The sequence below is a fragment of the Ochlerotatus camptorhynchus genome, unplaced genomic scaffold, assembly GCF_037179485.1.
Source record: "Ochlerotatus camptorhynchus isolate MF236.1 unplaced genomic scaffold, CSIRO-AGI_Acam_v1.1 ptg000177l, whole genome shotgun sequence".
NCBI classification, from domain to species: Eukaryota; Metazoa; Arthropoda; class Insecta; order Diptera; family Culicidae; genus Ochlerotatus; species Ochlerotatus camptorhynchus.
The window spans coordinates 2,929,727-3,001,815 of NW_027040667.1; the positions used below are offsets into that span (position 1 = coordinate 2,929,727).

Consider the following 72,089-nt stretch of genomic DNA (forward strand, 5'->3'; position numbering starts at 1 on the left):
TTTTTTTTCGATTCTAAACCCAATCACCCCGTTTGCAAGCAGGTTGAACGTTACTAAGAACAACCAACAATCCGAGATGGGTTTTAATGTCCTATATGAAGACTGCTTTTCTTTTGTTAAAAATCTTCAATTAATTTTTTCCACAACAAAAGTAAACCGGGGAAATCACTCTATCTCTAACCCCAACCGTCAGATTGGCCTGAAATTTTTTCTACAAGTAGATGTCATTACCAACTGCCTTCTATAAAAATTTCAGCTTGATAAGTTGTGCCGTTAATTTAAAAAAAATAGTGATAAGTTTATTAAACAAAAAAAGTTTAATTATTCCACAACAAACGTAAAACGGGGAAATCACTCTATCTCAAACAACAAACATCAGATTGGCCTGAAATTTTTTCTACAAGTAGAAGTCATTACCAACTGCCTTCTGTGAAAATTTCAGCTTGATGAGATGTGCCGTTAATTTAAAAAAAATAGTGATAGGTTTATTACACAAAAAAGTATAATTATTCCACAACAAACGTAAAACGGGGAAATCACTCTATCTCAAACAACAAACATCAGATTGGCCTGAAATTTTTTCTACAAGTAGAAGTCATTACCAACTGCCTGCTGTGAAAATTTCAGCTTGATGAGTTGTGCCGTTAGTTTTTAAAAAATAGTGATAGGTTTATTACACAAAAAAGTATAATTATTCCACAACAAACGTAAAACGGGGAAATCACTCTATATCAAACAACAAACATCAGATTGGCCTGAAATTTTTTCTACAAGTAGAAGTCATTACCATCTGCCTTCAGAGAAAATTTCAGCTTGATGAGTTGTGCCGTTAATTTTTAAAAAATAGTGATAGGTTTATTACACAAAAAAGTATAATTATTCCACAACAAACGTAAAACGGGGAAATCACTCTATCTCAAACAACAAACATCAGATTGGCCTGAAATTTTTTCTACAAGTAGAAGTCATTACCAACTGCCTGCTGTGAAAATTTCAGCTTGATGAGTTGTGCCGTTAATTTTTAAGAAATAGTTATAGGTTTATTACACAAAAAAGTATAATTATTCCACAACAAACGTAAACCGGGGAAATCACTCTATCTCTAACCCCAACCGTCAGATTGGCCTGAAATTTTTTCTACAAGTAGATGTCATTACCAACTGCCTTCTATAAAAATTTCAGCTTGATAAGTTGTGCCGTTAATTTTTAAAAAATAGTGATAGGTTTATTACACCAAAAAGTATAATTATTCCACAACAAACGTAAAACGGGGAAATCACTCTATCTCAAACAACAAACATCAGATTGGCCTGAAATTTTTTCTACAAGTAGAAGTCATTACCAACTGCCTTCTGTGAAAATTTCAGCTTGATGAGTTGTGCCGTTAATTTTAAAGAAATAGTGATAGGTTTATTACACAAAAAAGTATAATTATTCCACAACAAACGTAAAACGGGAAAATCACTCTATCTCAAACAACAAACATCAGATTGGCCTGAAATTTTTTCTACAAGTAGAAGTCATTACCAACTGCCTTCTGTGAAAATTTCAGCTTGATGAGTTGTGCCGTTAATTTTTAAGAAAAAGTGATAGGTTTATTACACAAAAAAGTATAATTATTCCACAACAAACGTAAAACGGGGAAATCACTCTATCTCAAACAACAAACATCAGATTGGCCTGAAATTTTTTCTACAAGTAGAAGTCATTACCATCTGCCTTCAGAGAAAATTTCAGCTTGATGAGTTGTGCCGTTAATTTAAAAAAAAATAGTGATCGGTTTATTACACAAAAAAGTATAATTATTCCACAACAAACGTAAAACGGGGAAATCACTCTATCTCAAACAACAAACATCAGATTGGCCTGAAATTTTTTCTACAAGTAGAGGTCACTACCAACTGCCTTCTGTGAAAATTTCAGCTTGATTTGTTGTGCCGTTAATAAAAAAAAAATCGTAATAGATTTATTACACAACAGTAAAACAGGCAAATCGCTCTATCTCTAACCCCAACCTTCAGATTGGCCTGAAATTTTTTCTACAAGTAGAAATTATTGCAAACTCAACCATTATGGAGTAGTCACTACAAAGCGCAAAAAAAAAAAAAAAAAAAAAAAAAAGTTCGGATTCCCTAACACAGACATCAGATTTCAGGTGCTAAGACTCATTGCCGTGTCTCATGGGGAAACTTTGAACCAGGCTTCCCCTTTTTAATAAGGTAGTTTCTACGCCGATTTTTTTTTCGATTCTAAACCCAATCACCCCGTTTGCAAGCAGGTTGAACGTTACTAAGAACAACCAACAATCCGAGATGGGTTTTAATGTCCTATATGAAGACTGCTTTTCTTTTGTTAAAAATCTTCAATTAATTTTTTCCACAACAAAAGTAAACCGGGGAAATCACTCTATCTCTAACCCCAACCGTCAGATTGGCCTGAAATTTTTTCTACAAGTAGATGTCATTACCAACTGCCTTCTATAAAAATTTCAGCTTGATAAGTTGTGCCGTTAATTTAAAAAAAATAGTGATAAGTTTATTAAACAAAAAAAGTATAATTATTCCACAACAAACGTAAAACGGGGAAATCACTCTATCTCTAACCCCAACCGTCAGATTGGCCTGAAATTTTTTCTACAAGTAGATGTCATTACCAACTGCCTTCTATAAAAATTTCAGCTTGATAAGTTGTGCCGTTAATTTTTAAAAAATAGTGATAGGTTTATTACACCAAAAAGTATAATTATTCCACAACAAACGTAAAACGGGGAAATCACTCTATCTCAAACAACAAACATCAGATTGGCCTGAAATTTTTTCTACAAGTAGAAGTCATTACCAACTGCCTTCTGTGAAAATTTCAGCTTGATGAGTTGTGCCGTTAATTTTAAAGAAATAGTGATAGGTTTATTACACAAAAAAGTATAATTATTCCACAACAAACGTAAAACGGGAAAATCACTCTATCTCAAACAACAAACATCAGATTGGCCTGAAAATTTTTCTACAAGTAGAAGTCATTACCAACTGCCTTCTGTGAAAATTTCAGCTTGATGAGTTGTGCCGTTAATTTTTAAGAAAAAGTGATAGGTTTATTACACAAAAAAGTATAATTATTCCACAACAAACGTAAAACGGGGAAATCACTCTATCTCAAACAACAAACATCAGATTGGCCTGAAATTTTTTCTACAAGTAGAAGTCATTACCATCTGCCTTCAGAGAAAATTTCAGCTTGATGAGTTGTGCCGTTAATTTAAAAAAAAAATAGTGATCGGTTTATTACACAAAAAAGTATAATTATTCCACAACAAACGTAAAACGGGGAAATCACTCTATCTCAAACAACAAACATCAGATTGGCCTGAAATTTTTTCTACAAGTAGAGGTCACTACCAACTGCCTTCTGTGAAAATTTCAGCTTGATTTGTTGTGCCGTTAGTAAAAAAAAAAATCGTAATAGATTTATTACACAACAGTAAAACAGGCAAATCGCTCTATCTCTAACCCCAACCTTCAGATTGGCCTGAAATTTTTTCTTCAAGTAGAAATTATTGCAAACTCAACCATTATGGAGTAGTCACTACAAAGCGCAAAAAAAAAAAAAAAAAAAAAAAAAGTTCGGATTCCCTAACACAGACATCAGATTTCAGGTGCTAAGACTCATTGCCGTGTCTCATGGGGAAACTTTGAGCCAGGCTTCCCCTTTTTAATAAGGTAGTTTCTACGCCGATTTTTTTTTCGATTCTAAACCCAATCACCCCGTTTGCAAGCAGGTTGAACGTTACTAAGAACAACCAACAATCCGAGATGGGTTTTAATGTCCTATATGAAGACTGCTTTTCTTTTGTTAAAAATCTTCAATTAATTTTTTCCACAACAAAAGTAAACCGGGGAAATCACTCTATCTCTAACCCCAACCGTCAGATTGGCCTGAAATTTTTTCTACAAGTAGATGTCATTACCAACTGCCTTCTATAAAAATTTCAGCTTGATAAGTTGTGCCGTTAATTTTTAAAAAATAGTGATAAGTTTATTAAACAAAAAAAGTTTAATTATTCCACAACAAACGTAAAACGGGGAAATCACTCTATCTCAAACAACAAACATCAGATTGGCCTGAAATTTTTTCTACAAGTAGAAGTCATTACCAACTGCCTTCTGTGAAAATTTCAGCTTGATGAGTTGTGCCGTTAATTTAAAAAAAATAGTGATAGGTTTATTACACAAAAAAGTATAATTATTCCACAACAAACGTAAAACGGGGAAATCACTCTATCTCAAACAACAAACATCAGATTGGCCTGAAATTTTTTCTACAAGTAGAAGTCATTACCAACTGCCTGCTGTGAAAATTTCAGCTTGATGAGTTGTGCTGTTAGTTTTTAAAAAATAGTGATAGGTTTATTACACAAAAAAGTATAATTATTCCACAACAAACGTAAAACGGGGAAATCACTCTATCTCAAACAACAAACATCAGATTGGCCTGAAATTTTTTCTACAAGTAGAAGTCATTACCAACTGCCTGCTGTGAAAATTTCAGCTTGATGAGTTGTGCCGTTAATTTTTAAGAAATAGTTATAGGTTTATTACACAAAAAAGTATAATTATTCCACAACAAACGTAAAACGGGGAAATCACTCTATCTCAAACAACAAACATCAGATTGGCCTGAAATTTTTTCTACAAGTAGATGTCATTACCAACTGCCTTCTATAAAAATTTCAGCTTGATAAGTTGTGCCGTTAATTTTTAAGAAAAAGTGATAGGTTTATTACACAAAAAAGTATAATTATTCCACAACAAACGTAAAACGGGGAAATCACTCTATCTCAAACAACAAACATCAGATTGGCCTGAAAATTTTTCTACAAGTAGAAGTCATTACCAACTGCCTTCTGTGAAAATTTCAGCTTGATGAGTTGTGCCGTTAATTTTAAAGAAATAGTGATAGGTTTATTACACAAAAAAGTATAATTATTCCACAACAAACGTAAAACGGGAAAATCACTCTATCTCAAACAACAAACATCAGATTGGCCTGAAAATTTTTCTACAAGTAGAAGTCATTACCAACTGCCTTCTGTGAAAATTTCAGCTTGATGAGTTGTGCCGTTAATTTTTAAGAAAAAGTGATAGGTTTATTACACAAAAAAGTATAATTATTCCACAACAAACGTAAAACGGGAAAATCACTCTATCTCAAACAACAAACATCAGATTGGCCTGAAATTTTTTCTACAAGTAGAAGTCATTACCAACTGCCTTCTATAAAAATTTCAGCTTGATAAGTTGTGCCGTTCATTTAAAAAAAAATAGTGATAAGTTTATTAAACAAAAAAAGTATAATTATTCCACAACAAACGTAAAACGGGGAAATCACTCTATCTCAAACAACAAACATCAGATTGGCCTGAAATTTTTTCTACAAGTAGAAGTCATTACCATCTGCCTTCAGAGAAAATTTCAGCTTGATGAGTTGCGCCGTTAATTTAAAAAAAATAGTGATAGGTTTATTACACAAAAAAGTATAATTATTCCACAACAAACGTAAAACGGGGAAATCACTCTATCTCAAACAACAAACATCAGATTGGCCTGAAATTTTTTCTACAAGTAGAAGTCATTACCAACTGCCTTCTGTGAAAATTTCAGCTTGATGAGATGTGCCGTTAATTTAAAAAAAATAGTGATAGGTTTATTACACAAAAAAGTATAATTATTCCACAACAAACGTAAAACGGGGAAATCACTCTATCTCAAACAACAAACATCAGATTGGCCTGAAATTTTTTCTACAAGTAGATGTCATTACCAACTGCCTTCTATAAAAATTTCAGCTTGATAAGTTGTGCCGTTAATTTTTAAAAAATAGTGATAGGTTTATTACACCAAAAAGTATAATTATTCCACAACAAACGTAAAACGGGGAAATCACTCTATCTCAAACAACAAACATCAGATTGGCCTGAAATTTTTTCTACAAGTAGAAGTCATTACCATCTGCCTTCAGAGAAAATTTCAGCTTGATGAGTTGTGCCGTTAGTTTTTAAAAAATAGTGATAGGTTTATTACACAAAAAAGTATAATTATTCCACAACAAACGTAAAACGGGGAAATCACTCTATCTCAAACAACAAACATCAGATTGGCCTGAAATTTTTTCTACAAGTAGAAGTCATTACCATCTGCCTTCAGAGAAAATTTCAGCTTGATGAGTTGTGCCGTTAATTTTTAAAAAATAGTGATAGGTTTATTACACAAAAAAGTATAATTATTCCACAACAAACGTAAAACGGGGAAATCACTCTATCTCAAACAACAAACATCAGATTGGCCTGAAATTTTTTCTACAAGTAGAAGTCATTACCAACTGCCTTCTGTGAAAATTTCAGCTTGATGAGTTGTGCCGTTAATTTTAATGAAATAGTGATAGGTTTATTACACAAAAAAGTATAATTATTCCACAACAAACGTAAACCGGGGAAATCACTCTATCTCTAACCCCAATCGTCAGATTGGCCTGAAATTTTTTCTACAAGTAGATGTCATTACCAACTGCCTTCTATAAAAATTTCAGCTTGATAAGTTGTGCCGTTAATTTTTAAAAAATAGTGATAGGTTTATTACACCAAAAAGTATAATTATTCCACAACAAACGTAAAACGGGGAAATCACTCTATCTCAAACAACAAACATCAGATTGGCCTGAAATTTTTTCTACAAGTAGATGTCACTACCAACTGCCTTCTGTGAAAATTTCAGCTTGATTTGTTGTGCCGTTAATAAAAAAAAAAATCGTAATAGATTTATTACACAACAGTAAAACAGGCAAATCACTCTATCTCTAACCCCAACCTTCAGATTGGCCTGAAATTTTTTCTACAAGTAGAAATTATTGCAAACTCAACCATTATGGAGTAGTCACTACAAAGCGCAAAAAAAAAAAAAAAAAGTTCGGATTCCCTAACACAGACATCAGATTTCAGGTACTAAGACTCATTGCCGTGTCTCATGGGGAAACTTTGAGCCAGGCTTCCCCTTTTTAATAAGGTAGTTTCTACGCCGATTTTTTTTTCGATTCTAAACCCAATCACCCCGTTTGCAAGCAGGTTGAACGTTACTAAGAACAACCAACAATCCGAGATGGGTTTTAATGTCCTATATGAAGACTGCTTTTCTTTTGTTAAAAATCTTCAATTAATTTTGTTCGGTTCCGAACGTTTAATCTATGTATTAATTTTCCCTACACTCCTCTACATAACGATTTGCACTGTTGTGAAGCGAAGCAGACTCCTCCCAGTATCGTCAATTCCACGCAAGAACGAGAAGTCAACTTTACACAGCGGTACGAATGCAGAGAATAAAAATGTATAAAAGCAAACCATTTCGCGCGAAGCGCATCACTATTATTGTAGCTGCCGAACGAGAAACATCAAATAAATTAATATTCAACCATCACCAAACGAGCATAATGTTATCCTCATGTCCATTGCCACTGGAGCACACGATCGCTGCTGTTGATAATCGCTGCCATACAGTCCACATTCTAGCCGTTGCACCTGGAGCCAACAAGAAGGCCAATAGTGTCCCGTCCGATCGATCCGATTCACAACTGGACCCCACCCGTGGTAATCTAGTGTGAACACCGGTTCGACTTCCCTATCGGACACCCTATTGCCTTTATCCCCGACGCTGTAGGTTGGGAATTTGTTGTTTTGCCAAGTTGGATCGTCCTAGTTAATTTTCGCCCCGGATCCGTTTACATGTGCACCGCACATAGTTTGGTCCATCGACCCGGATAGCAGCATCGGTGTGTTTGCCCGTGTGTGGATGGATAGATGAGGAAGAGTTTTGTGGCTCTGGTGAAACTTTTTGTGCTAAACCACGTCCGAATATGTATCGGTTGGACAGTTTGTGTGCCTAGTGAGGCTGAAGAAACACGTCCGAACAAGTTTCGGCTGAACATTTTAGTAGTGTTAGTGAGCCTAGTGAGGCTCAAGAAACACGTCCGAACAAGTTTCGGCTGAACATTGTAGTAGTGTTAGTGAGCCTAGTGAGGCTGAAGAAACACGTCCGAACAAGTTTCGGCTGAACATTGTAGTAGTGTTAGTGAGCCTAGTGAGGCTCAAGAAACACGTCCGAACAAGTTTCGGCTGAACATTGTAGTAGTGTTAGTGAGCCTAGTTAGGCTGAAGAAAAAAGTGCAAACGATCAAAAATGACCGAATTAAAGACGCTTGTGCACCTTCGGGGCCAAGCAAAAGCCAAAGTGACCAGAATTCGGAAAAGAATCGAAGAATTGGCTGAACTCGGCGTCGTGCAGCTGACCCTAGCACAGCTGAAGGTGTATTCCCGAAATTTGGAGGCACATTTTCAAGAATATCTTAGACTACATCATCAAATCACCGGCCTGTTGCCACCGGAGAAGATAGATGACAACGACGCTACGTACTTGCAATTTGAATCCCTCCACATTGAAACCTCTGCGTTGGTGGAAAGTCTAATTCAAGATTCGATCCCGAATACCGCACCTCCTGTGGTAGTGCCCGTGTCCCAATCCTTGAGTAGTCAGCCACCGCAAATAATCGTTCAGCAACAGCCACTTCCGGTTCCCATCCCTTCCTTCGATGGAAAACCGGAAAATTGGCCAAGGTTCCAGCAAGTGTTTTCGGATGTCATGTCAAGGTCCAAGGACTCCAACGCTGTTAAGTTACACCACCTTGAAAGAGCACTAGCGGGTGGTTCCGCTGTCAAACTTATCGACCCAAAGACGCTTAGTGATGGAGATTTCGTCCACGCCTGGGAGTTACTGCTTGACGTTTACGATGATGAAAGAAAGGCAGTTGACTCTCATATCTACGGCTTATTGAGTCTCAAGCAGATGAGCAAGGAATGTTCCAAGCAGCTGAGGGAGCTTTTGAACGAGGTAACCCGCCACGTGGAAGGATTAAGGCTGTTGGAGCAGAACTTGGAAGGAGTTTCCGAAAGGTTCGTTATTGGCGTCCTATCCGGTGCACTGGATCCGGAAACGAGAAAGCAGTGGGAAGTGACCATTCCCCATAAGGAGATTCCAACGTATGATGATACCATCAAGTTTTTGAAGGAGCGATGTTCATTGTTGGAACGTTGCGAAGTTAGCCAACCGAAGTCATCGAAGGAGTCAAACCTGAAACCGTACTCAAAACCCCAATCGGCAAAGTCATTCGCTATGGCTACATCCGTAGCTAATAGTGAAGTGAAATGTGATGTCTGTAGTGCAAATCATCCCAATTTTAAGTGCGACAGGTTTGTTTCTTTGACGGTACCCCAGCGGAGAGTTAAGGTAAGAGAACTTAACCTTTGTTTCAATTGTTTGCGGAAGGGGCACCTTGCTTCAAAATGCCCTTCAGGAAAATCTTGCCAGGAGTGTCAATGTAGACACAACACTCTACTTCATGAGCCCAAGAATCCAAAGCCCGTTGATAGTTCAAGGCCCATTGATAACCCTAACCCCATAGTTGAAGGTCTGAATCCCCAGCCTGAAATAAACCAAGTTGTCTCAAGTTCCCAAGTTATTCCTCTTATTGAAAGTGTTTCATCGTTGTCCAACTCAATTCATAAGGTTCCTTTGTCGGATGGCACGCTTTTGCTAACGGCCATGGTTGATGTTCTTGACAGCCGTGGAAATTCGCATCCCTGCCGTGCATTCCTCGATTGTGGTTCCCAACCACATTTAGTTTCCCGTTCCTTGATTGAGTGTTTGGAAATCGACGAAGTTCCCACCCATGTTGAAGTCGTCGGAGCAACTGGTAAACGATCAGTGTTGGACAAGAAAGTAAAGCTTTCGTTTCGTTCTCGTTGTATGGATTATGAAGCCCAGATTGAATGTTTGGTCACCAATGTGGTGACTGGCCCTATTCCTAGTAGAAAATTGGATGTTCGTTCTTGGAGTATTCCCCCAGGTTTAGCACTTGCCGATCCTTCCTTCCACATCCCCGGACAAGTTGATCTCTTGATCGGAATTAAACTCTTCTTCCACTTGATGCTACCCGGACAGTTAGTGTTGGGTAATGATTTTCCAATTCTTAAGGAAACCCGTCTGGGATGGGTTGTTGCTGGTGGTACTGAGGATATTGATCAGAATCAGCATTGCTATGCAGCCACACTACGTCCGCTATCAGAATGTATGGAAAGATTTTGGTCTGTCGAGTCCATTGAGGATGCGGATGCCGTATCTGAGGAGGAGCAAGATTGTGAGCAGCTTTTCAGTTCCACTTCTGTTCGAAACCCTGATGGTACCTACACTGTCCACCTTCCGTTGAAGGAATCTGTAAGTGATCTAAGTAATAACCGATCGTTGGCCCTAAAGCGTTTCTTCATTTTGGAGCATCGATTCAGCAAGAATGCCGATTTGAAGAATGCTTACGTTGATTTCATCAACGAGTATAAATCGTTGTCCCATTGTAAGGAAGTTTCCGAGGTAGATGACGTCCCTGGGAAGTTGGTTCACTATTTACCTCACCATGCGGTCTTGAAGCCAAGTAGTTCCACCACCCGTTTAAGAGTTGTCTTCGATGCTTCGGCTCGAACAACTGGTCCATCTCTTAATGATGTTCTGATGATTGGTCCGACAGTTCAGCCTGACATTTTTTCACTAAACCTGCGGTTCCGTACACACCGTTTTGCATTAAAGGTTGATGTTTCAAAAATGTTTAGGCGAATCAAGATAGCTGAGGATCATTCTCCCCTTCAGAGGATTTATTGGAGGGAAAACCCTGATGACCCACTTCAGATCCTAGAGTTGACAACCGTTACTTATGGAACAGCCAGTGCCCCATTCTTGGCCACACGAACATTGTTGCAGTTAGCCCGTGATGAATCTCACCATTTTCCAATAGCTTCCAAGGTTTTAGAAGAGGATGTTTATATGGATGACGTGGTATCAGGAGCTGATACCATCGAGCAGGCAATTGATCTTCGTTTGGAGTTGACAAACTTGTTGAACTCTGGAGGCTTCCCTGTTCATAAATGGTGTGCAAGTGACCCAGCCATACTCGATACAGTGCCTGAAGAAGACCGAGAAAGGTTCTTAGAGTTTGAGGATTCAGATGTCAACAAGGTTATCAAAACCTTGGGTCTATTATGGGATCCAGATGAGGATATTTTCCGTTTCCATTGCGAATTGAAGTTACAGTCGTCGCCTATCTCAACCAAGCGAGTTGTCCTCTCTGAGATTGCTCGAATATTTGATCCTTTGGGTCTTATTGCTCCGGTGATTGTTTTGGCAAAGGAAATCATGCAGTGTTTGTGGAAAGATGGTTTGGGTTGGGATGACTCATTGGAAGGTGAAGTTCTGCAATCTTGGCTTACGTTTAGAGATTCGTTGAAGTATATTGATATGGTCAAGATTCCCCGCTACGTGGGATTGACGGACGTTAAATTCGTCGAAATACATGGGTTCGCTGACGCTTCCAACCGTGCTTACGGAGCAGCTGTTTATTTGAGAGTTGTTTCTGATACCGATGTAAAAACTTTGTTGCTATGCAGTAAATCAAGAATTGCTCCCTTGAAACCTTTGACGATCCCTAGAATGGAATTATGTGCCGCCTTATTGTTGTCAAAATTGGTTCCCAAATGCATCTCGTCGTTAAAAATGGACATAAATCGCGTGTATTTGTGGTCCGACAGTCGTATTGTACTCGCCTGGTTGAAAAAGTCTTCCAGCCAGCTTGAAGTCTTCGTCCGCAACCGTGTAACGGAAATCAATACTGCAACCGTCGATTATTCCTGGCATTACGTTCGTTCTATCGAAAACCCAGCCGACATTGTGTCCCGAGGACAGCTGCCACAGTATCTTGCAGTAAATGATTTGTGGTGGTGTGGGCCATCATTTCTGAAAATGCGTCAGTGTGAATTCGCAACTCCGGATCTACTCCCAGAATCTGATTTACCCGATTTCTGTCCGAGCATGCCAGTAGTCTCTGCTACCATTGTTCTGCAAGATGTTCCGTTTCTTGAAGCTTTCGGCTCATTTCGAAAATTGCAAAGAGTGATTGGCTATGTATTACGCTTTGCGAACAATTGCAGATCAAACCGTGCAAACCGTGTGTCTTCCGTTCATTTGACTGTTCCCGAATTGCGAAGGTCGATGGTTGTTGTGATTGGGTTAGTTCAACGTCTTGAGATGCCGGACGAAAAAGGCCTTATTTCGTCAGGAAAGCCTAGTCGTCGTTTTGCGATGCTGGATCCTATTATTGTGGACGGTTTAATAAGAGTTGGTGGTAGGTTGGATAACTCCCGTTTGCCGTATGAAGCTCGTCATCAAATTTTGCTTCCAAATAAGAGCATAGTTAGTGAACTTCTCATTCGTGATATGCATTTGGAAAATCTTCACCTAGGACCATCTGGATTAATGTCGCTTCTACGTCAGAAATTTTGGTTAATCAACGCTAAGTCTACCATTCGTAAGGTATTGAGAAAATGTGTGACATGTTTCCGTTCTCGCCCTCGTTTTCTACAGCCTTTGATGGGTAGTTTGCCCGAAGCACGTGTTGTTCCTTCCACTCCATTCTCTCACACCGGCGTAGATTTTGCTGGACCGATATTCATAAAGGTCGGTCTACGAAAAACCGTTCGAACAAAAGCCTATATTTGTATTTTCATTTGCCTTGCTACCAAAGCAATTCATTTGGAATTAGTTTCCGACTTGTCGTCAGTAGCTTTTATAGCTGCATTACAGCGTTTTGTCAGCCGTCGGGGACTAGTGGAAGAAATCAATTCCGACAATGGCACAAATTTTGCTGGTGCTAAATCCGATCTTCACGAACTTTTTTTGATGTTCCAGGATGATCAAGCGAAAGGAAAAATCAATGAGTTCTGTTGTGCCCGCGAAATTGTTTGGAAATTCATTCCACCTCGGTCACCCAATTTTGGAGGATTGTGGGAGGCTGGGGTGAAGAGTACAAAAACCCATTTGCGTAAAATTCTGACCAATGCCTCTCTCAATTTCGAAGAATTCTACACTGTTCTCACGCAGATAGAAGCAGTACTCAATTCACGTCCACTTTTCGCTAACTCGTTAGACGCCCATGAACCATCTGCCATAACACCCGGCCACTTTCTTATTGGTCGAGAATTGGTTGCTATTCCTGAACCTACTCTTGAGGGAATCCCTGTAAACCGTTTGACCCGTTGGAAATACTTACAGTCACTTCGAGAACATTTTTGGAAACGTTGGTCATCCGAATATCTCAATACGCTACAAGCTCGCACCAAATGGAAGAAGGGTTCTTGTAACGTTGTCCCTGGTCTTATTGTCCTTCTTAAAGAAGATAACTTACCTCCACAGTCATGGAAATTGGGCAGGATTTTGAAGGTTTATCCTGGCAAGGATTCAGTAGTTAGAGTAGTAGACGTGCAAACATCTGCTGGGGTATACCGTCGTCCAGTTTCTAAAGTCGCACCACTTCCCATTGAAGAGAACAATCAAGCTCTAGCATACACAGACCCACATAACATGCCGGCGGGAGAATGTTCGGTTCCGAACGTTTAATCTATGTATTAATTTTCCCTACACTCCTCTACATAACGATTTGCACTGTTGTGAAGCGAAGCAGACTCCTCCCAGTATCGTCAATTCCACGCAAGAACGAGAAGTCAACTTTACACAGCGGTACGAATGCAGAGAATAAAAATGTATAAAAGCAAACCATTTCGCGCGAAGCGCATCACTATTATTGTAACTGCCGAACGAGAAACATCAAATAAATTAATATTCAACCATCACCAAACGAGCATAATTTTATCCTCATGTCCATTGCCACTGGAGCACACGATCGCTGCTGTTGATAATCGCTGCCATACAGTCCACATTCTAGCCGTTGCACCTGGAGCCAACAAGAAGGCCAATAGTGTCCCGTCCGATCGATCCGATTCACAACTGGACCCCACCCGTGGTAATCTAGTGTGAACACCGGTTCGACTTCCCTATCGGACACCCTATTGCCTTTATCCCCGACGCTGTAGGTTGTGAATTTGTTGTTTTGCCAAGTTGGATCGTCCTAGTTAATTTTCGCCCCGGATCCGTTTACATGTGCACCGCACAAATTTTTTCCACAACAAAAGTAAACCGGGGAAATCACTCTATCTCTAACCCCAACCGTCAGATTGGCCTGAAATTTTTTCTACAAGTAGATGTCATTACCAACTGCCTTCTATAAAAATTTCAGCTTGATAAGTTGTGCCGTTAATTTAAAAAAATAGTGATAAGTTTATTAAACAAAAAAAGTATAATTATTCCACAACAAACGTAAAACGGGGAAATCACTCTATCTCAAACAACAAACATCAGATTGGCCTGAAATTTTTTCTACAAGTAGAGGTCACTACCAACTGCCTTCTGTGAAAATTTCAGCTTGATTTGTTGTGCCGTTAATAAAAAAAAAAATCGTAATAGATTTATTACACAACAGTAAAACAGGCAAATCGCTCTATCTCTAACCCCAACCTTCAGATTGGCCTGAAATTTTTTCTACAAGTAGAAATTATTGCAAACTCAACCATTATGGAGTAGTCACTACAAAGTGCAAAAAAAAAAAAAAAAAAAAAAAAAAAAGTTCGGATTCCCTAACACAGACATCAGATTTCAGGTGCTAAGACTCATTGCCGTGTCTCATGGGGAAACTTTGAGCCAGGCTTCCCCTTTTTAATGAGGTAGTTTTTACGCCGATTTTTTTTCGATTCTAAACCCAATCACCCCGTTTGCAAGCAGGTTGAACGTTACTAAGAACAACCAACAATCCGAGATGGGTTTTAATGTCCTATATGAAGACTGCTTTTCTTTTGTTAAAAATCTTCAATTAATTTTTTCCACAACAAAAGTAAACCGGGGAAATCACTCTATCTCTAACCCCAACCGTCAGATTGGCCTGAAATTTTTTCTACAAGTAGATGTCATTACCAACTGCCTTCTATAAAAATTTCAGCTTGATAAGTTGTGCCGTTAATTTTTAAAAAATAGTGATAAGTTTATTAAACAAAAAAAGTTTAATTATTCCACAACAAACGTAAAACGGGGAAATCACTCTATCTCAAACAACAAACATCAGATTGGCCTGAAATTTTTTCTACAAGTAGAAGTCATTACCAACTGCCTTCTGTGAAAATTTCAGCTTGATGAGATGTGCCGTTAATTTAAAAAAAATAGTGATAGGTTTATTACACAAAAAAGTATAATTATTCCACAACAAACGTAAAACGGGGAAATCACTCTATCTCAAACAACAAACATCAGATTGGCCTGAAATTTTTTCTACAAGTAGAAGTCATTACCAACTGCCTGCTGTGAAAATTTCAGCTTGATGAGTTGTGCCGTTAGTTTTTAAAAAATAGTGATAGGTTTATTACACAAAAAAGTATAATTATTCCACAACAAACGTAAAACGGGGAAATCACTCTATCTCTAACCCCAACCGTCAGATTGGCCTGAAATTTTTTCTACAAGTAGATGTCATTACCAACTGCCTTCTATAAAAATTTCAGCTTGATAAGTTGTGCCGTTAATTTTTAAAAAATAGTGATAGGTTTATTACACCAAAAAGTATAATTATTCCACAACAAACGTAAAACGGGGAAATCACTCTATCTCAAACAACAAACATCAGATTGGCCTGAAATTTTTTCTACAAGTAGAAGTCATTACCAACTGCCTTCTGTGAAAATTTCAGCTTGATGAGTTGTGCCGTTAATTTTAAAGAAATAGTGATAGGTTTATTACACAAAAAAGTATAATTATTCCACAACAAACGTAAAACGGGAAAATCACTCTATCTCAAACAACAAACATCAGATTGGCCTGAAATTTTTTCTACAAGTAGAAGTCATTACCAACTGCCTTCTGTGAAAATTTCAGCTTGATGAGTTGTGCCGTTAATTTTTAAGAAAAAGTGATAGGTTTATTACACAAAAAAGTATAATTATTCCACAACAAACGTAAAACGGGGAAATCACTCTATCTCAAACAACAAAGATCAGATTGGCCTGAAATTTTTTCTACAAGTAGAAGTCATTACCATCTGCCTTCAGAGAAAATTTCAGCTTGATGAGTTGTGCCGTTAATTTAAAAAAAAAATAGTGATCGGTTTATTACACAAAAAAGTATAATTATTCCACAACAAACGTAAAACGGGGAAATCACTCTATCTCAAACAACAAACATCAGATTGGCCTGAAATTTTTTCTACAAGTAGAGGTCACTACCAACTGCCTTCTGTGAAAATTTCAGCTTGATTTGTTGTGCCGTTAATAAAAAAAAAATCGTAATAGATTTATTACACAACAGTAAAACAGGCAAATCACTCTATCTCTAACCCCAACCTTCAGATTGGCCTGAAATTTTTTCTACAAGTAGAAATTATTGCAAACTCAACCATTATGGAGTAGTCACTACAAAGCGCAAAAAAAAAAAAAAAAAAAGTTCGGATTCCCTAACACAGACATCAGATTTCAGGTGCTAAGACTCATTGCCGTGTCTCATGGGGAAACTTTGAGCCAGGCTTCCCCTTTTTAATAAGGTAGTTTCTACGCCGATTTTTTTTTTCGATTCTAAACCCAATCACCCCGTTTGCAAGCAGGTTGAACGTTACTAAGAACAACCAACAATCCGAGATGGGTTTTAATGTCCTATATGAAGACTGCTTTTCTTTTGTTAAAAATCTTCAATTAATTTTTTCCACAACAAAAGTAAACCGGGGAAATCACTCTATCTCTAACCCCAACCGTCAGATTGGCCTGAAATTTTTTCTACAAGTAGATGTCATTACCAACTGCCTTCTATAAAAATTTCAGCTTGATAAGTTGTGCCGTTAATTTAAAAAAAATAGTGATAAGTTTATTAAACAAAAAAAGTATAATTATTCCACAACAAACGTAAAACGGGGAAATCACTCTATCTCAAACAACAAACATCAGATTGGCTTGAAATTTTTTCTACAAGTAGAGGTCACTACCAACTGCCTTCTGTGAAAATTTCAGCTTGATTTGTTGTGCCGTTAATAAAAAAAAAATCGTAATAGATTTATTACACAACAGTAAAACAGGCAAATCGCTCTATCTCTAACCCCAACCTTCAGATTGGCCTGAAATTTTTTCTACAAGTAGAAATTATTTCAAACTCAACCATTATGGAGTAGTCACTACAAAGCGCAAAAAAAAAAAAAAAAAAAAAAAAAGTTCGGATTCCCTAACACAGACATCAGATTTCAGGTGCTAAGACTCATTGCCGTGTCTCATGGGGAAACTTTGAGCCAGGCTTCCCCTTTTTAATAAGGTAGTTTCTACGCCGATTTTTTTTCGATTCTAAACCCAATCACCCCGTTTGCAAGCAGGTTGAACGTTACTAAGAACAACCAACAATCCGAGATGGGTTTTAATGTCCTATATGAAGACTGCTTTTCTTTTGTTAAAAATCTTCAATTAATTTTTTCCACAACAAAAGTAAACCGGGGAAATCACTCTATCTCTAACCCCAACCGTCAGATTGGCCTGAAATTTTTTCTACAAGTAGATGTCATTACCAACTGCCTTCTATAAAAATTTCAGCTTGATAAGTTGTGCCGTTAATTTAAAAAAATAGTGATAAGTTTATTAAACAAAAAAAGTATAATTATTCCACAACAAACGTAAAACGGGGAAATCACTCTATCTCAAACAACAAACATCAGATTGGCCTGAAATTTTTTCTACAAGTAGAGGTCACTACCAACTGCCTTCTGTGAAAATTTCAGCTTGATTTGTTGTGCCGTTAATTTTTAAAAAATAGTGATAAGTTTATTAAACAAAAAAAGTTTAATTATTCCACAACAAACGTAAAACGGGGAAATCACTCTATCTCAAACAACAAACATCAGATTGGCCTGAAATTTTTTCTACAAGTAGATGTCATTACCAACTGCCTTCTACAAATATTTCAGCTTGATAAGTTGTGCCGTTAATTTTTAAAAAATAGTGATCGGTTTATTACACAAAAAAGTATAATTATTCCACAACAAACGTAAAACGGGGAAATCACTCTATCTCAAACAACAAACATCAGATTGGCCTGAAATTTTTTCTACAAGTAGAAGTCATTACCAACTGCCTGCTGTGAAAATTTCAGCTTGATGAGTTGTGCCGTTAGTTTTTAAAAAATAGTGATAGGTTTATTACACAAAAAAGTATAATTATTCCACAACAAACGTAAAACGGGGAAATCACTCTATCTCAAACAACAAACATCAGATTGGCCTGAAATTTTTTCTACAAGTAGAGGTCACTACCAACTGCCTTCTGTGAAAATTTCAGCTTGATTTGTTGTGCCGTTAATAAAAAAAAAATCGTAATAGATTTATTACACAACAGTAAAACAGGCAAATCGCTCTATCTCTAACCCCAACCTTCAGATTGGCCTGAAATTTTTTCTACAAGTAGAAATTATTGCAAACTCAACCATTATGGAGTAGTCACTACAAAGCGCAAAAAAAAAAAAAAAAAAAAAAAAAAAAAGTTCGGATTCCCTAACACAGACATCAGATTTCAGGTGCTAAGACTCATTGCCGTGTCTCATGGGGAAACTTTGAGCCAGGCTTCCCCTTTTTAATAAGGTAGTTTCTACGCCGATTTTTTTTTCGATTCTAAACCCAATCACCCCGTTTGCAAGCAGGTTGAACGTTACTAAGAACAACCAACAATCCGAGATGGGTTTTAATGTCCTATATGAAGACTGCTTTTCTTTTGTTAAAAATCTTCAATTAATTTTTTCCACAACAAAAGTAAACCGGGGAAATCACTCTATCTCTAACCCCAACCGTCAGATTGGCCTGAAATTTTTTCTACAAGTAGATGTCATTACCAACTGCCTTCTATAAAAATTTCAGCTTGATAAGTTGTGCCGTTAATTTTTAAAAAATAGTGATAAGTTTATTAAACAAAAAAAGTTTAATTATTCCACAACAAACGTAAAACGGGGAAATCACTCTATCTCAAACAACAAACATCAGATTGGCCTGAAATTTTTTCTACAAGTAGAAGTCATTACCAACTGCCTTCTGTGAAAATTTCAGCTTGATGAGATGTGCCGTTAATTTAAAAAAAATAGTGATAGGTTTATTACACAAAAAAGTATAATTATTCCACAACAAACGTAAAACGGGGAAATCACTCTATCTCAAACAACAAACATCAGATTGGCCTGAAATTTTTTCTACAAGTAGAAGTCATTACCAACTGCCTGCTGTGAAAATTTCAGCTTGATGAGTTGTGCCGTTAGTTTTTAAAAAATAGTGATAGGTTTATTACACAAAAAAGTATAATTATTCCACAACAAACGTAAAACGGGGAAATCACTCTATCTCAAACAACAAACATCAGATTGGCCTGAAATTTTTTCTACAAGTAGAAGTCATTACCAACTGCCTGCTGTGAAAATTTCAGCTTGATGAGTTGTGCCGTTAATTTTTAAGAAATAGTTATAGGTTTATTACACAAAAAAGTATAATTATTCCACCACAAACGTAAACCGGGGAAATCACTCTATCTCTAACCCCAACCGTCAGATTGGCCTGAAATTTTTTCTACAAGTAGATGTCATTACCAACTGCCTTCTATAAAAATTTCAGCTTGATAAGTTGTGCCGTTAATTTTTAAAAAATAGTGATAGGTTTATTACACCAAAAAGTATAATTATTCCACAACAAACGTAAAACGGGGAAATCACTCTATCTCAAACAACAAACATCAGATTGGCCTGAAATTTTTTCTACAAGTAGAAGTCATTACCAACTGCCTTCTGTGAAAATTTCAGCTTGATGAGTTGTGCCGTTAATTTTAAAGAAATAGTGATAGGTTTATTACACAAAAAAGTATAATTATTCCACAACAAACGTAAAACGGGAAAATCACTCTATCTCAAACAACAAACATCAGATTGGCCTGAAATTTTTTCTACAAGTAGAAGTCATTACCATCTGCCTTCAGAGAAAATTTCAGCTTGATGAGTTGTGCCGTTAATTTAAAAAAAAAAATAGTGATCGGTTTATTACACAAAAAAGTATAATTATTCCACAACAAACGTAAAACGGGGAAATCACTCTATCTCAAACAACAAACATCAGATTGGCCTGAAATTTTTTCTACAAGTAGAAGTCATTACCATCTGCCTTCAGAGAAAATTTCAGCTTGATGAGTTGCGCCGTTAATTTAAAAAAATAGTGATCGGTTTATTACAAAAAAAAGTATAATTATTCCACAACAAACGTAAAACGGGGAAATCACTCTATCTCAAACAACAAACATCAGATTGGCCTGAAATTTTTTCTACAAGTAGAAGTCATTACCAACTGCCTTCTGTGAAAATTTCAGCTTGATAAGTTGTGCCGTTAATTTTTAAAAAATAGTGATAAGTTTATTAAACCAAAAAAGTTTAATTATTCCACAACAAACGTAAAACGGGGAAATCACTCTATCTCAAACAACAAACATCAGATTGGCCTGAAATTTTTTCTACAAGTAGAAGTCATTACCAACTGCCTTCTGTGAAAATTTCAGCTTGATGAGATGTGCCGTTAATTTAAAAAAAAATAGTGATAGGTTTATTACACAAAAAAGTATAATTATTCCACAACAAACGTAAAACGGGGAAATCACTCTATCTCAAACAACAAACATCAGATTGGCCTGAAATTTTTTCTACAAGTAGAAGTCATTACCATCTGCCTTCAGAGAAAATTTCAGCTTGATGAGTTGTGCCGTTAATTTTTAAAAAATAGTGATAGGTTTATTAAACAAAAAAGTATAATTATTCCACAACAAACGTAAAACGGGGAAATCACTCTATCTCAAACAACAAACATCAGATTGGCCTGAAATTTTTTCTACAAGTAGAAGTCATTACCAACTGCCTTCTGTGAAAATTTCAGCTTGATGAGTTGTGCCGTTAATTTTTAAGAAATAGTGATAGGTTTATTACACAAAAAAGTATAATTATTCCACAACAAACGTAAACCGGGGAAATCACTCTATCTCTAACCCCAACCGTCAGATTGGCCTGAAATTTTTTCTACAAGTAGATGTCATTACCAACTGCCTTCTATAAAAATTTCAGCTTGATAAGTTGTGCCGTTAATTTTTAAAAAATAGTGATAGGTTTATTACACCAAAAAGTATAATTATTCCACAACAAACGTAAAACGGGGAAATCACTCTATCTCAAACAACAAACATCAGATTGGCCTGAAATTTTTTCTACAAGTAGAAGTCATTACCAACTGCCTTCTGTGAAAATTTCAGCTTGATGAGTTGTGCCGTTAATTTTTAAGAAAAAGTGATAGGTTTATTACACAAAAAAGTATAATTATTCCACAACAAACGTAAAACGGGGAAATCACTCTATCTCAAACAACAAACATCAGATTGGCCTGAAATTTTTTCTACAAGTAGAAGTCATTACCATCTGCCTTCAGAGAAAATTTCAGCTTGATGAGTTGTGCCGTTAATTTAAAAAAAATAGTGATCGGTTTATTACACAAAAAAGTATAATTATTCCACAACAAACGTAAAACGGGGAAATAACTCTATCTCAAACAACAAACATCAGATTGGCCTGAAATTTTTTCTACAAGTAGATGTCACTACCAACTGCCTTCTGTGAAAATTTCAGCTTGATTTGTTGTGCCGTTAATAAAAAAAAAAATCGTAATAGATTTATTACACAACAGTAAAACAGGCAAATCGCTCTATCTCTAACCCCAACCTTCAGATTGGCCTGAAATTTTTTCTACAAGTAGAAATTATTGCAAACTCAACCATTATGGAGTAGTCACTACAAAGCGCAAAAAAAAAAAAAAAAAAAAGTTCGGATTCCCTAACACAGACATCAGATTTCAGGTGCTAAGACTCATTGCCGTGTCTCATGGGGAAACTTTGAGCCAGGCTTCCCCTTTTTAATAAGGTAGTTTCTACGCCGATTTTTTTTTCGATTCTAAACCCAATCACCCCGTTTGCAAGCAGGTTGAACGTTACTAAGAACAACCAACAATCCGAGATGGGTTTTAATGTCCTATATGAAGACTGCTTTTCTTTTGTTAAAAATCTTCAATTAATTTTTTCCACAACAAAAGTAAACCGGGGAAATCACTCTATCTCTAACCCCAACCGTCAGATTGGCCTGAAATTTTTTCTACAAGTAGATGTCATTACCAACTGCCTTCTATAAAAATTTCAGCTTGATAAGTTGTGCCGTTAATTTAAAAAAAATAGTGATAAGTTTATTAAACAAAAAAAGTATAATTATTCCACAACAAACGTAAAACGGGGAAATCACTCTATCTCAAACAACAAACATCAGATTGGCCTGAAATTTTTTCTACAAGTAGAGGTCACTACCAACTGCCTTCTGTGAAAATTTCAGCTTGATTTGTTGTGCCGTTAATAAAAAAAAAATCGTAATAGATTTATTACACAACAGTAAAACAGGCAAATCGCTCTATCTCTAACCCCAACCTTCAGATTGGCCTGAAATTTTTTCTACAAGTAGAAATTATTGCAAACTCAACCATTATGGAGTAGTCACTACAAAGCGCAAAAAAAAAAAAAAAAAAAAAAAAAGTTCTGATTCCCTAACACAGACATCAGATTTCAGGTGCTAAGACTCATTGCCGTGTCTCATGGGGAAACTTTGAGCCAGGCTTCCCCTTTTTAATAAGGTAGTTTCTACGCCGATTTTTTTTTCGATTCTAAACCCAATCACCCCGTTTGCAAGCAGGTTGAACGTTACTAAGAACAACCAACAATCCGAGATGGGTTTTAATGTCCTATATGAAGACTGCTTTTCTTTTGTTAAAAATCTTCAATTAATTTTTTCCACAACAAAAGTAAACCGGGGAAATCACTCTATCTCTAACCCCAACCGTCAGATTGGCCTGAAATTTTTTCTACAAGTAGATGTCATTACCAACTGCCTTCTATAAAAATTTCAGCTTGATAAGTTGTGCCGTTAATTTAAAAAAAATAGTGATAAGTTTATTAAACAAAAAAAGTATAATTATTCCACAACAAACGTAAAACGGGGAAATCACTCTATCTCAAACAACAAACATCAGATTGGCCTGAAATTTTTTCTACAAGTAGAGGTCACTACCAACTGCCTTCTGTGAAAATTTCAGCTTGATTTGTTGTGCCGTTAATAAAAAAAAAATCGTAATAGATTTATTACACAACAGTAAAACAGGCAAATCGCTCTATCTCTAACCCCAACCTTCAGATTGGCTTGAAATTTTTTCTACAAGTAGAAATTATTGCAAACTCAACCATTATGGAGTAGTCACTACAAAGCGCAAAAAAAAAAAAAAAAAAAAAAGTTCGGATTCCCTAACACAGACATCAGATTTCAGGTGCTAAGACTCATTGCCGTGTCTCATGGGGAAACTTTGAGCCAGGCTTCCCCTTTTTAATAAGGTAGTTTCTACGCCGATTTTTTTTTTCGATTCTAAACCCAATCACCCCGTTTGCAAGCAGGTTGAACGTTACTAAGAACAACCAACAATCCGAGATGGGTTTTAATGTCCTATATGAAGACTGCTTTTCTTTTGTTAAAAATCTTCAATTAATTTTTTCCACAACAAAAGTAAACCGGGGAAATCACTCTATCTCTAACCCCAACCGTCAGATTGGCCTGAAATTTTTTCTACAAGTAGATGTCATTACCAACTGCCTTCTATAAAAATTTCAGCTTGATAAGTTGTGCCGTTAATTTAAAAAAATAGTGATAAGTTTATTAAACAAAAAAAGTATAATTATTCCACAACAAACGTAAAACGGGGAAATCACTCTATCTCAAACAACAAACATCAGATTGGCCTGAAATTTTTTCTACAAGTAGAGGTCACTACCAACTGCCTTCTGTGAAAATTTCAGCTTGATTTGTTGTGCCGTTAATAAAAAAAAAATCGTAATAGATTTATTACACAACAGTAAAACAGGCAAATCGCTCTATCTCTAACCCCAACCTTCAGATTGGCCTGAAATTTTTTCTACAAGTAAAAATTATTGCAAACTCAACCATTATGGAGTAGTCACTACAAAGCGCAAAAAAAAAAAAAAAAAAAAAGTTCGGATTCCCTAACACAGACATCAGATTTCAGGTGCTAAGACTCATTGCCGTGTCTCATGGGGAAACTTTGAGCCAGGCTTCCCCTTTTTAATAAGGTAGTTTCTACGCCGATTTTTTTTTCGATTCTAAACCCAATCACCCCGTTTGCAAGCAGGTTGAACGTTACTAAGAACAACCAACAATCCGAGATGGGTTTTAATGTCCTATATGAAGACTGCTTTTCTTTTGTTAAAAATCTTCAATTAATTTTTTCCACAACAAAAGTAAACCGGGGAAATCACTCTATCTCTAACCCCAACCGTCAGATTGGCCTGAAATTTTTTCTACAAGTAGATGTCATTACCAACTGCCTTCTATAAAAATTTCAGCTTGATAAGTTGTGCCGTTAATTTAAAAAAAATAGTGATAAGTTTATTAAACAAAAAAAGTATAATTATTCCACAACAAACGTAAAACGGGGAAATCACTCTATCTCAAACAACAAACATCAGATTGGCCTGAAATTTTTTCTACAAGTAGAGGTCACTACCAACTGCCTTCTGTGAAAATTTCAGCTTGATTTGTTGTGCCGTTAATAAAAAAAAATCGTAATAGATTTATTACACAACAGTAAAACAGGCAAATCGCTCTATCTCTAACCCCAACCTTCAGATTGGCCTGAAATTTTTTCTACAAGTAGAAATTATTGCAAACTCAACCATTATGGAGTAGTCACTACAAAGCGCAAAAAAAAAAAAAAAAAAAAAAAAAAAAGTTCGGATTCCCTAACACAGACATCAGATTTCAGGTGCTAAGACTCATTGCCGTGTCTCATGGGGAAACTTTGAGCCAGGCTTCCCCTTTTTAATAAGGTAGTTTCTACGCCGATTTTTTTTTCGATTCTAAACCCAATCACCCCGTTTGCAAGCAGGTTGAACGTTACTAAGAACAACCAACAATCCGAGATGGGTTTTAATGTCCTATATGAAGACTGCTTTTCTTTTGTTAAAAATCTTCAATTAATTTTTTCCACAACAAAAGTAAACCGGGGAAATCACTCTATCTCTAACCCCAACCGTCAGATTGGCCTGAAATTTTTTCTACAAGTAGATGTCATTACCAACTGCCTTCTATAAAAATTTCAGCTTGATAAGTTGTGCCGTTAATTTTTAAAAAATAGTGATAAGTTTATTAAACAAAAAAAGTTTAATTATTCCACAACAAACGTAAAACGGGGAAATCACTCTATCTCAAACAACAAACATCAGATTGGCCTGAAATTTTTTCTACAAGTAGAAGTCATTACCAACTGCCTTCTGTGAAAATTTCAGCTTGATGAGATGTGCCGTTAATTTAAAAAAAATAGTGATAGGTTTATTACACAAAAAAGTATAATTATTCCACAACAAACGTAAAACGGGGAAATCACTCTATCTCAAACAACAAACATCAGATTGGCCTGAAATTTTTTCTACAAGTAGAAGTCATTACCAACTGCCTGCTGTGAAAATTTCAGCTTGATGAGTTGTGCCGTTAGTTTTTAAAAAATAGTGATAGGTTTATTACACAAAAAAGTATAATTATTCCACAACAAACGTAAAACGGGGAAATCACTCTATATCAAACAACAAACATCAGATTGGCCTGAAATTTTTTCTACAAGTAGAAGTCATTACCATCTGCCTTCAGAGAAAATTTCAGCTTGATGAGTTGTGCCGTTAATTTTTAAAAAATAGTGATAGGTTTATTACACAAAAAAGTATAATTATTCCACAACAAACGTAAAACGGGGAAATCACTCTATCTCAAACAACAAACATCAGATTGGCCTGAAATTTTTTCTACAAGTAGAAGTCATTACCAACTGCCTGCTGTGAAAATTTCAGCTTGATGAGTTGTGCCGTTAATTTTTAAGAAATAGTTATAGGTTTATTACACAAAAAAGTATAATTATTCCACAACAAACGTAAACCGGGGAAATCACTCTATCTCTAACCCCAACCGTCAGATTGGCCTGAAATTTTTTCTACAAGTAGATGTCATTACCAACTGCCTTCTATAAAAATTTCAGCTTGATAAGTTGTGCCGTTAATTTTTAAAAAATAGTGATAGGTTTATTACACCAAAAAGTATAATTATTCCACAACAAACGTAAAACGGGGAAATCACTCTATCTCAAACAACAAACATCAGATTGGCCTGAAATTTTTTCTACAAGTAGAAGTCATTACCAACTGCCTTCTGTGAAAATTTCAGCTTGATGAGTTGTGCCGTTAATTTTAAAGAAATAGTGATAGGTTTATTACACAAAAAAGTATAATTATTCCACAACAAACGTAAAACGGGAAAATCACTCTATCTCAAACAACAAACATCAGATTGGCCTGAAATTTTTTCTACAAGTAGAAGTCATTACCAACTGCCTTCTGTGAAAATTTCAGCTTGATGAGTTGTGCCGTTAATTTTTAAGAAAAAGTGATAGGTTTATTACACAAAAAAGTATAATTATTCCACAACAAACGTAAAACGGGGAAATCACTCTATCTCAAACAACAAACATCAGATTGGCCTGAAATTTTTTCTACAAGTAGAAGTCATTACCATCTGCCTTCAGAGAAAATTTCAGCTTGATGAGTTGTGCCGTTAATTTTAAAAAAAATAGTGATCGGTTTATTACACAAAAAAGTATAATTATTCCACAACAAACGTAAAACGGGGAAATCACTCTATCTCAAACAACAAACATCAGATTGGCCTGAAATTTTTTCTACAAGTAGAGGTCACTACCAACTGCCTTCTGTGAAAATTTCAGCTTGATTTGTTGTGCCGTTAATAAAAAAAAAATCGTAATAGATTTATTACACAACAGTAAAACAGGCAAATCGCTCTATCTCTAACCCCAACCTTCAGATTGGCCTGAAATTTTTTCTACAAGTAGAAATTATTGCAAACTCAACCATTATGGAGTAGTCACTACAAAGCGCAAAAAAAAAAAAAAAAAAAAAAAGTTCGGATTCCCTAACACAGACATCAGATTTCAGGTGCTAAGACTCATTGCCGTGTCTCATGGGGAAACTTTGAGCCAGGCTTCCCCTTTTTAATAAGGTAGTTTCTACGCCGATTTTTTTTTCGATTCTAAACCCAATCACCCCGTTTGCAAGCAGGTTGAACGTTACTAAGAACAACCAACAATCCGAGATGGGTTTTAATGTCCTATATGAAGACTGCTTTTCTTTTGTTAAAAATCTTCAATTAATTTTTTCCACAACAAAAGTAAACCGGGGAAATCACTCTATCTCTAACCCCAACCGTCAGATTGGCCTGAAATTTTTTCTACAAGTAGATGTCATTACCAACTGCCTTCTATAAAAATTTCAGCTTGATAAGTTGTGCCGTTAATTTAAAAAAAATAGTGATAAGTTTATTAAACAAAAAAAGTATAATTATTCCACAACAAACGTAAAACGGGGAAATCACTCTATCTCTAACCCCAACCGTCAGATTGGCCTGAAATTTTTTCTACAAGTAGATGTCATTACCAACTGCCTTCTATAAAAATTTCAGCTTGATAAGTTGTGCCGTTAATTTTTAAAAAATAGTGATAGGTTTATTACACCAAAAAGTATAATTATTCCACAACAAACGTAAAACGGGGAAATCACTCTATCTCAAACAACAAACATCAGATTGGCCTGAAATTTTTTCTACAAGTAGAAGTCATTACCAACTGCCTTCTGTGAAAATTTCAGCTTGATGAGTTGTGCCGTTAATTTTAAAGAAATAGTGATAGGTTTATTACACAAAAAAGTATAATTATTCCACAACAAACGTAAAACGGGAAAATCACTCTATCTCAAACAACAAACATCAGATTGGCCTGAAAATTTTTCTACAAGTAGAAGTCATTACCAACTGCCTTCTGTGAAAATTTCAGCTTGATGAGTTGTGCCGTTAATTTTTAAGAAAAAGTGATAGGTTTATTACACAAAAAAGTATAATTATTCCACAACAAACGTAAAACGGGGAAATCACTCTATCTCAAACAACAAACATCAGATTGGCCTGAAATTTTTTCTACAAGTAGAAGTCATTACCATCTGCCTTCAGAGAAAATTTCAGCTTGATGAGTTGTGCCGTTAATTTAAAAAAAAAATAGTGATCGGTTTATTACACAAAAAAGTATAATTATTCCACAACAAACGTAAAACGGGGAAATCACTCTATCTCAAACAACAAACATCAGATTGGCCTGAAATTTTTTCTACAAGTAGAGGTCACTACCAACTGCCTTCTGTGAAAATTTCAGCTTGATTTGTTGTGCCGTTAATAAAAAAAAAATCGTAATAGATTTATTACACAACAGTAAAACAGGCAAATCGCTCTATCTCTAACCCCAACCTTCAGATTGGCCTGAAATTTTTTCTACAAGTAGAAATTATTGCAAACTCAACCATTATGGAGTAGTCACTACAAAGCGCAAAAAAAAAAAAAAAAAAAAGTTCGGATTCCCTAACACAGACATCAGATTTCAGGTGCTAAGACTCATTGCCGTGTCTCATGGGGAAACTTTGAGCCAGGCTTCCCCTTTTTAATAAGGTAGTTTCTACGCCGATTTTTTTTTCGATTCTAAACCCAATCACCCCGTTTGCAAGCAGGTTGAACGTTACTAAGAACAACCAACAATCCGAGATGGGTTTTAATGTCCTATATGAAGACTGCTTTTCTTTTGTTAAAAATCTTCAATTAATTTTTTCCACAACAAAAGTAAACCGGGGAAATCACTCTATCTCTAACCCCAACCGTCAGATTGGCCTGAAATTTTTTCTACAAGTAGATGTCATTACCAACTGCCTTCTATAAAAATTTCAGCTTGATAAGTTGTGCCGTTAATTTTTAAAAAATAGTGATAAGTTTATTAAACAAAAAAAGTTTAATTATTCCACAACAAACGTAAAACGGGGAAATCACTCTATCTCAAACAACAAACATCAGATTGACCTGAAATTTTTTCTACAAGTAGAAGTCATTACCAACTGCCTTCTGTGAAAATTTCAGCTTGATGAGTTGTGCCGTTAATTTAAAAAAAATAGTGATAGGTTTATTACACAAAAAAGTATAATTATTCCACAACAAACGTAAAACGGGGAAATCACTCTATCTCAAACAACAAACATCAGATTGGCCTGAAATTTTTTCTACAAGTAGAAGTCATTACCAACTGCCTGCTGTGAAAATTTCAGCTTGATGAGTTGTGCTGTTAGTTTTTAAAAAATAGTGATAGGTTTATTACACAAAAAAGTATAATTATTCCACAACAAACGTAAAACGGGGAAATCACTCTATCTCAAACAACAAACATCAGATTGGCCTGAAATTTTTTCTACAAGTAGAAGTCATTACCAACTGCCTGCTGTGAAAATTTCAGCTTGATGAGTTGTGCCGTTAATTTTTAAGAAATAGTGATAGGTTTATTACACAAAAAAGTATAATTATTCCACAACAAACGTAAAACGGGGAAATCACTCTATCTCAAACAACAAACATCAGATTGGCCTGAAATTTTTTCTACAAGTAGATGTCATTACCAACTGCCTTCTATAAAAATTTCAGCTTGATAAGTTGTGCCGTTAATTTTTAAGAAAAAGTGATAGGTTTATTACACAAAAAAGTATAATTATTCCACAACAAACGTAAAACGGGGAAATCACTCTATCTCAAACAACAAACATCAGATTGGCCTGAAATTTTTTCTACAAGTAGAAGTCATTACCAACTGCCTTCTGTGAAAATTTCAGCTTGATGAGTTGTGCCGTTAATTTTTAAGAAAAAGTGATAGGTTTATTACACAAAAAAGTATAATTATTCCACAACAAACGTAAAACGGGGAAATCACTCTATCTCAAACAACAAACATCAGATTGGCCTGAAATTTTTTCTACAAGTAGAAGTCATTACCATCTGCCTTCAGAGAAAATTTCAGCTTGATGAGTTGTGCCGTTAATTTTAAAAAAAATAGTGATCGGTTTATTACACAAAAAAGTATAATTATTCCACAACAAACGTAAACCGGGGAAATCACTCTATCTCTAACCCCAACCGTCAGATTGTCCTGAAATTTTTTCTACAAGTAGATGTCATTACCAACTGCCTTCTATAAAAATTTCAGCTTGATAAGTTGTGCCGTTAATTTTTAAAAAATAGTGATAGGTTTATTACACCAAAAAGTATAATTATTCCACAACAAACGTAAAACGGGGAAATCACTCTATCTCAAACAACAAACATCAGATTGGCCTGAAATTTTTTCTACAAGTAGAAGTCATTACCAACTGCCTTCTGTGAAAATTTCAGCTTGATGAGTTGTGCCGTTAATTTTAAAGAAATAGTGATAGGTTTATTACACAAAAAAGTATAATTATTCCACAACAAACGTAAAACGGGAAAATCACTCTATCTCAAACAACAAACATCAGATTGGCCTGAAATTTTTTCTACAAGTAGAAGTCATTACCAACTGCCTTCTGTGAAAATTCCAGCTTGATGAGTTGTGCCGTTAATTTTTAAGAAAAAGTGATAGGTTTATTACACAAAAAAGTATAATTATTCCACAACAAACGTAAAACGGGGAAATCACTCTATCTCAAACAACAAACATCAGATTGGCCTGAAATTTTTTCTACAAGTAGAAGTCATTACCATCTGCCTTCAGAGAAAATTTCAGCTTGATGAGTTGTGCCGTTAATTTAAAAAAAAATAGTGATCGGTTTATTACACAAAAAAGTATAATTATTCCACAACAAACGTAAAACGGGGAAATCACTCTATCTCAAACAACAAACATCAGATTGGCCTGAAATTTTTTCTACAAGTAGAGGTCACTACCAACTGCCTTCTGTGAAAATTTCAGCTTGATTTGTTGTGCCGTTAATAAAAAAAAAATCGTAATAGATTTATTACACAACAGTAAAACAGGCAAATCGCTCTATCTCTAACCCCAACCTTCAGATTGGCCTGAAATTTTTTCTACAAGTAGAAATTATTGCAAACTCAACCATTATGGAGTAGTCACTACAAAGCGCAAAAAAAAAAAAAAAAAAAAAAGTTCGGATTCCCTAACACAGACATCAGATTTCAGGTGCTAAGACTCATTGCCGTGTCTTATGGGGAAACTTTGAGCCAGGCTTCCCCTTTTTAATAAGGTAGTTTCTACGCCGATTTTTTTTTCGATTCTAAACCCAATCACCCCGTTTGCAAGCAGGTTGAACGTTACTAAGAACAACCAACAATCCGAGATGGGTTTTAATGTCCTATATGAAGACTGCTTTTCTTTTGTTAAAAATCTTCAATTAATTTTTTCCACAACAAAAGTAAACCGGGGAAATCACTCTATCTCTAACCCCAACCGTCAGATTGGCCTGAAATTTTTTCTACAAGTAGATGTCATTACCAACTGCCTTCTATAAAAATTTCAGCTTGATAAGTTGTGCCGTTCATTTAAAAAAAATAGTGATAAGTTTATTAAACAAAAAAAGTATAATTATTCCACAACAAACGTAAAACGGGGAAATCACTCTATCTCAAACAACAAACATCAGATTGGCCTGAAATTTTTTCTACAAGTAGAAGTCATTACCAACTGCCTTCAGAGAAAATTTCAGCTTGATGAGTTGCGCCGTTAATTTAAAAAAAATAGTGATCGGTTTATTACAAAAAAAAGTATAATTATTCCACAACAAACGTAAAACGGGGAAATCACTCTATCTCAAACAACAAACATCAGATTGGCCTGAAATTTTTTCTACAAGTAGAAGTCATTACCAACTGCCTTCTGTGAAAATTTCAGCTTGATGAGATGTGCCGTTAATTTAAAAAAAATAGTGATAGGTTTATTACACAAAAAAGTATAATTATTCCACAACAAACGTAAAACGGGGAAATCACTCTATCTCAAACAACAAACATCAGATTGGCCTGAAATTTTTTCTACAAGTAGATGTCATTACCAACTGCCGTCTATAAAAATTTCAGCTTGATAAGTTGTGCCGTTAATTTTTAAAAAATAGTGATAAGTTTATTAAACAAAAAAAGTTTAATTATTCCACAACAAACGTAAAACGGGGAAATCACTCTATCTCAAACAACAAACATCAGATTGGCCTGAAAATTTTTCTACAAGTAGAAGTCATTACCAACTGCCTTCTGTGAAAATTTCAGCTTGATGAGTTGTGCCGTTAATTTTAAAGAAATAGTGATAGGTTTATTACACAAAAAAGTATAATTATTCCACAACAAACGTAAAACGGGAAAATCACTCTATCTCAAACAACAAACATCAGATTGGCCTGAAAATTTTTCTACAAGTAGAAGTCATTACCAACTGCCTTCTGTGAAAATTTCAGCTTGATGAGTTGTGCCGTTAATTTTTAAGAAAAAGTGATAGGTTTATTACACAAAAAAGTATAATTATTCCACAACAAACGTAAAACGGGAAAATCACTCTATCTCAAACAACAAACATCAGATTGGCCTGAAATTTTTTCTACAAGTAGAAGTCATTACCAACTGCCTTCTATAAAAATTTCAGCTTGATAAGTTGTGCCGTTCATTTAAAAAAAAATAGTGATAAGTTTATTAAACAAAAAAAGTATAATTATTCCACAACAAACGTAAAACGGGGAAATCACTCTATCTCAAACAACAAACATCAGATTGGCCTGAAATTTTTTCTACAAGTAGAAGTCATTACCATCTGCCTTCAGAGAAAATTTCAGCTTGATGAGTTGCGCCGTTAATTTAAAAAAAATAGTGATAGGTTTATTACACAAAAAAGTATAATTATTCCACAACAAACGTAAAACGGGGAAATCACTCTATCTCAAACAACAAACATCAGATTGGCCTGAAATTTTTTCTACAAGTAGAAGTCATTACCAACTGCCTTCTGTGAAAATTTCAGCTTGATGAGATGTGCCGTTAATTTAAAAAAAATAGTGATAGGTTTATTACACAAAAAAGTATAATTATTCCACAACAAACGTAAAACGGGGAAATCACTCTATCTCAAACAACAAACATCAGATTGGCCTGAAATTTTTTCTACAAGTAGATGTCATTACCAACTGCCTTCTATAAAAATTTCAGCTTGATAAGTTGTGCCGTTAATTTTTAAAAAATAGTGATAAGTTTATTAAACAAAAAAAGTTTAATTATTCCACAACAAACGTAAAACGGGGAAATCACTCTATCTCAAACAACAAACATCAGATTGGCCTGAAATTTTTTCTACAAGTAGAAGTCATTACCAACTGCCTTCTGTGAAAATTTCAGCTTGATGAGATGTGCCGTTAATTTAAAAAAAATAGTGATAGGTTTATTACACAAAAAAGTATAATTATTCCACAACAAACGTAAAACGGGGAAATCACTCTATCTCAAACAACAAACATCAGATTGGCCTGAAATTTTTTCTACAAGTAGAAGTCATTACCAACTGCCTGCTGTGAAAATTTCAGCTTGATGAGTTGTGCCGTTAGTTTTTAAAAAATAGTGATAGGTTTATTACACAAAAAAGTATAATTATTCCACAACAAACGTAAAACGGGGAAATCACTCTATCTCAAACAACAAACATCAGATTGGCCTGAAATTTTTTCTACAAGTAGAAGTCATTACCATCTGCCTTCAGAGAAAATTTCAGCTTGATGAGTTGTGCCGTTAATTTTTAAAAAATAGTGATAGGTTTATTACACAAAAAAGTATAATTATTCCACAACAAACGTAAAACGGGGAAATCACTCTATCTCAAACAACAAACATCAGATTGGCCTGAAATTTTTTCTACAAGTAGAAGTCATTACCAACTGCCTTCTGTGAAAATTTCAGCTTGATGAGTTGTGCCGTTAATTTTAATGAAATAGTGATAGGTTTATTACACAAAAAAGTATAATTATTCCACAACAAACGTAAACCGGGGAAATCACTCTATCTCTAACCCCAACCGTCAGATTGGCCTGAAATTTTTTCTACAAGTAGATGTCATTACCAACTGCCTTCTATAAAAATTTCAGCTTGATAAGTTGTGCCGTTAATTTTTAAAAAATAGTGATAGGTTTATTACACCAAAAAGTATAATTATTCCACAACAAACGTAAAACGGGGAAATCACTCTATCTCAAACAACAAACATCAGATTGGCCTGAAATTTTTTCTACAAGTAGATGTCACTACCAACTGCCTTCTGTGAAAATTTCAGCTTGATTTGTTGTGCCGTTAATAAAAAAAAAAATCGTAATAGATTTATTACACAACAGTAAAACAGGCAAATCACTCTATCTCTAACCCCAACCTTCAGATTGGCCTGAAATTTTTTCTACAAGTAGAAATTATTGCAAACTCAACCATTATGGAGTAGTCACTACAAAGCGCAAAAAAAAAAAAAAAAAAAAAAGTTCGGATTCCCTAACACAGACATCAGATTTCAGGTACTAAGACTCATTGCCGTGTCTCATGGGGAAACTTTGAGCCAGGCTTCCCCTTTTTAATAAGGTAGTTTCTACGCCGATTTTTTTTTCGATTCTAAACCCAATCACCCCGTTTGCAAGCAGGTTGAACGTTACTAAGAACAACCAACAATCCGAGATGGGTTTTAATGTCCTATATGAAGACTGCTTTTCTTTTGTTAAAAATCTTCAATTAATTTTGTTCGGTTCCGAACGTTTAATCTATGTATTAATTTTCCCTACACTCCTCTACATAACGATTTGCACTGTTGTGAAGCGAAGCAGACTCCTCCCAGTATCGTCAATTCCACGCAAGAACGAGAAGTCAACTTTACACAGCGGTACGAATGCAGAGAATAAAAATGTATAAAAGCAAACCATTTCGCGCGAAGCGCATCACTATTATTGTAACTGCCGAACGAGAAACATCAAATAAATTAATATTCAACCATCACCAAACGAGCATAATTTTATCCTCATGTCCATTGCCACTGGAGCACACGATCGCTGCTGTTGATAATCGCTGCCATACAGTCCACATTCTAGCCGTTGCACCTGGAGCCAACAAGAAGGCCAATAGTGTCCCGTCCGATCGATCCGATTCACAACTGGACCCCACCCGTGGTAATCTAGTGTGAACACCGGTTCGACTTCCCTATCGGACACCCTATTGCCTTTATCCCCGACGCTGTAGGTTGGGAATTTGTTGTTTTGCCAAGTTGGATCGTCCTAGTTAATTTTCGCCCCGGATCCGTTTACATGTGCACCGCACATAGTTTGGTCCATCGACCCGGATAGCAGCATCGGTGTGTTTGCCCGTGTGTGGATGGATAGATGAGGAAGAGTTTTGTGGCTCTGGTGAAACTTTTTGTGCTAAACCACGTCCGAACATGTATCGGTTGGACAGTTTGTGTGCCTAGTGAGGCTGAAGAAACACGTCCGAACAAGTTTCGGCTGAACATTTTAGTAGTGTTAGTGAGCCTAGTGAGGCTCAAGAAACACGTCCGAACAAGTTTCGGCTGAACATTGTAGTAGTGTTAGTGAGCCTAGTGAGGCTGAAGAAACACGTCCGAACAAGTTTCGGCTGAACATTGTAGTAGTGTTAGTGAGCCTAGTGAGGCTCAAGAAACACGTCCGAACAAGTTTCGGCTGAACATTGTAGTAGTGTTAGTGAGCCTAGTTAGGCTGAAGAAAAAAGTGCAAACGATCAAAAATGACCGAATTAAAGACGCTTGTGCACCTTCGGGGCCAAGCAAAAGCCAAAGTGACCAGAATTCGGAAAAGAATCGAAGAATTGGCTGAACTCGGCGTCGTGCAGCTGACCCTAGCACAGCTGAAGGTGTATTCCCGAAATTTGGAGGCACATTTTCAAGAATATCTTAGACTACATCATCAAATCACCGGCCTGTTGCCACCGGAGAAGATAGATGACAACGACGCTACGTACTTGCAATTTGAATCCCTCCACATTGAAACCTCTGCGTTGGTGGAAAGTCTAATTCAAGATTCGATCCCGAATACCGCACCTCCTGTGGTAGTGCCCGTGTCCCAATCCTTGAGTAGTCAGCCACCGCAAATAATCGTTCAGCAACAGCCACTTCCGGTTCCCATCCCTTCCTTCGATGGAAAACCGGAAAATTGGCCAAGGTTCCAGCAAGTGTTTTCGGATGTCATGTCAAGGTCCAAGGACTCCAACGCTGTTAAGTTACACCACCTTGAAAGAGCACTAGCGGGTGGTTCCGCTGTCAAACTTATCGACCCAAAGACGCTTAGTGATGGAGATTTCGTCCACGCCTGGGAGTTACTGCTTGACGTTTACGATGATGAAAGAAAGGCAGTTGACTCTCATATCTACGGCTTATTGAGTCTCAAGCAGATGAGCAAGGAATGTTCCAAGCAGCTGAGGGAGCTTTTGAACGAGGTAACCCGCCACGTGGAAGGATTAAGGCTGTTGGAGCAGAACTTGGAAGGAGTTTCCGAAAGGTTCGTTATTGGCGTCCTATCCGGTGCACTGGATCCGGAAACGAGAAAGCAGTGGGAAGTGACCATTCCCCATAAGGAGATTCCAACGTATGATGATACCATCAAGTTTTTGAAGGAGCGATGTTCATTGTTGGAACGTTGCGAAGTTAGCCAACCGAAGTCATCGAAGGAGTCAAACCTGAAACCGTACTCAAAACCCCAATCGGCAAAGTCATTCGCTATGGCTACATCCGTAGCTAATAGTGAAGTGAAATGTGATGTCTGTAGTGCAAATCATCCCAATTTTAAGTGCGACAGGTTTGTTTCTTTGACGGTACCCCAGCGGAGAGTTAAGGTAAGAGAACTTAACCTTTGTTTCAATTGTTTGCGGAAGGGGCACCTTGCTTCAAAATGCCCTTCAGGAAAATCTTGCCAGGAGTGTCAATGTAGACACAACACTCTACTTCATGAGCCCAAGAATCCAAAGCCCGTTGATAGTTCAAGGCCCATTGATAACCCTAACCCCATAGTTGAAGGTCTGAATCCCCAGCCTGAACTAAACCAAGTTGTCTCAAGTTCCCAAGTTATTCCTCTTATTGAAAGTGTTTCATCGTTGTCCAACTCAATTCATAAGGTTCCTTTGTCGGATGGCACGCTTTTGCTAACGGCCATGGTTGATGTTCTTGACAGCCGTGGAAATTCGCATCCCTGCCGTGCATTCCTCGATTGTGGTTCCCAACCACATTTAGTTTCCCGTTCCTTGATTGAGTGTTTGGAAATCGACGAAGTTCCCACCCATGTTGAAGTCGTCGGAGCAACTGGTAAACGATCAGTGTTGGACAAGAAAGTAAAGCTTTCGTTTCGTTCTCGTTGTATGGATTATGAAGCCCAGATTGAATGTTTGGTCACCAATGTGGTGACTGGCCCTATTCCTAGTAGAAAATTGGATGTTCGTTCTTGGAGTATTCCCCCAGGTTTAGCACTTGCCGATCCTTCCTTCCACATCCCCGGACAAGTTGATCTCTTGATCGGAATTAAACTCTTCTTCCACTTGATGCTACCCGGACAGTTAGTGTTGGGTAATGATTTTCCAATTCTTAAGGAAACCCGTCTGGGATGGGTTGTTGCTGGTGGTACTGAGGATATTGATCAGAATCAGCATTGCTATGCAGCCACACTACGTCCGCTATCAGAATGTATGGAAAGATTTTGGTCTGTCGAGTCCATTGAGGATGCGGATGCCGTATCTGAGGAGGAGCAAGATTGTGAGCAGCTTTTCAGTTCCACTTCTGTTCGAAACCCTGATGGTACCTACACTGTCCACCTTCCGTTGAAGGAATCTGTAAGTGATCTAAGTAATAACCGATCGTTGGCCCTAAAGCGTTTCTTCATTTTGGAGCATCGATTCAGCAAGAATGCCGATTTGAAGAATGCTTACGTTGATTTCATCAACGAGTATAAATCGTTGTCCCATTGTAAGGAAGTTTCCGAGGTAGATGACGTCCCTGAGAAGTTGGTTCACTATTTACCTCACCATGCGGTCTTGAAGCCAAGTAGTTCCACCACCCGTTTAAGAGTTGTCTTCGATGCTTCGGCTCGAACAACTGGTCCATCTCTTAATGATGTTCTGATGATTGGTCCGACAGTTCAGCCTGACATTTTTTCACTAAACCTGCGGTTCCGTACACACCGTTTTGCATTAAAGGTTGATGTTTCAAAAATGTTTAGGCGAATCAAGATAGCTGAGGATCATTCTCCCCTTCAGAGGATTTATTGGAGGGAAAACCCTGATGACCCACTTCAGATCCTAGAGTTGACAACCGTTACTTATGGAACAGCCAGTGCCCCATTCTTGGCCACACGAACATTGTTGCAGTTAGCCCGTGATGAATCTCACCATTTTCCAATAGCTTCCAAGGTTTTAGAAGAGGATGTTTATATGGATGACGTGGTATCAGGAGCTGATACCATCGAGCAGGCAATTGATCTTCGTTTGGAGTTGACAAACTTGTTGAACTCTGGAGGCTTCCCTGTTCATAAATGGTGTGCAAGTGACCCAGCCATACTCGATACAGTGCCTGAAGAAGACCGAGAAAGGTTCTTAGAGTTTGAGGATTCAGATGTCAACAAGGTTATCAAAACCTTGGGTCTATTATGGGATCCAGATGAGGATATTTTCCGTTTCCATTGCGAATTGAAGTTACAGTCGTCGCCTATCTCAACCAAGCGAGTTGTCCTCTCTGAGATTGCTCGAATATTTGATCCTTTGGGTCTTATTGCTCCGGTGATTGTTTTGGCAAAGGAAATCATGCAGTGTTTGTGGAAAGATGGTTTGGGTTGGGATGACTCATTGGAAGGTGAAGTTCTGCAATCTTGGCTTACGTTTAGAGATTCGTTGAAGTATATTGATATGGTCAAGATTCCCCGCTACGTGGGATTGACGGACGTTAAATTCGTCGAAATACATGGGTTCGCTGACGCTTCCAACCGTGCTTACGGAGCAGCTGTTTATTTGAGAGTTGTTTCTGATACCGATGTAAAAACTTTGTTGCTATGCAGTAAATCAAGAATTGCTCCCTTGAAACCTTTGACGATCCCTAGAATGGAATTATGTGCCGCCTTATTGTTGTCAAAATTGGTTCCCAAATGCATCTCGTCGTTAAAAATGGACATAAATCGCGTGTATTTGTGGTCCGACAGTCGTATTGTACTCGCCTGGTTGAAAAAGTCTTCCAGCCAGCTTGAAGTCTTCGTCCGCAACCGTGTAACGGAAATCAATACTGCAACCGTCGATTATTCCTGGCATTACGTTCGTTCTATCGAAAACCCAGCCGACATTGTGTCCCGAGGACAGCTGCCACAGTATCTTGCAGTAAATGATTTGTGGTGGTGTGGGCCATCATTTCTGAAAATGCGTCAGTGTGAATTCGCAACTCCGGATCTACTCCCAGAATCTGATTTACCCGATTTCTGTCCGAGCATGCCAGTAGTCTCTGCTACCATTGTTCTGCAAGATGTTCCGTTTCTTGAAGCTTTCGGCTCATTTCGAAAATTGCAAAGAGTGATTGGCTATGTATTACGCTTTGCGAACAATTGCAGATCAAACCGTGCAAACCGTGTGTCTTCCGTTCATTTGACTGTTCCCGAATTGCGAAGGTCGATGGTTGTTGTGATTGGGTTAGTTCAACGTCTTGAGATGCCGGACGAAAAAGGCCTTATTTCGTCAGGAAAGCCTAGTCGTCGTTTTGCGATGCTGGATCCTATTATTGTGGACGGTTTAATAAGAGTTGGTGGTAGGTTGGATAACTCCCGTTTGCCGTATGAAGCTCGTCATCAAATTTTGCTTCCAAATAAGAGCATAGTTAGTGAACTTCTCATTCGTGATCACCTAGGACCATCTGGATTAATGTCGCTTCTACGTCAGAAATTTTGGTTAATCAACGCTAAGTCTACCATTCGTAAGGTATTGAGAAAATGTGTGACATGTTTCCGTTCTCGCCCTCGTTTTCTACAGCCTTTGATGGGTAGTTTGCCCGAAGCACGTGTTGTTCCTTCCACTCCATTCTCTCACACCGGCGTAGATTTTGCTGGACCGATATTCATAAAGGTCGGTCTACGAAAAACCGTTCGAACAAAAGCCTATATTTGTATTTTCATTTGCCTTGCTACCAAAGCAATTCATTTGGAATTAGTTTCCGACTTGTCGTCAGTAGCTTTTATAGCTGCATTACAGCGTTTTGTCAGCCGTCGGGGACTAGTGGAAGAAATCAATTCCGACAATGGCACAAATTTTGCTGGTGCTAAATCCGATCTTCACGAACTTTTTTTGATGTTCCAGGATGATCAAGCGAAAGGAAAAATCAATGAGTTCTGTTGTGCCCGCGAAATTGTTTGGAAATTCATTCCACCTCGGTCACCCAATTTTGGAGGATTGTGGGAGGCTGGGGTGAAGAGTACAAAAACCCATTTGCGTAAAATTCTGACCAATGCCTCTCTCAATTTCGAAGAATTCTACACTGTTCTCACGCAGATAGAAGCAGTACTCAATTCACGTCCACTTTTCGCTAACTCGTTAGACGCCCATGAACCATCTGCCATAACACCCGGCCACTTTCTTATTGGTCGAGAATTGGTTGCTATTCCTGAACCTACTCTTGAGGGAATCCCTGTAAACCGTTTGACCCGTTGGAAATACTTACAGTCACTTCGAGAACATTTTTGGAAACGTTGGTCATCCGAATATCTCAATACGCTACAAGCTCGCACCAAATGGAAGAAGGGTTCTTGTAACGTTGTCCCTGGTCTTATTGTCCTTCTTAAAGAAGATAACTTACCTCCACAGTCATGGAAATTGGGCAGGATTTTGAAGGTTTATCCTGGCAAGGATTCAGTAGTTAGAGTAGTAGACGTGCAAACATCTGCTGGGGTATACCGTCGTCCAGTTTCTAAAGTCGCACCACTTCCCATTGAAGAGAACAATCAAGCTCTAGCATACACAGACCCACATAACATGCCGGCGGGAGAATGTTCGGTTCCGAACGTTTAATCTATGTATTAATTTTCCCTACACTCCTCTACATAACGATTTGCACTGTTGTGAAGCGAAGCAGACTCCTCCCAGTATCGTCAATTCCACGCAAGAACGAGAAGTCAACTTTACACAGCGGTACGAATGCAGAGAATAAAAATGTATAAAAGCAAACCATTTCGCGCGAAGCGCATCACTATTATTGTAACTGCCGAACGAGAAACATCAAATAAATTAATATTCAACCATCACCAAACGAGCATAATTTTATCCTCATGTCCATTGCCACTGGAGCACACGATCGCTGCTGTTGATAATCGCTGCCATACAGTCCACATTCTAGCCGTTGCACCTGGAGCCAACAAGAAGGCCAATAGTGTCCCGTCCGATCGATCCGATTCACAACTGGACCCCACCCGTGGTAATCTAGTGTGAACACCGGTTCGACTTCCCTATCGGACACCCTATTGCCTTTATCCCCGACGCTGTAGGTTGGGAATTTGTTGTTTTGCCAAGTTGGATCGTCCTAGTTAATTTTCGCCCCGGATCCGTTTACATGTGCACCGCACAAATTTTTTCCACAACAAAAGTAAACCGGGGAAATCACTCTATCTCTAACCCCAACCGTCAGATTGGCCTGAAATTTTTTCTACAAGTAGATGTCATTACCAACTGCCTTCTATAAAAATTTCAGCTTGATAAGTTGTGCCGTTAATTTAAAAAAATAGTGATAAGTTTATTAAACAAAAAAAGTATAATTATTCCACAACAAACGTAAAACGGGGAAATCACTCTATCTCAAACAACAAACATCAGATTGGCCTGAAATTTTTTCTACAAGTAGAGGTCACTACCAACTGCCTTCTGTGAAAATTTCAGCTTGATTTGTTGTGCCGTTAATAAAAAAAAAAATCGTAATAGATTTATTACACAACAGTAAAACAGGCAAATCGCTCTATCTCTAACCCCAACCTTCAGATTGGCCTGAAATTTTTTCTACAAGTAGAAATTATTGCAAACTCAACCATTATGGAGTAGTCACTACAAAGTGCAAAAAAAAAAAAAAAAAAAAAAAAAAAAAGTTCGGATTCCCTAACACAGACATCAGATTTCAGGTCCTAAGACTCATTGCCGTGTCTCATGGGGAAACTTTGAGCCAGGCTTCCCCTTTTTAATGAGGTAGTTTTTACGCCGATTTTTTTTCGATTCTAAACCCAATCACCCCGTTTGCAAGCAGGTTGAACGTTACTAAGAACAACCAACAATCCGAGATGGGTTTTAATGTCCTATATGAAGACTGCTTTTCTTTTGTTAAAAATCTTCAATTAATTTTTTCCACAACAAAAGTAAACCGGGGAAATCACTCTATCTCTAACCCCAACCGTCAGATTGGCCTGAAATTTTTTCTACAAGTAGATGTCATTACCAACTGCCTTCTATAAAAATTTCAGCTTGATAAGTTGTGCCGTTAATTTTTAAAAAATAGTGATAAGTTTATTAAACAAAAAAAGTTTAATTATTCCACAACAAACGTAAAACGGGGAAATCACTCTATCTCAAACAACAAACATCAGATTGGCCTGAAATTTTTTCTACAAGTAGAAGTCATTACCAACTGCCTTCTGTGAAAATTTCAGCTTGATGAGATGTGCCGTTAATTTAAAAAAAATAGTGATAGGTTTATTACACAAAAAAGTATAATTATTCCACAACAAACGTAAAACGGGGAAATCACTCTATCTCAAACAACAAACATCAGATTGGCCTGAAATTTTTTCTACAAGTAGAAGTCATTACCAACTGCCTGCTGTGAAAATTTCAGCTTGATGAGTTGTGCCGTTAGTTTTTAAAAAATGGTGATAGGTTTATTACACAAAAAAGTATAATTATTCCACAACAAACGTAAAACGGGGAAATCACTCTATCTCAAACAACAAACATCAGATTGGCCTGAAATTTTTTCTACAAGTAGAAGTCATTACCATCTGCCTTCAGAGAAAATTTCAGCTTGATGAGTTGTGCCGTTAATTTTTAAAAAATAGTGATAGGTTTATTACACAAAAAAGTATAATTATTCCACAACAAACGTAAAACGGGGAAATCACTCTATCTCAAACAACAAACATCAGATTGGCCTGAAATTTTTTCTACAAGTAGAAGTCATTACCAACTGCCTGCTGTGAAAATTTCAGCTTGATGAGTTGTGCCGTTAATTTTTAAGAAATAGTTATAGGTTTATTACACAAAAAAGTATAATTATTCCACAACAAACGTAAACCGGGGAAATCACTCTATCTCTAACCCCAACCGTCAGATTGGCCTGAAATTTTTTCTACAAGTAGATGTCATTACCAACTGCCTTCTATAAAAATTTCAGCTTGATAAGTTGTGCCGTTAATTTTTAAAAAATAGTGATAGGTTTATTACACCAAAAAGTATAATTATTCCACAACAAACGTAAAACGGGGAAATCACTCTATCTCAAACAACAAACATCAGATTGGCCTGAAATTTTTTCTACAAGTAGAAGTCATTACCAACTGCCTTCTGTGAAAATTTCAGCTTGATGAGTTGTGCCGTTAATTTTAAAGAAATAGTGATAGGTTTATTACACAAAAAAGTATAATTATTCCACAACAAACGTAAAACGGGAAAATCACTCTATCTCAAACAACAAACATCAGATTGGCCTGAAATTTTTTCTACAAGTAGAAGTCATTACCAACTGCCTTCTGTGAAAATTTCAGCTTGATGAGTTGTGCCGTTAATTTTTAAGAAAAAGTGATAGGTTTATTACACAAAAAAGTATAATTATTCCACAACAAACGTAAAACGGGGAAATCACTCTATCTCAAACAACAAAGATCAGATTGGCCTGAAATTTTTTCTACAAGTAGAAGTCATTACCATCTGCCTTCAGAGAAAATTTCAGCTTGATGAGTTGTGCCGTTAATTTAAAAAAAAATAGTGATCGGTTTATTACACAAAAAAGTATAATTATTCCACAACAAACGTAAAACGGGGAAATCACTCTATCTCAAACAACAAACATCAGATTGGCCTGAAATTTTTTCTACAAGTAGAGGTCACTACCAACTGCCTTCTGTGAAAATTTCAGCTTGATTTGTTGTGCCGTTAATAAAAAAAAATCGTAATAGATTTATTACACAACAGTAAAACAGGCAAATCACTCTATCTCTAACCCCAACCTTCAGATTGGCCTGAAATTTTTTCTACAAGTAGAAATTATTGCAAACTCAACCATTATGGAGTAGTCACTACAAAGCGCAAAAAAAAAAAAAAAAAAGTTCGGATTCCCTAACACAGACATCAGATTTCAGGTGCTAAGACTCATTGCTGTGTCTCATGGGGAAACTTTGAGCCAGGCTTCCCCTTTTTAATAAGGTAGTTTCTACGCCGATTTTTTTTTTCGATTCTAAACCCAATCACCCCGTTTGCAAGCAGGTTGAACGTTACTAAGAACAACCAACAATCCGAGATGGGTTTTAATGTCCTATATGAAGACTGCTTTTCTTTTGTTAAAAATCTTCAATTAATTTTTTCCACAACAAAAGTAAACCGGGGAAATCACTCTATCTCTAACCCCAACCGTCAGATTGGCCTGAAATTTTTTCTACAAGTAGATGTCATTACCAACTGCCTTCTATAAAAATTTCAGCTTGATAAGTTGTGCCGTTAATTTAAAAAAAATAGTGATAAGTTTATTAAACAAAAAAAGTATAATTATTCCACAACAAACGTAAAACGGGGAAATCACTCTATCTCAAACAACAAACATCAGATTGGCTTGAAATTTTTTCTACAAGTAGAGGTCACTACCAACTGCCTTCTGTGAAAATTTCAGCTTGATTTGTTGTGCCGTTAATAAAAAAAAAATCGTAATAGATTTATTACACAACAGTAAAACAGGCAAATCGCTCTATCTCTAACCCCAACCTTCAGATTGGCCTGAAATTTTTTCTACAAGTAGAAATTATTTCAAACTCAACCATTATGGAGTAGTCACTACAAAGCGCAAAAAAAAAAAAAAAAAAAAAAAAAGTTCGGATTCCCTAACACAGACATCAGATTTCAGGTGCTAAGACTCATTGCCGTGTCTCATGGGGAAACTTTGAGCCAGGCTTCCCCTTTTTAATAAGGTAGTTTCTACGCCGATTTTTTTTCGATTCTAAACCCAATCACCCCGTTTGCAAGCAGGTTGAACGTTACTAAGAACAACCAACAATCCGAGATGGGTTTTAATGTCCTATATGAAGACTGCTTTTCTTTTGTTAAAAATCTTCAATTAATTTTTTCCACAACAAAAGTAAACCGGGGAAATCACTCTATCTCTAACCCCAACCGTCAGATTGGCCTGAAATTTTTTCTACAAGTAGATGTCATTACCAACTGCCTTCTATAAAAATTTCAGCTTGATAATTTGTGCCGTAAATTTAAAAAAATAGTGATAAGTTTATTAAACAAAAAAAGTATAATTATTCCACAACAAACGTAAAACGGGGAAATCACTCTATCTCAAACAACAAACATCAGATTGGCCTGAAATTTTTTCTACAAGTAGAGGTCACTACCAACTGCCTTCTGTGAAAATTTCAGCTTGATAAGTTGTGCCGTTAATTTTTAAAAAATAGTGATCGGTTTATTACACAAAAAAGTATAATTATTCCACAACAAACGTAAAACGGGGAAATCACTCTATCTCAAACAACAAACATCAGATTGGCCTGAAATTTTTTCTACAAGTAGAAGTCATTACCAACTGCCTGCTGTGAAAATTTCAGCTTGATGAGTTGTGCCGTTAGTTTTTAAAAAATAGTGATAGGTTTATTACACAAAAAAGTATAATTATTCCACAACAAACGTAAAACGGGGAAATCACTCTATCTCAAACAACAAACATCAGATTGGCCTGAAATTTTTTCTACAAGTAGATGTCATTACCAACTGCCTTCTATAAATATTTCAGCTTGATAAGTTGTGCCGTTAATTTTTAAAAAATAGTGATAAGTTTATTAAACAAAAAAAGTTTAATTATTCCACAACAAACGTAAAACGGGGAAATCACTCTATCTCAAACAACAAACATCAGATTGGCCTGAAATTTTTTCTACAAGTAGAAGTCATTACCATCTGCCTTCAGAGAAAATTTCAGCTTGATGAGTTGTGCCATTAATTTTTAAAAAATAGTGATCGGTTTATTACACAAAAAAGTATAATTATTCCACAACAAACGTAAAACGGGGAAATCACTCTATCTCAAACAACAAACATCAGATTGGCCTGAATTTTTTTCTACAAGTAGAAGTCATTACCAACTGCCTGCTGTGAAAATTTCAGCTTGATGAGTTGTGCCGTTAGTTTTTAAAAAATAGTGATAGGTTTATTACACAAAAAAGTATAATTATTCCACAACAAACGTAAAACGGGGAAATCACTCTATCTCAAACAACAAACATCAGATTGGCCTGAAATTTTTTCTACAAGTAGAAGTCATTACCATCTGCCTTCAGAGAAAATTTCAGCTTGATGAGTTGTGCCGTTAATTTTTAAAAAATAGTGATAGGTTTATTACACAAAAAAGTATAATTATTCCACAACAAACGTAAAACGGGGAAATCACTCTATCTCAAACAACAAACATCAGATTGGCCTGAAATTTTTTCTACAAGTAGATGTCATTACCAACTGCCTTCTATAAATATTTCAGCTTGATAAGTTGTGCCGTTAATTTTTAAAAAATAGTGATAAGTTTATTAAACAAAAAAAGTTTAATTATTCCACAACAAACGTAAAACGGGGAAATCACTCTATCTCAAACAACAAACATCAGATTGGCCTGAAATTTTTTCTACAAGTAGAAGTCATTACCAACTGCCTTCTGTGAAAATTTCAGCTTGATGAGATGTGCCGTTAATTTAAAAAAAAATAGTGATAGGTTTATTACACAAAAAAGTATAATTATTCCACAACAAACGTAAAACGGGGAAATCACTCTATCTCAAACAACAAACATCAGATTGGCCTGAAATTTTTTCTACAAGTAGAAGTCATTACCAACTGCCTGCTGTGAAAATTTCAGCTTGATGAGTTGTGCCGTTAGTTTTTAAAAAATAGTGATAGGTTTATTACACAAAAAAGTATAATTATTCCACAACAAACGTAAAACGGGGAAATCACTCTATCTCAAACAACAAACATCAGATTGGCCTGAAATTTTTTCTACAAGTAGAAGTCATTACCATCTGCCTTCAGAGAAAATTTCAGCTTGATGAGTTGTGCCGTTAATTTTTAAAAAATAGTGATAGGTTTATTACACAAAAAAGTATAATTATTCCACAACAAACGTAAAACGGGGAAATCACTCTATCTCAAACAACAAACATCAGATTGGCCTGAAATTTTTTCTACAAGTAGAAGTCATTACCAACTGCCTTCTGTGAAAATTTCAGCTTGATGAGTTGTGCCGTTAATTTTTAAGAAATAGTTATAGGTTTATTACACAAAAAAGTATAATTATTCCACAACAAACGTAAACCGGGGAAATCACTCTATCTCTAACCCCAACCGTCAGATTGGCCTGAAATTTTTTCTACAAGTAGATGTCATTACCAACTGCCTTCTATAAAAATTTCAGCTTGATAAGTTGTGCCGTCAATTTTTAAAAAATAGTGATAGGTTTATTACACCAAAAAGTATAATTATTCCACAACAAACGTAAAACGGGGAAATCACTCTATCTCAAACAACAAACATCAGATTGGCCTGAAATTTTTTCTACAAGTAGAAGTCATTACCAACTGCCTTCTGTGAAAATTTCAGCTTGATGAGTTGTGCCGTTAATTTTAAAGAAATAGTGATAGGTTTATTACACAAAAAAGTATAATTATTCCACAACAAACGTAAAACGGGAAAATCACTCTATCTCAAACAACAAACATCAGATTGGCCTGAAATTTTTTCTACAAGTAGAAGTCATTACCAACTGCCTTCTGTGAAAATTTCAGCTTGATGAGTTGTGCCGTTAATTTTTAAGAAAAAGTGATAGGTTTATTACACAAAAAAGTATAATTATTCCACAACAAACGTAAAACGGGGAAATCACTCTATCTCAAACAACAAACATCAGATTGGCCTGAAATTTTTTCTACAAGTAGAAGTCATTACCATCTGCCTTCAGAGATAATTTCAGCTTGATGAGTTGTGCCGTTAATTTAAAAAAAAAATAGTGATCGGTTTATTACACAAAAAAGTATAATTATTCCACAACAAACGTAAAACGGGGAAATCACTCTATCTCAAACAACAAACATCAGATTGGCCTGAAATTTTTTCTACAAGTAGATGTCACTACCAACTGCCTTCTGTGAAAATTTCAGCTTGATTTGTTGTGCCGTTAATAAAAAAAAATCGTAATAGATTTATTACACAACAGTAAAACAGGCAAATCGCTCTATCTCTAACCCCAACCTTCAGATTGGCCTGAAATTTTTTCTACAAGTAGAAATTATTGCAAACTCAACCATTATGGAGTAGTCACTACAAAGCGCAAAAAAAAAAAAAAAAAAAAGTTCGGATTCCCTAACACAGACATCAGATTTCAGGTGCTAAGACTCATTGCCGTGTCTCATGGGGAAACTTTGAGCCAGGCTTCCCCTTTTTAATAAGGTAGTTTCTACGCCGATTTTTTTTTTCGATTCTAAACCCAATCACCCCGTTTGCAAGCAGGTTGAACGTTACTAAGAACAACCAACAATCCGAGATGGGTTTTAATGTCCTATATGAAGACTGCTTTTCTTTTGTTAAAAATCTTCAATTAATTTTTTCCACAACAAAAGTAAACCGGGGAAATCACTCTATCTCTAACCCCAACCGTCAGATTGGCCTGAAATTTTTTCTACAAGTAGATGTCATTACCAACTGCCTTCTATAAAAATTTCAGCTTGATAAGTTGTGCCGTTAATTTAAAAAAAATAGTGATAAGTTTATTAAACAAAAAAAGTATAATTATTCCACAACAAACGTAAAACGGGGAAATCACTCTATCTCAAACAACAAACATCAGATTGGCTTGAAATTTTTTCTACAAGTAGAGGTCACTACCAACTGCCTTCTGTGAAAATTTCAGCTTGATTTGTTGTGCCGTTAATAAAAAAAAAATCGTAATAGATTTATTACACAACAGTAAAACAGGCAAATCGCTCTATCTCTAACCCCAACCTTCAGATTGGCCTGAAATTTTTTCTACAAGTAGAAATTATTTCAAACTCAACCATTATGGAGTAGTCACTACAAAGCGCAAAAAAAAAAAAAAAAAAAAAAAGTTCGGATTCCCTAACACAGACATCAGATTTCAGGTGCTAAGACTCATTGCCGTGTCTCATGGGGAAACTTTGAGCCAGGCTTCCCCTTTTTAATAAGGTAGTTTCTACGCCGATTTTTTTTCGATTCTAAACCCAATCACCCCGTTTGCAAGCAGGTTGAACGTTACTAAGAACAACCAACAATCCGAGATGGGTTTTAATGTCCTATATGAAGACTGCTTTTCTTTTGTTAAAAATCTTCAATTAATTTTTTCCACAACAAAAGTAAACCGGGGAAATCACTCTATCTCTAACCCCAACCGTCAGATTGGCCTGAAATTTTTTCTACAAGTAGATGTCATTACCAACTGCCTTCTATAAAAATTTCAGCTTGATAAGTTGTGCCGTTAATTAAAAAAAATAGTGATAAGTTTATTAAACAAAAAAAGTATAATTATTCCACAACAAACGTAAAACGGGGAAATCACTCTATCTCAAACAACAAACATCAGATTGGCCTGAAATTTTTTCTACAAGTAGAGGTCACTACCAACTGCCTTCTGTGAAAATTTCAGCTTGATTTGTTGTGCCGTTAATAAAAAAAAATCGTAATAGATTTATTACACAACAGTAAAACAGGCAAATCGCTCTATCTCTAACCCCAACCTTCAGATTGGCCTGAAATTTTTTCTACAAGTAGAAATTATTGCAAACTCAACCATTATGGAGTAGTCACTACAAAGCGCAAAAAAAAAAAAAAAAAAAAAAAAAAAAAGTTCGGATTCCCTAACACAGACATCAGATTTCAGGTGCTAAGACTCATTGCCGTGTCTCATGGGGAAACTTTGAGCCAGGCTTCTTCTTTTTAATAAGGTAGTTTCTACGCCGATTTTTTTTTCGATTCTAAACCCAATCACCCCGTTTGCAAGCAGGTTGAACGTTACTAAGAACAACCAACAATCCGAGATGGGTTTTAATGTCCTATATGAAGACTGCTTTTCTTTTGTTAAAAATCTTCAATTATTTTTTTCCACAACAAAAGTAAACCGGGGAAATCACTCTATCTCTAACCCCAACCGTCAGATTGGCCTGAAATTTTTTCTACAAGTAGATGTCATTACCAACTGCCTTCTATAAAAATTTCAGCTTGATAAGTTGTGCCGTTAATTTAAAAAAATAGTGATAAGTTTATTAAACAAAAAAAGTATAATTATTCCACAACAAACGTAAAACGGGGAAATCACTCTATCTCAAACAACAAACATCAGATTGGCCTGAAATTTTTTCTACAAGTAGAAGTCATTACCATCTGCCTTCTGTGAAAATTTCAGCTTGATGAGATGTGCCGTTAATTTAAAAAAAATAGTGATAGGTTTATTACACAAAAAAGTATAATTATTCCACAACAAACGTAAAACGGGGAAATCACTCTATCTCAAACAACAAACATCAGATTGGCCTGAAATTTTTTCTACAAGTAGAAGTCATTACCAACTGCCTGCTGTGAAAATTTCAGCTTGATGAGTTGTGCCGTTAGTTTTTAAAAAATAGTGATAGGTTTATTACACAAAAAAGTATAATTATTCCACAACAAACGTAAAACGGGGAAATCACTCTATCTCAAACAACAAACATCAGATTGGCCTGAAATTTTTTCTACAAGTAGAAGACATTACCATCTGCCTTCAGAGAAAATTTCAGCTTGATGAGTTGTGCCGTTAATTTTTAAAAAATAGTGATAGGTTTATTACACAAAAAAGTATAATTATTCCACAACAAACGTAAAACGGGGAAATCACTCTATCTCAAACAACAAACATCAGATTGGCCTGAAATTTTTTCTACAAGTAGAAGTCATTACCAACTGCCTGCTGTGAAAATTTCAGCTTGATGAGTTGTGCCGTTAATTTTTAAGAAATAGTTATAGGTTTATTACACAAAAAAGTATAATTATTCCACAACAAACGTAAACCGGGGAAATCACTCTATCTCTAACCCCAACCGTCAGATTGGCCTGAAATTTTTTCTACAAGTAGATGTCATTACCAACTGCCTTCTATAAAAATTTCAGCTTGATAAGTTGTGCCGTTAATTTTTAAAAAATAGTGATAGGTTTATTACACCAAAAAGTATAATTATTCCACAACAAACGTAAAACGGGGAAATCACTCTATCTCAAACAACAAACATCAGATTGGCCTGAAATTTTTTCTACAAGTAGAAGTCATTACCAACTGCCTTCTCTGAAAATTTCAGCTTGATGAGTTGTGCCGTTAATTTTTAAGAAAAAGTGATAGGTTTATTACACAAAAAAGTATAATTATTCCACAACAAACGTAAAACGGGGAAATCACTCTATCTCAAACAACAAAGATCAGATTGGCCTGAAATTTTTTCTACAAGTAGAAGTCATTACCATCTGCCTTCAGAGAAAATTTCAGCTTGATGAGTTGTGCCGTTAATTTAAAAAAAAATAGTGATCGGTTTATTACACAAAAAAGTATAATTATTCCACAACAAACGTAAAACGGGGAAATCACTCTATCTCAAACAACAAACATCAGATTGGCCTGAAATTTTTTCTACAAGTAGAGGTCACTACCAACTGCCTTCTGTGAAAATTTCAGCTTGATTTGTTGTGCCGTTAATAAAAAAAAAATCGTAATAGATTTATTACACAACAGTAAAACAGGCAAATCACTCTATCTCTAACCCCAACCTTCAGATTGGCCTGAAATTTTTTCTACAAGTAGAAATTATTGCAAACTCAACCATTATGGAGTAGTCACTACAAAGCGCAAAAAAAAAAAAAAAAAAAAAAAGTTCGGATTCCCTAACACAGACATCAGATTTCAGGTGCTAAGACTCATTGCCGTGTCACATGGGGAAACTTTGAGCCAGGCTTCCCCTTTTTAATAAGGTAGTTTCTACGCCGATTTTTTTTTTCGATTCTAAACCCAATCACCCCGTTTGCAAGCAGGTTGAACGTTACTAAGAACAACCAACAATCCGAGATGGGTTTTAATGTCCTATATGAAGACTGCTTTTCTTTTGTTAAAAATCTTCAATTAATTTTTTCCACAACAAAAGTAAACCGGGGAAATCACTCTATCTCTAACCCCAACCGTCAGATTGGCCTGAAATTTTTTCTACAAGTAGATGTCATTACCAACTGCCTTCTATAAGAATTTCAGCTTGATAAGTTGTGCCGTTAATTTAAAAAAATAGTGATAAGTTTATTAAACAAAAAAAGTATAATTATTCCACAACAAACGTAAAACGGGGAAATCACTCTATCTCAAACAACAAACATCAGATTGGCTTGAAATTTTTTCTACAAGTAGAGGTCACTACCAACTGCCTTCTGTGAAAATTTCAGCTTGATTTGTTGTGCCGTTAATAAAAAAAAAATCGTAATAGATTTATTACACAACAGTAAAACAGGCAAATCGCTCTATCTCTAACCCCAACCTTCAGATTGGCCTGAAATTTTTTCTACAAGTAGAAATTATTGCAAACTCAACCATTATGGAGTAGTCACTACAAAGCGCAAAAAAAAAAAAAAAGTTCAGATTCCCTAACACAGACATCAGATTTCAGGTGCTAAGACTCATTGCCGTGTCTCATGGGGAAACTTAGAGCCAGGCTTCCCCTTTTTAATAAGGTAGTTTCTACGCCGATTTTTTTTTCGATTCTAAACCCAATCACCCCGTTTGCAAGCAGGTTGAACGTTACTAAGAACAACCAACAATCCGAGATGGGTTTTAATGTCCTATATGAAGACTGCTTTTCTTTTGTTAAAAATCTTCAATTAATTTTTTCCACAACAAAAGTAAACCGGGGAAATCACTCTATCTCTAACCCCAACCGTCAGATTGGCCTGAAATTTTTTCTACAAGTAGATGTCATTATCAACTGCCTTCTATAAAAATTTCAGCTTGATAAGTTGTGCCGTTAATTTAAAAAAAATAGTGATAAGTTTATTAAACAAAAAAAGTATAATTATTCCACAACAAACGTAAAACGGGGAAATCACTCTATCTCAAACAACAAACATCAGATTGGCCTGAAATTTTTTCTACAAGTAGAGGTCACTACCAACTGCCTTCTGTGAAAATTTCAGCTTGATTTGTTGTGCCGTTAATAAAAAAAAAATCGTAATAGATTTATTACACAACAGTAAAACAGGCAAATCGCTCTATCTCTAACCCCAACCTTCAGATTGGCCTGAAATTTTTTCTACAAGTAGAAATTATTGCAAACTCAACCATTATGGAGTAGTCACTACCAAGCGCAAAAAAAAAAAAAAAAAAAAAAAAAAGTTCGGATTCCCTAACACAGACATCAGATTTCAGGTGCTAAGACTCATTGCCGTGTCTCATGGGGAAACTTTGAGCCAGGCTTCCCCTTTTTAATAAGGTAGTTTCTACGCCGATTTTTTTTTTCGATTCTAAACCCAATCACCCCGTTTGCAAGCAGGTTGAACGTTACTAAGAACAACCAACAATCCGAGATGGGTTTTAATGTCCTATATGAAGACTGCTTTTCTTTTGTTAAAAATCTTCAATTAATTTTTTCCACAACAAAAGTAAACCGGGGAAATCACTCTATCTCTAACCCCAACCGTCAGATTGGCCTGAAATTTTTTCTACAAGTAGATGTCATTACCAACTGCCTTCTATAAAAATTTCAGCTTGATAAGTTGTGCCGTTAATTTAAAAAAAATAGTGATAAGTTTATTAAACAAAAAAAGTATAATTATTCCACAACAAACGTAAAACGGGGAAATCACTCTATCTCAAACAACAAACATCAGATTGGCCTGAAATTTTTTCTACAAGTAGAGGTCACTACCAACTGCCTTCTGTGAAAATTTCAGCTTGATTTGTTGTGCCGTTAATAAAAAAAAAATCGTAATAGATTTATTACACAACAGTAAAACAGGCAAATCGCTCTATCTCTAACCCCAACCTTCAGATTGGCCTGAAATTTTTTCTACAAGTAGAAATTATTGCAAACTCAACCATTATGGAGTAGTCACTACAAAGCGCAAAAAAAAAAAAAAAAAAAAAAAAGTTCGGATTCCCTAACACAGACATCAGATTTCAGGTGCTAAGACTCATTGCCGTGTCTCATGGGGAAACTTTGAGCCAGGCTTCCCCTTTTTAATAAGGTAGTTTCTACGCCGATTTTTTTTTCGATTCTAAACCCAATCACCCCGTTTGCAAGCAGGTTGAACGTTACTAAGAACAACCAACAATCCGAGATGGGTTTTAATGTCCTATATGAAGACTGCTTTTCTTTTGTTAAAAATCTTCAATTAATTTTTTCCACAACAAAAGTAAACCGGGGAAATCACTCTATCTCTAACCCCAACCGTCAGATTGGCCTGAAATTTTTTCTACAAGTAGATGTCATTACCAACTGCCTTCTATAAAAATTTCAGCTTGATAAGTTGTGCCGTTAATTTAAAAAAAATAGTGATAAGTTTATTAAACAAAAAAAGTATAATTATTCCACAACAAACGTAAAACGGGGAAATCACTCTATCTCAAACAACAAACATCGGATTGGCCTGAAATTTTTTCTACAAGTAGAGGTCACTACCAACTGCCTTCTGTGAAAATTTCAGCTTGATTTGTTGTGCCGTTAATAAAAAAAAAATCGTAATAGATTTATTACACAACAGTAAAACAGGCAAATCGCTCTATCTCTAACCCCAACCTTCAGATTGGCCTGAAATTTTTTCTACAAGTAGAAATTATTGCAAACTCAACCATTATGGAGTAGTCACTACAAAGCGCAAAAAAAAAAAAAAAAAAAAAAAAAAGTTCGGATTCCCTAACACAGACATCAGATTTCAGGTGCTAAGACTCATTGCCGTGTCTCATGGGGAAACTTTGAGCCAGGCTTCCCCTTTTTAATAAGGTAGTTTCTACGCCGATTTTTTTTTCGATTCTAAACCCAATCACCCCGTTTGCAAGCAGGTTGAACGTTACTAAGAACAACCAACAATCCGAGATGGGTTTTAATGTCCTATATGAAGACTGCTTTTCTTTTGTTAAAAATCTTCAATTAGTTTTTTCCACAACAAAAGTAAACCGGGGAAATCACTCTATCTCTAACCCCAACCGTCAGATTGGCCTGAAATTTTTTCTACAAGTAGATGTCATTACCAACTGCCTTCTATAAAAATTTCAGCTTGATAAGTTGTGCCGTTAATTTTTAAAAAATAGTGATAAGTTTATTAAACAAAAAAAGTTTAATTATTCCACAACAAACGTAAAACGGGGAAATCACTCTATCTCAAACAAAAAACATCAGATTGGCCTGAAATTTTTTCTACAAGTAGAAGTCATTACCAACTGCCTTCTGTGAAAATTTCAGCTTGATGAGATGTGCCGTTAATTTAAAAAAAATAGTGATAGGTTTATTACACAAAAAAGTATAATTATTCCACAACAAACGTAAAACGGGGAAATCACTCTATCTCAAACAACAAACATCAGATTGGCCTGAAATTTTTTCTACAAGTAGAAGTCATTACCAACTGCCTGCTGTGAAAATTTCAGCTTGATGAGTTGTGCCGTTAGTTTTTAAAAAATAGTGATAGGTTTATTACACAAAAAAGTATAATTATTCCACAACAAACGTAAAACGGGGAAATCACTCTATATCAAACAACAAACATCAGATTGGCCTGAAATTTTTTCTACAAGTAGAAGTCATTACCATCTGCCTTCAGAGAAAATTTCAGCTTGATGAGTTGTGCCGTTAATTTTTAAAAAATAGTGATAGGTTTATTACACAAAAAAGTATAATTATTCCACAACAAACGTAAAACGGGGAAATCACTCTATCTCAAACAACAAACATCAGATTGGCCTGAAATTTTTTCTACAAGTAGAAGTCATTACCAACTGCCTGCTGTGAAAATTTCAGCTTGATGAGTTGTGCCGTTAATTTTTAAGAAATAGTTATAGGTTTATTACACAAAAAAGTATAATTATTCCACAACAAACGTAAACCAGGGAAATCACTCTATCTCTAACCCCAACCGTCAGATTGGCCTGAAATTTTTTCTACAAGTAGATGTCATTACCAACTGCCTTCTATAAAAATTTCAGCTTGATAAGTTGTGCCGTTAATTTTTAAAAAATAGTGATAGGTTTATTACACCAAAAAGTATAATTATTCCACAACAAACGTAAAACGGGGAAATCACTCTATCTCAAACAACAAACATCAGATTGGCCTGAAATTTTTTCTACAAGTAGAAGTCATTACCATCTGCCTTCAGAGAAAATTTCAGCTTGATGAGTTGTGCCGTTAATTTAAAAAAAAAATAGTGATCGGTTTATTACACAAAAAAGTATAATTATTCCACAACAAACGTAAAACGGGGAAATCACTCTATCTCAAACAACAAACATCAGATTGGCCTGAAATTTTTTCTACAAGTAGAGGTCACTACCAACTGCCTTCTGTGAAAATTTCAGCTTGATTTGTTGTGCCGTTAATAAAAAAAAATCGTAATAGATTTATTACACAACAGTAAAACAGGCAAATCGCTCTATCTCTAACCCCAACCTTCAGATTGGCCTGAAATTTTTTCTACAAGTAGATGTCATTACCAACTGCCTTCTATAAAAATTTCAGCTTGATAAGTTGTGCCGTTAATTTTTAAAAAATAGTGATAGGTTTATTACACCAAAAAGTATAATTATTCCACAACAAACGTAAAACGGGGAAATCACTCTATCTCAAACAACAAACATCAGATTGGCCTGAAATTTTTTCTACAAGTAGAAGTCATTACCAACTGCCTTCTGTGAAAATTTCAGCTTGATGAGATGTGCCGTTAATTTAAAAAAAATAGTGATAGGTTTATTACACAAAAAAGTATAATTATTCCACAACAAACGTAAAACGGGGAAATCACTCTATCTCAAACAACAAACATCAGATTGGCCTGAAATTTTTTCTACAAGTAGAAGTCATTACCAACTGCCTGCTGTGAAAATTTCAGCTTGATGAGTTGTGCCGTTAGTTTTTAAAAAATAGTGATCGGTTTATTACACAAAAAAGTATAATTATTCCACAACAAACGTAAAACGGGGAAATCACTCTATCTCAAACAACAAACATCAGATTGGCCTGAAATTTTTTCTACAAGTAGAAGTCATTACCATCTGCCTTCAGAGAAAATTTCAGCTTGATGAGTTGTGCCGTTAATTTTTAAAAAATAGTGATAGGTTTATTACACAAAAAAGTATAATTATTCCACAACAAACGTAAAACGGGGAAATCACTCTATCTCAAACAACAAACATCAGATTGGCCTGAAATTTTTTCTACAAGTAGAAGTCATTACCAACTGCCTGCTGTGAAAATTTCAGCTTGATGAGTTGTGCCGTTAATTTTTAAGAAATAGTTATAGGTTTATTACACAAAAAAGTATAATTATTCCACAACAAACGTAAACCGGGGAAATCACTCTATCTCTAACCCCAACCGTCAGATTGGCCTGAAATTTTTTCTACAAGTAGATGTCATTACCAACTGCCTTCTATAAAAATTTCAGCTTGATAAGTTGTGCCGTTAATTTTTAAAAAAATAGTGATAGGTTTATTACACCAAAAAGTATAATTATTCCACAACAAACGTAAAACGGGGAAATCACTCTATCTCAAACAACAAACATCAGATTGGCCTGAAATTTTTTCTACAAGTAGAAGTCATTACCAACTGCCTTCTGTGAAAATTTCAGCTTGATGAGTTGTGCCGTTAATGTTAAAGAAATAGTGATAGGTTTATTACACAAAAAAGTATAATTATTCCACAACAAACGTAAAACGGGAAAATCACTCTATCTCAAACAACAAACATCAGATTGGCCTGAAATTTTTTCTACAAGTAGAAGTCATTACCAACTGCCTTCTGTGAAAATTTCAGCTTGATGAGTTGTGCCGTTAATTTTTAAGAAAAAGTGATAGGTTTATTACACAAAAAAGTATAATTATTCCACAACAAACGTAAAACGGGGAAATCACTCTATCTCAAACAACAAACATCAGATTGGCCTGAAATTTTTTCTACAAGTAGAAGTCATTACCATCTGCCTTCAGAGAAAATTTCAGCTTGATGAGTTGTGCCGTTAATTTAAAAAAAAAATAGTGATCGGTTTATTACACAAAAAAGTATAATTATTCCACAACAAACGTAAAACGGGGAAATCACTCTATCTCAAACAACAAACATCAGATTGGCCTGAAATTTTTTCTACAAGTAGAGGTCACTACCAACTGCCTTCTGTGAAAATTTCAGCTTGATTTGTTGTGCCGTTAATAAAAAAAATCGTAATAGATTTATTACACAACAGTAAAACAGGCAAATCGCTCTATCTCTAACCCCAACCTTCAGATTGGCCTGAAATTTTTTCTACAAGTAGAAATTATTGCAAACTCAACCATTATGGAGTAGTCACTACAAAGCGCAAAAAAAAAAAAAAAAAAAAAGTTCGGATTCCCTAACACAGACATCAGATTTCAGGTGCTAAGACTCATTGCCGTGTCTCATGGGGAAACTTTGAGCCAGGCTTCCCCTTTTTAATAAGGTAGTTTCTACGCCGATTTTTTTTTCGATTCTAAACCCAATCACCCCGTTTGCAAGCAGGTTGAACGTTACTAAGAACAACCAACAATCCGAGATGGGTTTTAATGTCCTATATGAAGACTGCTTTTCTTTTGTTAAAAATCTTCAATTAATTTTTTCCACAACAAAAGTAAACCGGGGAAATCACTCTATCTCTAACCCCAACCGTCAGATTGGCCTGAAATTTTTTCTACAAGTAGATGTCATTACCAACTGCCTTCTATAAAAATTTCAGCTTGATAAGTTGTGCCGTTAATTTAAAAAAATAGTGATAAGTTTATTAAACAAAAAAAGTATAATTATTCCACAACAAACGTAAAACGGGGAAATCACTCTATCTCAAACAACAAACATCAGATTGGCCTGAAATTTTTTCTACAAGTAGAGGTCACTACCAACTGCCTTCTGTGAAAATTTCAGCTTGATTTGTTGTGCCGTTAATAAAAAAAAAATCGTAATAGATTTATTACACAACAGTAAAACAGGCAAATCGCTCTATCTCTAACCCCAACCTTCAGATTGGCCTGAAATTTTTTCTACAAGTAGAAATTATTGCAAACTCAACCATTATGGAGTAGTCACTACAAAGCGCAAAAAAAAAAAAAAAAAAAAAGTTCGGATTCCCTAACACAGACATCAGATTTCAGGTGCTAAGACTCATTGCCGTGTCTCATGGGGAAACTTTGAGCCAGGCTTCCCCTTTTTAATAAGGTAGTTTCTACGCCGATTTTTTTTTCGATTCTAAACCCAATCACCCCGTTTGCAAGCAGGTTGAACGTTACTAAGAACAACCAACAATCCGAGATGGGTTTTAATGTCCTATATGAAGACTGCTTTTCTTTTGTTAAAAATCTTCAATTAATTTTTTCCACAACAAAAGTAAACCGGGGAAATCACTCTATCTCTAACCCCAACCGTCAGATTGGCCTGAAATTTTTTCTACAAGTAGATGTCATTACCAACTGCCTTCTATAAAAATTTCAGCTTGATAAGTTGTGCCGTTAATTTTTAAAAAATAGTGATAAGTTTATTAAACAAAAAAAGTTTAATTATTCCACAACAAACGTAAAACGGGGAAATCACTCTATCTCAAACAACAAACATCAGATTGGCCTGAAATTTTTTCTACAAGTAGAAGTCATTACCAACTGCCTTCTGTGAAAATTTCAGCTTGATGAGATGTGCCGTTAATTTAAAAAAAATAGTGATAGGTTTATTACACAAAAAAGTATAATTATTCCACAACAAACGTAAAACGGGGAAATCACTCTATCTCAAACAACAAACATCAGATTGGCCTGAAATTTTTTCTACAAGTAGAAGTCATTACCAACTGCCTGCTGTGAAAATTTCAGCTTGATGAGTTGTGCCGTTAGTTTTTAAAAAATAGTGATAGGTTTATTACACAAAAAAGTATAATTATTCCACAACAAACGTAAAACGGGGAAATCACTCTATCTCAAACAACAAAAATCAGATTGGCCTGAAATTTTTTCTACAAGTAGAAGTCATTACCATCTGCCTTCAGAGAAAATTTCAGCTTGATGAGTTGTGCCGTTAATTTTTAAAAAATAGTGATAGGTTTATTACACAAAAAAGTATAATTATTCCACAACAAACGTAAAACGGGGAAATCACTCTATCTCAAACAACAAACATCAGATTGGCCTGAAATTTTTTCTACAAGTAGAAGTCATTACCAACTGCCTTCTGTGAAAATTTCAGCTTGATGAGTTGTGCCGTTAATTTTTAAGAAATAGTTATAGGTTTATTACACAAAAAAGTATAATTATTCCACAACAAACGTAAACCGGGGAAATCACTCTATCTCTAACCCCAACCGTCAGATTGGCCTGAAATTTTTTCTACAAGTAGATGTCATTACCAACTGCCTTCTATAAAAATTTCAGCTTGATAAGTTGTGCCGTTAATTTTTAAAAAATAGTGATAGGTTTATTACACCAAAAAGTATAATTATTCCACAACAAACGTAAAACGGGGAAATCACTCTATCTCAAACAACAAACATCAGATTGGCCTGAAATTTTTTCTACAAGTAGAAGTCATTACCAACTGCCTTCTGTGAAAATTTCAGCTTGATGAGTTGTGCCGTTAATTTTTAAGAAATAGTTATAGGTTTATTACACAAAAAAGTATAATTATTCCACAACAAACGTAAACCGGGGAAATCACTCTATCTCTAACCCCAACCGTCAGATTGGCCTGAAATTTTTTCTACAAGTAGATGCCATTACCAACTGCCTTCTATAAAAATTTCAGCTTGATAAGTTGTGCCGTTAATTTTTAAAAAATAGTGATAAGTTTATTAAACAAAAAAAGTTTAATTATTCCACAACAAACGTAAAACGGGGAAATCACTCTATCTCAAACAACAAACATCAGATTGGCCTGAAATTTTTTCTACAAGTAGAAGTCATTACCAACTGGCTTCTGTGAAAATTTCAGCTTGATGAGATGTGCCGTTAATTTAAAAAAAATAGTGATAGGTTTATTACACAAAAAAGTATAATTATTCCACAACAAACGTAAAACGGGGAAATCACTCTATCTCAAACAACAAACATCAGATTGGCCTGAAATTTTTTCTACAAGTAGAAGTCATTACCAACTGCCTGCTGTGAAAATTTCAGCTTGATGAGTTGTGCCGTTAGTTTTTAAAAAATAGTGATAGGTTTATTACACAAAAAAGTATAATTATTCCACAACAAACGTAAAACGGGGAAATCACTCTATCTCAAACAACAAACATCAGATTGGCCTGAAATTTTTTCTACAAGTAGAAGTCATTACCATCTGCCTTCAGAGAAAATTTCAGCTTGATGAGTTGTGCCGTTAATTTTTAAAAAATAGTGATAGGTTTATTACACAAAAAAGTATAATTATTCCACAACAAACGTAAAACGGGGAAATCACTCTATCTCAAACAACAAACATCAGATTGGCCTGAAATTTTTTCTACAAGTAGAAGTCATTACCAACTGCCTTCTGTGAAAATTTCAGCTTGATGAGTTGTGCCGTTAATTTTTAAGAAATAGTTATAGGTTTATTACACAAAAAAGTATAATTATTCCACAACAAACGTAAACCGGGGAAATCACTCTATCTCTAACCCCAACCGTCAGATTGGCCTGAAATTTTTTCTACAAGTAGATGTCATTACCAACTGCCTTCTATAAAAATTTCAGCTTGATAAGTTGTGCCGTTAATTTTTAAAAAATAGTGATAGGTTTATTACACCAAAAAGTATAATTATTCCACAACAAACGTAAAACGGGGAAATCACTCTATCTCAAACAACAAACATCAGATTGGCCTGAAATTTTTTCTACAAGTAGAAGTCATTACCAACTGCCTTCTGTGAAAATTTCAGCTTGATGAGTTGTGCCGTTAATTTTTAAGAAAAAGTGATAGGTTTATTACACAAAAAAGTTTAATTATTCCACAACAAACGTAAAACGGGGAAATCACTCTATCTCAAACAACAAACATCAGATTGGCCTGAAATTTTTTCTACAAGTAGAAGTCATTACCATCTGCCTTCAGAGAAAATTTCAGCTTGATGAGTTGTGCCGTTAATTTAAAAAAAAATAGTGATCGGTTTATTACACAAAAAAGTATAATTATTCCACAACAAACGTAAAACGGGGAAATCACTCTATCTCAAACAACAAACATCAGATTGGCCTGAAATTTTTTCTACAAGTTGAGGTCACTACCAACTGCCTTCTGTGAAAATTTCAGCTTGATTTGTTGTGCCGTTAATAAAAAAAAAAATCGTAATAGATTTATTACACAACAGTAAAACAGGCAAATCGCTCTATCTCTAACCCCAACCTTCAGATTGGCCTGAAATTTTTTCTACAAGTAGAAATTATTGCAAACTCAACCATTATGGAGTAGTCACTACAAAGCGCAAAAAAAAAAAAAAAAAAAAAAAAAAAAAAAAAAAAAAAAAAAGTTCGGATTCCCTAACACAGACATCAGATTTCAGGTGCTAAGACTCATTGCCGTGTCTCATGGGGAAACTTTGAGCCAGGCTTCCCCTTTTTAATAAGGTAGTTTCTACGCCGATTTTTTTTTTCGATTCTAAACCCAATCACCCCGTTTGCAAGCAGGTTGAACGTTACTAAGAACAACCAACAATCCGAGATGGGTTTTAATGTCCTATATGAAGACTGCTTTTCTTTTGTTAAAAATCTTCAATTAATTTTTTCCACAACAAAAGTAAACCGGGGAAATCACTCTATCTCTAACCCCAACCGTCAGATTGGCCTGAAATTTTTTCTACAAGTAGATGTCATTACCAACTGCCTTCTATAAAAATTTCAGCTTGATAAGTTGTGCCGTTAATTTAAAAAAAATAGTGATAAGTTTATTAAACAAAAAAAGTATAATTATTCCACAACAAACGTAAAACGGGGAAATCACTCTATCTCAAACAACAAACATCAGATTGGCTTGAAATTTTTTCTACAAGTAGAGGTCACTACCAACTGCCTTCTGTGAAAATTTCAGCTTGATTTGTTGTGCCGTTAATAAAAAAAAAATCGTAATAGATTTATTACACAACAGTAAAACAGGCAAATCGCTCTATCTCTAACCCCAACCTTCAGATTGGCCTGAAATTTTTTCTACAAGTAGAAATTATTGCAAACTCAACCATTATGGAGTAGTCACTACAAAGCGCAAAAAAAAAAAAAAAAAAAAAAAAAAGTTCGGATTCCCTAACACAGACATCAGATTTCAGGTGCTAAGACTCATTGCCGTGTCTCATGGGGAAACTTTGAGCCAGGCTTCCCCTTTTTAATAAGGTAGTTTCTACGCCGATTTTTTTTTCGATTCTAAACCCAATCACCCCGTTTGCAAGCAGGTTGAACGTTACTAAGAACAACCAACAATCCGAGATGGGTTTTAATGTCCTATATGAAGACTGCTTTTCTTTTGTTAAAAATCTTCAATTAATTTTTTCCACAACAAAAGTAAACCGGGGAAATCACTCTATCTCTAACCCCAACCGTCAGATTGGCCTGAAATTTTTTCTACAAGTAGATGTCATTACCAACTGCCTTCTATAAAAATTTCAGCTTGATAAGTTGTGCCGTTAATTTAAAAAAATAGTGATAAGTTTATTAAACAAAAAAAGTATAATTATTCCACAACAAACGTAAAACGGGGAAATCACTCTATCTCAAACAACAAACATCAGATTGGCCTGAAATTTTTTCTACAAGTAGAGGTCACTACCAACTGCCTTCTGTGAAAATTTCAGCTTGATTTGTTGTGCCGTTAATAAAAAAAAAAATCGTAATAGATTTATTACACAACAGTAAAACAGGCAAATCGCTCTATCTCTAACCCCAACCTTCAGATTGGCCTGAAATTTTTTCTACAAGTAGAAATTATTGCAAACTCAACCATTATGGAGTAGTCACTACAAAGCGCAAAAAAAAAAAAAAAGTTCGGATTCCCTAACACAGACATCAGATTTCAGGTGCTAAGACTCATTGCCGTGTCTCATGGGGAAACTTTGAGCCAGGCTTCCCCTTTTTAATGAGGTAGTTTTTACGCCGATTTTTTTTTCGATTCTAAACCCAATCACCCCGTTTGCAAGCAGGTTGAACGTTACTAAGAACAACCAACAATCCGAGATGGGTTTTAATGTCCTATATGAAGACTGCTTTTCTTTTGTTAAAAATCTTCAATTAATTTTTTCCACAACAAAAGTAAACCGGGGAAATCACTCTATCTCTAACCCCAACCGTCAGATTGGCCTGAAATTTTTTCTACAAGTAGATGTCATTACCAACTGCCTTCTATAAAAATTTCAGCTTGATAAGTTGTGCCGTTAATTTAAAAAAAAATAGTGATAAGTTTATTAAACAAAAAAAGTATAATTATTCCACAACAAACGTAAAACGGGGAAATCACTCTATCTCAAACAACAAACATCAGATTGGCCTGAAATTTTTTCTACAAGTAGAAGTCATTACCATCTGCCTTCAGAGAAAATTTCAGCTTGATGAGTTGCGCCGTTAATTTAAAAAAAATAGTGATAGGTTTATTACACAAAAAAGTATAATTATTCCACAACAAACGTAAAACGGGGAAATCACTCTATCTCAAACAACAAACATCAGATTGGCCTGAAATTTTTTCTACAAGTAGATGTCATTACCAACTGCCTTCTATAAATATTTCAGCTTGATAAGTTGTGCCGTTAATTTTTAAAAAATAGTGATAAGTTTATTAAACAAAAAAAGTTTAATTATTCCACAACAAACGTAAAACGGGGAAATCACTCTATCTCAAACAACAAACATCAGATTGGCCTGAAATTTTTTCTACAAGTAGAAGTCATTACCATCTGCCTTCAGAGAAAATTTCAGCTTGATGAGTTGTGCCATTAATTTTTAAAAAATAGTGATCGGTTTATTACACAAAAAAGTATAATTATTCCACAACAAACGTAAAACGGGGAGATCACTCTATCTCAAACAACAAACATCAGATTGGCCTGAAATTTTTTCTACAAGCAGAAGTCATTACCAACTGCCTGCTGTGAAAATTTCAGCTTGATGAGTTGTGCCGTTAGTTTTTAAAAAATAGTGATAGGTTTATTACACAAAAAAGTATAATTATTCCACAACAAACGTAAAACGGGGAAATCACTTTATCTCAAACAACAAACATCAGATTGGCCTGAAATTTTTTCTACAAGTAGATGTCATTACCAACTGCCTTCTGTAAATATTTCAGCTTGATAAGTTGTGCCGTTAATTTTTAAAAAATAGTGATAAGTTTATTAAACAAAAAAAGTTTAATTATTCCACAACAAACGTAAAACGGGGAAATCACTCTATCTCAAACAACAAACATCAGATTGGCCTGAAATTTTTTCTACAAGTAGAAGTCATTACCAACTGCCTTCTGTGAAAATTTCAGCTTGATGAGATGTGCCGTTAATTTAAAAAAAAATAGTGATAGGTTTATTACACAAAAAAGTATAATTATTCCACAACAAACGTAAAACGGGGAAATCACTCTATCTCAAACAACAAACATCAGATTGGCCTGAAATTTTTTCTACAAGTAGAAGTCATTACCAACTGCCTGCTGTGAAAATTTCAGCTTGATGAGTTGTGCCGTTAGTTTTTAAAAAATAGTGATAGGTTTATTACACAAAAAAGTATAATTATTCCACAACAAACGTAAAACGGGGAAATCACTCTATCTCAAACAACAAACATCAGATTGGCCTGAAATTTTTTCTACAAGTAGAAGTCATTACCATCTGCCTTCAGAGAAAATTTCAGCTTGATGAGTTGTGCCGTTAATTTTTAAAAAATAGTGATAGGTTTATTACACAAAAAAGTATAATTATTCCACAACAAACGTAAAACGGGGAAATCACTCTATCTCAAACAACAAACATCAGATTGGCCTGAAATTTTTTCTACAAGTAGAAGTCATTACCAACTGCCTTCTGTGAAAATTTCAGCTTGATGAGTTGTGCCGTTAATTTTTAAGAAATAGTTATAGGTTTATTACACAAAAAAGTATAATTATTCCACAACAAACGTAAACCGGGGAAATCACTCTATCTCTAACCCCAACCGTCAGATTGGCCTGAAATTTTTTCTACAAGTAGATGTCATTACCAACTGCCTTCTATAAAAATTTCAGCTTGATAAGTTGTGCCGTTAATTTTTAAAAAATAGTGATAGGTTTATTACACAAAAAAGTATAATTATTCCACAACAAACGTAAAACGGGGAAATCACTCTATCTCAAACAACAAACATCAGATTGGCCTGAAATTTTTTCTACAAGTAGAAGTCATTACCAACTGCCTTCTGTGAAAATTTCAGCTTGATGAGTTGTGCCGTTAATTTTAAAGAAATAGTGATAGGTTTATTACACAAAAAAGTATAATTATTCCACAACAAACGTAAAACGGGAAAATCACTCTATCTCAAACAACAAACATCAGATTGGCCTGAAATTTTTTCTACAAGTAGAAGTCATTACCAACTGCCTTCTGTGAAAATTTCAGCTTGATGAGTTGTGCCGTTAATTTTTAAGAAAAAGTGATAGGTTTATTACACAAAAAAGTATAATTATTCCACAACAAACGTAAAACGGGGAAATCACTCTATCTCAAACAACAAACATCAGATTGGCCTGAAATTTTTTCTACAAGTAGAAGTCATTACCATCTGCCTTCAGAGAAAATTTCAGCTTGATGAGTTGTGCCGTTAATTAAAAAAAAAAAATAGTGATCGGTTTATTACACAAAAAAGTATAATTATTCCACAACAAACGTAAAACGGGGAAATCACTCTATCTCAAACAACAAACATCAGATTGGCCTGAAATTTTTTCTACAAGTAGATGTCACTACCAACTGCCTTCTGTGAAAATTTCAGCTTGATTTGTTGTGCCGTTAATAAAAAAAAAATCGTAATAGATTTATTACACAACAGTAAAACAGGCAAATCGCTCTATCTCTAACCCCAACCTTCAGATTGGCCTGAAATTTTTTCTACAAGTAGAAATTATTGCAAACTCAACCATTATGGAGTAGTCACTACAAAGCGCAAAAAAAAAAAAAAAAAAAAAAAAAAGTTCGGATTCCCTAACACAGACATCAGATTTCAGGTGCTAAGACTCATTGCCGTGTCTCATGGGGAAACTTTGAGCCAGGCTTCCCCTTTTTAATAAGGTAGTTTCTACGCCGATTTTTTTTTTCGATTCTAAACCCAATCACCCCGTTTGCAAGCAGGTTGAACGTTACTAAGAACAACCAACAATCCGAGATGGGTTTTAATGTCCTATATGAAGACTGCTTTTCTTTTGTTAAAAATCTTCAATTAATTTTTTCCACAACAAAAGTAAACCGGGGAAATCACTCTATCTCTAACCCCAACCGTCAGATTGGCCTGAAATTTTTTCTACAAGTAGATGTCATTACCAACTGCCTTCTATAAAAATTTCAGCTTGATAAGTTGTGCCGTTAATTAAAAAAAAATAGTGATAAGTTTATTAAACAAAAAAAGTATAATTATTCCACAACAAACGTAAAACGGGGAAATCACTCTATCTCAAACAACAAACATCAGATTGGCCTGAAATTTTTTCTACAAGTAGAGGTCACTACCAACTGCCTTCTGTGAAAATTTCAGCTTGATTTGTTGTGCCGTTAATAAAAAAAAAATCGTAATAGATTTATTACACAACAGTAAAACAGGCAAATCGCTCTATCTCTAACCCCAACCTTCAGATTGGCCTGAAATTTTTTCTACAAGTAGAAATTATTGCAAACTCAACCATTATGGAGTAGTCACTACAAAGCGCAAAAAAAAAAAAAAAAAAAAAAAAGTTCGGATTCCCTAACACAGACATCAGATTTCAGGTGCTAAGACTCATTGCCGTGTCTCATGGGGAAACTTTGAGCCAGGCTTCTTCTTTTTAATAAGGTAGTTTCTACGCCGATTTTTTTTTCGATTCTAAACCCAATCACCCCGTTTGCAAGCAGGTTGAACGTTACTAAGAACAACCAACAATCCGAGATGGGTTTTAATGTCCTATATGAAGACTGCTTTTCTTTTGTTAAAAATCTTCAATTATTTTTTTCCACAACAAAAGTAAACCGGGGAAATCACTCTATCTCTAACCCCAACCGTCAGATTGGCCTGAAATTTTTTCTACAAGTAGATGTCATTACCAACTGCCTTCTATAAAAATTTCAGCTTGATAAGTTGTGCCGTTAATTTAAAAAAATAGTGATAAGTTTATTAAACAAAAAAAGTATAATTATTCCACAACAAACGTAAAACGGGGAAATCACTCTATCTCAAACAACAAACATCAGATTGGCCTGAAATTTTTTCTACAAGTAGAGGTCACTACCAACTGCCTTCTGTGAAAATTTCAGCTTGATTTGTTGTGCCGTTAATAAAAAAAAAATCGTAATAGATTTATTACACAACAGTAAAACAGGCAAATCGCTCTATCTCTAACCCCAACCTTCAGATTGGCCTGAAATTTTTTCTACAAGTAGAAATTATTGCAAACTCAACCATTATGGAGTAGTCACTACAAAGCGCAAAAAAAAAAAAAAAAAAAAAAAGTTCGGATTCCCTAACACAGACATCAGATTTCAGGTGCTAAGACTCATTGCCGTGTCTCATGGGGAAACTTTGAGCCAGGCTTCTTCTTTTTAATAAGGTAGTTTCTACGCCGATTTTTTTTTCGATTCTAAACCCAATCACCCCGTTTGCAAGCAGGTTGAACGTTACTAAGAACAACCAACAATCCGAGATGGGTTTTAATGTCCTATATGAAGACTGCTTTTCTTTTGTTAAAAATCTTCAATTATTTTTTTCCACAACAAAAGTAAACCGGGGAAATCACTCTATCTCTAACCCCAACCGTCAGATTGGCCTGAAATTTTTTCTACAAGTAGATGTCATTACCAACTGCCTTCTATAAAAATTTCAGCTTGATAAGTTGTGCCGTTAATTTAAAAAATAGTGATAAGTTTATTAAACAAAAAAAGTATAATTATTCCACAACAAACGTAAAACGGGGAAATCACTCTATCTCAAACAACAAACATCAGATTGGCCTGAAATTTTTTCTACAAGTAGAAGTCATTACCATCTGCCTTCAGAGAAAATTTCAGCTTGATGAGTTGTGCCGTTAATTTAAAAAAAAATAGTGATCGGTTTATTACACAAAAAAGTATAATTATTCCACAACAAACGTAAAACGGGGAAATCACTCTATCTCAAACAACAAACATCAGATTGGCCTGAAATTTTTTCTACAAGTAGAGGTCACTACCAACTGCCTTCTGTGAAAATTTCAGCTTGATTTGTTGTGCCGTTAATAAAAAAAAAATCGTAATAGATTTATTACACAACAGTAAAACAGGCAAATCGCTCTATCTCTAACCCCAACCTTCAGATTGGCCTGAAATTTTTTCTACAAGTAGAAATTATTGCAAACTCAACCATTATGGAGTAGTCACTACAAAGCGCAAAAAAAAAAAAAAAAAAAAAAAAAGTTCGGATTCCCTAACACAGACATCAGATTTCAGGTGCTAAGACTCATTGCCGTGTCTCATGGGGAAACTTTGAGCCAGGCTTCCCCTTTTTAATAAGGTAGTTTCTACGCCGATTTTTTTTTCGATTCTAAACCCAATCACCCCGTTTGCAAGCAGGTTGAACGTTACTAAGAACAACCAACAATCCGAGATGGGTTTTAATGTCCTATATGAAGACTGCTTTTCTTTTGTTAAAAATCTTCAATTAATTTTTTCCACAACAAACGTAAAACGGGGAAATCACTCTATCTCAAACAACAAACATCAGATTGGCCTGAAATTTTTTCTACAAGTAGAAGTCATTACCAACTGCCTTCTGTGAAAATTTCAGCTTGATGAGTTGTGCCGTTAATTTTTAAGAAAAAGTGATAGGTTTATTACACAAAAAAGTATAATTATTCCACAACAAACGTAAAACGGGGAAATCACTCTATCTCAAACAACAAAGATCAGATTGGCCTGAAATTTTTTCTACAAGTAGAAGTCATTACCATCTGCCTTCAGAGAAAATTTCAGCTTGATGAGTTGTGCCGTTAATTTAAAAAAAAATAGTGATCGGTTTATTACACAAAAAAGTATAATTATTCCACAACAAACGTAAAACGGGGAAATCACTCTATCTCAAACAACAAACATCAGATTGGCCTGAAATTTTTTCTACAAGTAGAGGTCACTACCAACTGCCTTCTGTGAAAATTTCAGCTTGATTTGTTGTGCCGTTAATAAAAAAAAAATCGTAATAGATTTATTACACAACAGTAAAACAGGCAAATCACTCTATCTCTAACCCCAACCTTCAGATTGGCCTGAAATTTTTTCTACAAGTAGAAATTATTGCAAACTCAACCATTATGGAGTAGTCACTACAAAGCGCAAAAAAAAAAAAAAAAAAAAAAAAAGTTCGGATTCCCTAACACAGACATCAGATTTCAGGTGCTAAGACTCATTGCCGTGTCTCATGGGGAAACTTTGAGCCAGGCTTCCCCTTTTTAATAAGGTAGTTTCTACGCCGATTTTTTTTTTCGATTCTAAACCCAATCACCCCGTTTGCAAGCAGGTTGAACGTTACTAAGAACAACCAACAATCCGAGATGGGTTTTAATGTCCTATATGAAGACTGCTTTTCTTTTGTTAAAAATCTTCAATTAATTTTTTCCACAACAAAAGTAAACCGGGGAAATCACTCTATCTCTAACCCCAACCGTCAGATTGGCCTGAAATTTTTTCTACAAGTAGATGTCATTACCAACTGCCTTCTATAAAAATTTCAGCTTGATAAGTTGTGCCGTTAATTAAAAAAAAATAGTGATAAGTTTATTAAACAAAAAAAGTTTAATTATTCCACAACAAACGTAAAACGGGGAAATCACTCTATCTCAAACAACAAACATCAGATTGGCCTGAAATTTTTTCTACAAGTAGAAGTCATTACCATCTGCCTTCAGAGAAAATTTCAGCTTGATGAGTTGTGCCGTTAATAAAAAAAAAATCGTAATAGATTTATTACACAACAGTAAAACAGGCAAATCACTCTATCTCTAACCCCAACCTTCAGATTGGCCTGAAATTTTTTCTACAAGTAGAAATTATTGCAAACTCAACCATTATGGAGTAGTCACTACAAAGCGCAAAAAAAAAAAAAAAAAAAAAGTTCGGATTCCCTAACACAGACATCAGATTTCAGGTGCTAAGACTCATTGCCGTGTCTCATGGGGAAACTTTGAGCCAGGCTTCCCCTTTTTAATAAGGTAGTTTCTACGCCGATTTTTTTTTCGATTCTAAACCCAATCACCCCGTTTGCAAGCAGGTTGAACGTTACTAAGAACAACCAACAATCCGAGATGGGTTTTAATGTCCTATATGAAGACTGCTTTTCTTTTGTTAAAAATCTTC

General features: G+C 35.6%; 2 protein-coding genes across 2 annotated transcripts; both read left to right on the forward strand.

Moving 5' to 3' along the window:
• Positions 1-8,222: 8,222 nt before the first annotated feature.
• On the forward strand, positions 8,223-35,241 carry LOC135701862 (uncharacterized). Its single transcript, XM_065222801.1, has 3 exons — positions 8,223-9,326; positions 9,606-11,843; positions 35,101-35,241. Exons 1-3 carry the CDS (start codon positions 8,223-8,225, stop codon positions 35,239-35,241), a joined length of 3,483 nt encoding a protein of 1,160 aa, XP_065078873.1.
• Positions 35,242-35,816: 575 nt separating this feature from the next.
• LOC135701863 (uncharacterized) lies at positions 35,817-41,528 on the forward strand. The gene is made up of 3 exons (XM_065222802.1): positions 35,817-36,920; positions 37,200-39,437; positions 41,388-41,528. Exons 1-3 carry the CDS (start codon positions 35,817-35,819, stop codon positions 41,526-41,528), a joined length of 3,483 nt encoding a protein of 1,160 aa, XP_065078874.1.
• The last annotated feature ends 30,561 nt before the right edge of the window (positions 41,529-72,089 follow it).

Coding starts and splice junctions, on each gene's coding strand:
- LOC135701862 (XM_065222801.1), top strand. CDS start 8,223: ATGACCGAATTAAAGACGCTTGTGCACCTTCGGGGCCAAGCAAAAGCC. Junction 9,327..9,605: donor TACCCCAGCGGAGAGTTAAG/GTAAGAGAACTT, acceptor TCAATTCATAAG/GTTCCTTTGTCGGATGGCAC. Junction 11,844..35,100: donor AGCTGCCACAGTATCTTGCA/GTAAATGATTTG, acceptor TTGCCACTGGAG/CACACGATCGCTGCTGTTGA.
- LOC135701863 (XM_065222802.1), top strand. CDS start 35,817: ATGACCGAATTAAAGACGCTTGTGCACCTTCGGGGCCAAGCAAAAGCC. Junction 36,921..37,199: donor TACCCCAGCGGAGAGTTAAG/GTAAGAGAACTT, acceptor TCAATTCATAAG/GTTCCTTTGTCGGATGGCAC. Junction 39,438..41,387: donor AGCTGCCACAGTATCTTGCA/GTAAATGATTTG, acceptor TTGCCACTGGAG/CACACGATCGCTGCTGTTGA.